At 39.2% G+C, this 72089-nt stretch overlaps 2 protein-coding genes across 3 annotated transcripts; both read left to right on the top strand.

Annotated features, from left to right (window-relative positions):
• Positions 1 to 35822: 35822 nt before the first annotated feature.
• On the top strand, positions 35823 to 53118 carry EEF1E1 (eukaryotic translation elongation factor 1 epsilon 1). Of its 2 annotated transcripts, none has more exons than XM_063402108.1 (4): positions 35823 to 36143; positions 38157 to 38357; positions 45473 to 45568; positions 52475 to 53118. In XM_063402108.1, exons 1-4 carry the CDS (start codon positions 35838 to 35840, stop codon positions 52613 to 52615), a joined length of 744 nt encoding a protein of 247 aa, XP_063258178.1. In that variant the 5' UTR covers positions 35823 to 35837; the 3' UTR covers positions 52616 to 53118. The 2 variants fall into 2 exon arrangements, with proteins under 2 accessions (XP_063258178.1, XP_063258188.1); XM_063402118.1 differs by having other exon boundaries at positions 36012 to 36168.
• Positions 53119 to 61033: 7915 nt separating this feature from the next.
• BLOC1S5 (biogenesis of lysosomal organelles complex 1 subunit 5) lies at positions 61034 to 71019 on the top strand. Its single transcript, XM_063402093.1, has 5 exons — positions 61034 to 61430; positions 62592 to 62674; positions 64814 to 64943; positions 66618 to 66676; positions 68915 to 71019. Exons 1-5 carry the CDS (start codon positions 61034 to 61036, stop codon positions 69092 to 69094), a joined length of 849 nt encoding a protein of 282 aa, XP_063258163.1. The 3' UTR covers positions 69095 to 71019.
• Positions 71020 to 72089: the final 1070 nt, after the last annotated feature.

Below are 72089 nucleotides of genomic sequence, written 5' to 3'. Positions count from 1 at the left end.
ATTACTATAGATTTGTAGAACTGGGGAAAGAGCACCAAATTCATCAAGGCCAAATATTTTCATTCCTCTTTCCCTACGTAAACATGTTTGTTATCTACTTAATAACAAGTAGTGAATGAAACCTATCATGGAACTATTGCCAACAAGTGTCATAGTATTTTATGTTATCAAAGCAGGACAATAACAATCACAAGTATTTCCATAACACTGCCTCTACAGAAATGAGAAATGAGGACAGATAAAACACAGAACTGAATGCAGAAGCTCTGAGTTCTGTTAGCACTTCTGCTGCAGATGTCCTCTGTCACTATATTTGAGTCATGGTTTGAATGATATTTGTCCTTCTGTAAAACAGGAATATTTCCATTTGCAGATGTAAGTATTTGGGGTCACCCATTTTGGAGGAGCTTTCTGACTGGGATGCTGTCAAACTTCATGCACTGAGATATTTTAAGCCTTTTGGTATTTAAAAATGTACGGGTGAAGCTCCTGTGGAAATTTGATTTAAATTTATGTCAAGCAAAGTTTTTTAGATGCAGTGCTGATTTTCTACTCAGAGGCCATGGGTTTGTCTATGCTTCACACTGACCCTTAACAGTGGTTACAGTTTAAGCAGTGACAAAGCATAATAACAGTCTTGGGAACAGTGAAGCTTATTCTGTACTGACAGGTAAAATACTGTCAAATTCAGATAATTAGACTCCATTGCCTTTTTCAGTCACTGAATGAACCATCACACAGACAAGGTTTCCATAATTTAGTTATAAATGATCCATTAATCCATATAAGCATCATTTCAAAAGCAGAAGCCTAATGATGATGGTAAGAATGGTAACAGCAACAAGACAGTTAAAAGAAGGACTTGCTTGCCAGGACAAAATATTGAGTGCATTGCTCATAGTCAACACTATATGCCAAAAAAAAAAGCCAGTATTTTAATTAACTATGCGTTAAGTGGAAATGGAGAATTCTCTTTCCCCAACCATCCAAGCTATCGTGGAGTTAAAGGCAAAAATATTTATAAAGACATTGTACTCTGAAGTGGTTGGCGCTGTTTTTGTCACCTAGGTCCTCACTTCCTTACTGTAAGAACTGCACATACACTAGATCACATCCAAACGTTGGGAAACCAGGGCAAGGAGGAGAGGGCAGACTCTATCAGAATTTGAACACACTTCCTTGCCACAAGCCTTTGTCCTATGTGGATGTAAATAGTCTGTAGATGTGACCTATAAGATCACAGAGTAAGGGAATTCCAACTCTGGTAAAATTATATCAATACTTTCATGAAAAAATTGGTGAGAAGAAATACCAGATACTAAGTACAGCTCTAGGTTAAACATTAGCAAGGAATCTTCTATCACCTCAGGTGCAAAAATAAATATATTACAGAGAACTCTTTTTGTCTGGAAAAATGGCTCTTGCACTTTGCCATGGAACCAACTGTGCTGAGAAAAAGTAAACACCAGCTAAAGTGAAAATTTTAAACCATCATCAAAGATCTGAATCCTCAGTGGTTTTGCATGTCCCTCTTTATTATAGAAGTCTCTGAAATAAAATTCTGAGCAAAATCACTTTATTTTTGTGAACAGCCTCTGGTAGAACAACAAAGAAGATATTTGAAAACCTATTTAACATCGTATAGCAAGTGCCCTTCAGGTCCTGCATAACAAGTCAACAGGTAAATTGTAATGACAGAGTCATTTTTAAGGGGCAGTGTTTTGGTGTATTCACTTTGGTACAATTTTCTTCTTGTCATCTTTTTGAAAAGCCTATTATCCACTATTTTCAGTCTTTATTTATTTTTACCTTTTCAGTTTTTTATTTATACAGTGATACAAGCAAATACTTTCTGCATATATCTTGCTTTTGTATAAGACATAAGTACCTCTTTTTGCTATGCCTTTCTTGAGATAAAAAAGGCAAATTGCAAAGTATTTTTTTAAAAATTGCCCAGTCTCATCCACTGCTGCAGTAACTTTATTGTGTTCATCCAGCTCCATGTTTCTAACAAAAATCTTGTTAAAATGCAAGCTCGAATGATACATTAATTCCACTAACAGGAATCTGTGTCTAACTGAAAAAACAGCCTGACCTAAATTTGCTAAACTGCTCCTGGAGTCACAGATAAGTGAGCCACGGTAGCTGAAAGAGAAGAATGGGGCTCAGAAGACGATTCTACCCCAGTGTTTTTGCACTCTGTCTTGGTGACTTCAGGCAAGCCACATAAGCCTTTTTCCCTCTTTCCTACCATCTTCACACTGTTAATTCAAATTGATGTTTAGCTTCATCACCAAGATGATAATAAATGTATTAGAACCCATGAGCATTGCCTCTTGAGCTAATCTTTCCGTTGTAAAACAAAATTGTGACATGATGGGAAATCTGTCTATCTGCATCTTATGAATTCTAATTTTGCAATGAAATTACTATATCATCAAACATATCAGTGTAAGTGGGATCTGCCATACATTATCTGTGCTGTATCATACATTGATCTGCCTTCAAAAATATGGCATTTTGAGTATCAGTTGTCTCCTATCAAAATGCACACTCGGTGTAACAATAACTGGTTGAAGTGAGGAGCACAATCCATCCAATTTTTCTGTGAGAGGAAGAACTACAGACTACAAAACTTCACCTAGGAAACACCAGTATTGGGTGTGAAACTCATGTAGCAAGACTGGAAGCCCATGCCAAGTGAGAGGATGAGAGGAATATACCCTTGTTACAGGGAAAGACTTTTAAAATCAGGTAGCAGCTACAGCAGAGCAAGTTTACCTAGAACAGAGAGATTCAGACAGAGACATAATAGTCCCAAAAGTGCTGTGTTATAAAAGGGATTCAGGTTTGGCCTGGTTCAAAAAACTTTTTGGAATTAATGAAAAAATTAAGGCATGAAATCTGTATAGAGTTTATTGCTGTAGCCAGATTTGAATTTTTCATTTATATAGGGACAGAATAACTGGGTTTAAGACTTTGCCTAAACTGTCTCTGTGTGTCATGTAATTTCCTATTTCTTGTCTTTGAAGGGTTAAATTATAAATGCAGAGTGCCTACTGTGTACTCACTCCATGGAAGAGTGTAATTAAGCTATTGGGCCAATAACACCTGTCTGAAAGACCTGAAGCACTCAGAGCCAAGGTCTCGATTTTTGTGGTAAGGAATAGCAGAGCTACGTGCCAGAAATACAATGAGAATGAAGAAGGAAATATTTAAAACATAATAGCCCAGACTAAAACATGAAGCCTAAACTAACAATATTCACTTATGTAGCTACAACTATGACAGGTTTTGCATGTGTAAGTGCAAAAATTTAAAGAGAAAAGTTACAACGGAAGTAAATGTGTGCTGCAAAAATCTTGAGTTGCATATTGCAATCCACCTTGATCCAGTTCCTTGCTGCACTTGGTTATAATGTTCTTTTTTTTCCCCTATGCCTTGTTCTATCCAAAGCACCTTAAGTAAAGCAAAGAGGGAAAATCTTTTCTGTCCAACAGAAAAAATTGTTTCAAAAGAAACCAAAATTATTTCTTTGGTATAAATACCAGACCAAAATTTTATCATTCTCCTAGTTTTATTTTAGTCTTCCTACACAGATATTGTGCACTTGATACACGCATGATTTAAAAGCTTAATTTAACAGCAAGGAAAATAACAAGAGCAGACTTCATAGCCTTGGATTTGCTACAGCTAAACTACCACAGGTGAAAATTGGGGAATAAGAACCCAGCAGAGGTAAAGAAACCCACTTCCCATAACAGTGGGAACAGACTATTCGTATGCAATTAATATTATATGTAGCTTAGATCAAGGTGAGAATTCATGAGGCTGGTTTCTGGTCAAAGGGAAACACTTCCTTGCATTCACTTCCCACGCTAAATGTAAGGTTCTGCACTCATCACATCAGACATTCTGCCCTCTGGAGCACAAAGTGCTGTGGGTCCTATCTAGATATGCACACATACATGACTGCTTTTCTGTTGAATTAGCCTGGCTTCATTATACAGTGTTTGTGCAAGCTTTATTTCTTGTGAATGTTGTATTAGGCTGAGGGAGATCAGCTGCTGGTTTAGAGAAAAAGTTTGAATGAAACAGGCAGACAGTATGTAATTTGGCAGAAACCCCAGCAGTACAAAATTAATACATCCAAATACTTCTACCTCATTTAAATTGCTGGAGTGAGATTATCCCAGCTCAGTGCTTTAAATCCTATAGCAAAAAAGTTTTTGATGTGGAATTAGTGCCCTATTGTTCAGGTTACTGTGGCCACAAATTTATTCAGCTAATATCTTTTTTTCTCTGGGCTGCTGGCTCAATTCAGAGCCAGAGGCCGACCACCACCTCAGCACATCTACATACATTGAAGTGTCTACTCTAAGGCAACCAGTGATTCTCATGGGTTTGGTTTTTTGTGGTTTTGTTTGTTTGTTTTTTGGGTTTTTTTTTTTGAAAGGAGCCTTTCATTTGTCTCATCATAGGGTTATGCTGAATCTCTGATGTTGTCAATATTCCTGTTAATGTCTAAAGTAGGGGAGAAGTTGTGTGTGTGATAATAAAACAATGATTTTGTGCTGTTAATTGACTAGAGCATTGCTTTCTGTAAGTGCAACGTATTCCCATAAAAGCTTTTGTCCCCTGCTTCTTAGCAGTGACTAGTTCAGGTGGGGCACCTGATTAGGTTAACAGCTAAATCCTTAGAACATTTGAAACTAATCTCAATAAGCCCATACACTTGTCTCTAGTACTAAATTTCCCTAAGTTGCTCAAAAGCACAGTTAGAATACTAAACTTTCCATAAGACTTGGCAAAAGTTCATCTGGCGGTTACCAGCGATCTGTTTTTAAAAATCTTTCTTCCAGACAGTTAAAGTATAGCCACCCTCCCAAGAGTGATTATGATGTAGATAAAAACTCTCTACTTTTGATCATAAATTCATTGTCAAGGAGAAAATTTTAGTCTTGTACAACACCAGGTGTATTGTCTGTGATTAAAATAGCAGGTGATAACAATAATAGTGATTCGGTGGCATGGACAGAAGTCTGTTCCTACCAGAGAAAAGTCAAGAAAGTAGGGAAAAGAAAGCTGATAATATTTGGATTTGTTAAATCCACTCAGATTTACTGGATGCAAAAAGATGCAGCCCTGTACTGTACTCAGCTAGCAAGTCAGATGGAGACAGACTGCCAGATACAATCAGCTGCAGGGAAATCAGACCCAACAGCCTGACTTTTTATTTGCCTTCTCCTCAGCATTAGCTTAACTTTTCGAAGTCACTGATATCTGCCATCTTCCCCAGCCCAATGTGGGCAAAGTTTAAATTTAAAAAAATAGCTTTATTAACAATTAATTTAAGAGTAGAACTATATCATTAGTTCAGTCAAGTAATAAACATATAACACTAGGCATACTGTTTCATTTAAGAGATATTAACCTTATTTCCTTTTATTTGTAAAAGTCATCTTTTATTGAACTTGATAGCCATCTCACAGCAGGAGAACTGCCAGTGTGAGATGCAAATCATATAGGAGTATAGAATATTTAAGGAAAATATTTGAACACATAAGGGATTACCCTTTAGTTGCTAGTTTATATGGATAAGTGAATCTTGCAGAGTTCACTATTATGAAAAATCTACCAAGCTAACACCATTTAACCCTTTCACAGACTTCACCAGTCCTTACTGTTCCCTTGAGTTTCACAAGTAGTGTTTATACCAGCAAGTCTTTCACCAACAAAAGCATGTCCACCTCTATGTTTTCTAACTCGAGGGTAGTCAAACAGCAAGAAACAGAATTTTCCAGTTCTTCAGCCCCATTAAGGCTCTAGTTCTGCAGTGCATTCACTCACGTGGAGAATGACTGAATCCAGTGTGTTCTCTACAGATATCAGCACATGTTCTGAAACCATTTTTAACCAGAGGAAAAGTTGCAGCAGGACTGGCAATGCTCCTATCGCAACCTTTCAGCTACATAGCAGAGAAAAATATCGTTGATTAAAACCAGTTTTGCAACAATGTAATTAAACTCATTTCTTAGATTGAAGAAAACATATCTTCAAGCCTTTGAAATTTTGAATTACTTGTTTTGCATGCCACACTGAGTTCATGACCATGCATTTCCTAGTAATAAATTTTAAGAATATTTAAGTAAAAGTGTACCAACATTCTCTTTTTCCTTGGCTCAGACTAAAGAAGTGTCAAAAGAGTTGGTGCAAATGGTCAACATGAGACTGAGTCAAGGATAGTGTTTTGGAGTGATTCTGGTTTCACCCAGATTATTCAGTTTTGCCTTCTAAGCGGAGTATGAAAGGGCCCTACATTATTTAACAGTAAATATGGGGATGTCACCAAACCAAACCAATCCAAAACAGGGTTCCATCCTTCATTTGTAATTAGAATGCATAGGTTAGTGTTAAAAGTCTGATTAAATTATTTGCATCTACTGAATTTCTGTAAGATTTATAAAGCTTTGTTATTGTGTCCTACATTGCAATAATAGACAGATTAGAGCTGAAGACAGGAATTTTCCAATAAGATAAGCAATTGGTAACCTTAAAAGAAAGGTAAAACAACTGATCCCCTGCATTACACTCTTACTGGCAATAAAGAAGAGGGAACAGGAAGAGACAATTACTCTTTTCTGAACTACCAAAGAAACAGCTTGTGTGCAGCAGTTGCACTGGATGGCTTTGACAACCCTCTTCACTAGTGAGAAAAAATATATACCTTTCAGATTTTGGCAGGGTACACCAGCCTAAGGGTACATTGTAAAGGCTAATCAGCCAGTCTGACAAGGAGCTGAGATGTTAAATCAGCTAAGAAGGATACTTATTAAGTATAATCTTAGTAATACATTTTCTTACTTCATCTATTTGTAATTTTATTTTATTACTTCTAATGTGCATTATTTCCTAGCTAGCTGTAGGTTTTTATCCTTAAACCTTTTAAAAGGATTTAAGGATCTGACAAACTACAAAGCATGCCAGTTCTTTATCCCTGAGGTCAGACAGCTGAAATACTCTTTGTTGTGTCCCATATCTCAGTACCTTTATCCATGTTTTCCAAAGACTATCAGTGCTGAACTTCTAATTTTGCCAGCTGAGAAAAGAGAGTTTTAAGAGCAAGTGAAAGAAACCTCACCAGTGGCCTGTGTATGGTGAATGTGTCCTCATTCTCACAAAGAATTTTGAAATTGTCTAAACTTATAGTATCATAGAACACAGTATATGTTATAATTTCTGTAGTATGTAGCTACTTCCTGGAAAAACAATTGCAAAGCATTTTGTGTTTAATAATCTATTGTTTACTGATTCCTTTGAACAACAGTTTAAAAAGCAATACTTTTTGAGATCAGAGGGCCCTTTATTACTTCATTATTATCAACAGCTGCAAGTATCAACACATTTTGCTTAGTAACATTAATCACAATGACTTACATATAACATCTTCCCCTTATTGAAATTGGAAGTCTTGTTCACACATACATTCTTGTCCCAAGCTCTTCCTTTCCTCACTAACCACAGTTAGGATTCGTGTAAGAACCTCTGCTGACATGGCCTGCATGAAATGATGTCCTTTAGTCTCCCTCACACACCTGCATGCAGGACGTGTGTATCAGTGGGTTGTGGAACAGCAGTAGGCAGCTCTCCATCCATTCATCTGTCTGAAGCTGCATCAGTGTGACATCTCAGCCTCCTGAAATATATATCTGTATGCCTTTTGCTTCTTTCTTTGATAATGCTGATGAAGTATCTTTCTTGTATGTGCATTGGAATAAAAAATGAAAAAGAGGAGAGAATGTGGCTGTTTGAAGGTGCAGCACAGCTGGATACTTTTGTCCCTGTAGGGAAGGCAGAGAGCAGAGATGTGCTTGTCCTTGCTTTCCTGCAGATCTCAAGCAAAACTTAAGATGAAAAGCAAGAGTGAGAATGAGTAGCAGTATACAGGGGCCAGGACACTTCAGTTGCCAGGTTCAAGTGTTATTTTTCTTCAATATCCTGATTCCAGCCATACAAAAATAAATTACAGAACTTGTTTACATGAATTAGAGCAACACATTTTTTAATCTGTGTTTTTCAATCTTGATAAGCGCTTTACTACAAAATACTCATGCTAGGTTGCACTTGACATAGAAAATGTCGTAAAGGAGATGCACAGAGAACTGAACTTACTAAGAGAGAGTTCTCTCCTTTCTTCTGTTAGCTCACAACTGGCAGCGTTCTCGTGCTGAATGAAAACCAGAGAAGGGGAGACTCTAGAGACTCTCAAGTGGCTTTTGCTACTTAACTTGGCAGAAGGTCACAGTACATATCAACAGGAACACAGGCAGTAAGACAAAAGGCAAGAAATCATGCATCAGATGATTGGAGAGGCCCATCAAGAGGGGAAATGAAAGAGAAATAATTGCTAGGAAGTTTTCTTAGTGCATTTCCAACTTAGACACATGCATGGAGCTACCGAAGACAGAGATGACAACCAACAATAATGCTTTGCTAGAGAGGCAGGTCTAGGTCACGGCTGCATTCATGCTGGTCAGATCTGATTGTCTGTGACAAACAGTGCTGAGTAATTGCTCTAATCACTCCGGTAGGCATTGTACCTTGGCCCAACAAAAAGATGATGCAATAGCAGCTTCAGAAGCCTGCTGGCCCCTCAACCTGACATCTCTGACAGCGGTGCATTTGTTTTAATGGAGGCTTATTTGGAGTTGCTGCTGTTCAACAGGGGAAAGCCCAATGAGTATTCCTAAGTTGGCCAGAGATAAGGGCCTCATTAAAGTGCTCAGGAGTACTTATTTGCAGGTTGACTTACTGTGATGATCAGTTGGTGGAAAGCTGTAACAACAAGAAGCACAAAAACATGTCACAGAGCATTGGCTGCAGGTTTGTGTTTCTCAAGAGCAGCAAACAATTAGGGTGGTGTGTCGTCAAAACTTTCACATCAACAAAGCAACACATTTGCTTTAAATGAGACAAAGTCAAATCTACTTAAAGGAAACAAGAACTGGAACATTCTTCTGTAGTGCAAGCCACTTCAGGATGCCAGACTGTTTGAGAAGAGTATTGGGTGAAACACCACACGAGGAATCTCTAGTTCCTTCCTGTAATTCCTGCTTTTTTCCTTCTTTATGTCAAATAAGTCTCTGTTTACAGCAACAAAGTTTTGTGAAATCTGATCTCCCTTCTAAAGCAGATGAAGCAGCCTAAAATATCTTCATCTTCCTTGTTACAGGATGTCTTAAGAATGACTGCTGTGTAGAAGGAAGCAGTCTCTGACTAGCCTGATTATAAAGGAATGTTACATTTATTAGGCTCTTCAGCCACTCCACTCCACTCTGCTAACTATTTGCTCCCTCTGGAAGCTGAGTGTGCTCACAGCTCGCCTTGCTCAGAGCAAGTCTGATGCACACACTGAGCATTCGAGATGAGCTTGAGTATCTGGTTTGCTGGCTGCCACAAGAACATCTGCCTCACAAACAGCATGCACTACATGATTTTACTGCCCACATTCTCAGTATCAAAAGCAAATACTGCTTGCTAGGATGCACTCCCAAGTATTTCATCTGTAAGTACTAAGTGAATTGTCATTGAAATATACAGCATAGCCTTCTACTACGAGAGCTAAAATGTTTAACACATGGCTGAGTCCCCTCTGGGGGACTAACACTTGGCAGAGCTGGCCTCCCTTAATAACATGTAGTTCATGGAATGACTACTATAGATAATACTAAGTGGATGTAAGTGAAAGGCATGCTGGTAAATATTTTGTTTATTTTTACTTACTTCTGTGTGTGTGTGTGCACACATGCAGCAGGGTGTGTCTGTAGGGAGTTCAGGCTGCTTGACCTTCAGAAAACAGGTGGAGCTGCAAATTCAGCAGCACAGTTGTTTGCACTGTTTTAAGCATTAATTCCCCTACAGGAAGGAATTCTAGAGCTGACCCTTAGGGCAAGTTTATCATCCTACTGCCAGGCAGTGGGAGCTGTGATTCAGCTTTATATTTAAAATACCTTTTTGTCTTAATTATTTGCTGTCAACTTAGGTTGTCAGCATTTTGCAGGAGTGTGTGCATGTGAATGTGCACATGACTGTGTGTGAGAGAGGAGGAACACATGGAGCGTGACTGAGCATCTGCCCATTTAACAAGGGTTGTGGCTTCCTCCTTGGTGACCAGTGCGCAGGAAAACCATGATGTGTTTGGGAAGGTAGCCACATTTGCCTTCTCTTAGAAGTTTTATCCAGGAAAGGTGAATTTGAACAGATTTGCCCACCCTGACTACAGCTATAAATGATGACTGGAATTTTGAAGAATGACCTCTAGGATTGTTTTTGTAATATAACAGCAAAGGCAGCGCTTGAGTGTCACACATATAAAGGGATGTAGTTTTAGCCCATGCTTTCTTCAAGGCTGATGTAAATATTTTCATTAAATTATCTTAAATTAAAGATTGATCATCCAAAATATAGCCTATTGAGGTAGTGAACACTTAACAAGGCTTGTCATTGGAGTTCTTGGGTCCCTGAAGCCTGTCCTGAACCAGCTTTTGAAACATTGCTATCCCTGTATCTAGCTCCTCTTAATTTTATTCAAGGGTTGCATGAGAGGAGGTTTGGAATATTGGAAAATTACAAAAACTATGTCACTTCTGGAATTCATTGATGTAAAAGGTAATTTACTTTGACTTACTGGACCTATTTTTTTCCTTTTTGTCATATTAGTCCTAATAAGTGATTCTGTTTACTTCATTGAAGGTAGTCAGTTATATCCACAGTTGATGCCCACAGATACAGCTCCAGTGACTTTGATTTGCAAAGCTGTGGATTTGGCCCATGTTCTCAGTGGACCAATTCCAGATGCACACGAAGGTTAGAATCTAACCCAACAGGTATCCAGAACAGTTACAATTTTAATTGTGGGAATTACTTGTGTAGAGACATTACACTGAAATTTGATTATAGCTGCTTCGACAAGTGTAACACTCTGTAGGAAAATCAATCCTGTTTCTGTAATGAAGAAAAACAAGTCATTTTCAAAAGGAAATATGATTATACATTCACAGCTTAGGTTGAAGAAACAGAAGGCAGCTTAATACAGTGCAGGCTTGCTCAGAGGGAATATCCACTCGCTGAGGCCAGCATAACAAGATTGGATTCCAGTTTAATGTGGTTGTGACTCAAATCCCTTTGGAGAGTTTGTTTGACAATCTGACAAAGTTATCTCAAGAAAAATAGGTTAAAAAACATAAACTTGACTTCAGTAACTGCATTTCCTCTTCAGCATGTAGAATATTTTGCCTGGAGGCCCCTGCAGCCCGAAGCCCCATAGGTAATACCACTTTGTGCCTTTACATAAACCAAAATGCTTTAGCAGGCATTTTGCTCCCAGAAAACGTTTGCCATGTGATCTTAATACGGGGAAGTAAGGTCTTTCTGATCTCTCTATATGAAAAAGAGAATATGAAGGAGATGAAGTGTAACTGTTGTTACTGGAAGGACATGGGCTCATTTCCAGTAATTTCTAACTACTGTTTTAGTTATATTTGAGTAGATGCCTAGTTCCCTCATGATGCATTTCAGAAATCCCAGTTTAAAGTTGAATCCTCGCACTTAGTGTCAAAGCAGAATGTGCTAAGTGAAAGTGAATGCAAAGCACTGCTCTGCTTCTACAGATGGGAAATGGAGGCCCACAGAAATGTGCCATGTTGCCTTTGGGGCTAATTGCTTAGTCACTGGCAAAGTCGAGTCACTCCCACACTCTGTCTTCAGGCACAGTCACAGAGTAGCAATGGCAGTAATTGGAGCCTTCAAGATATTACAACCTCTAACTATTCATTACTGTCCTCAGTTGTCATTTACCATCTTTCAGCGGGTGGTTACCAACTCACAGTTGAGCCACCAGAACAGATTATGTAAATCCTAAAGATTCAAAGCCTAATCAGACAGGTCTTCTCAAGTCACCTTCATCTCCTATGAGGAAAAGCTGAGGGAGTCGAGTTTGTTCCGCCTGGAGGAAAGAAGGTTCCAGGGAGACCTTATTCTGGACTTTCAGTACATGAAGGGGGCCTATGAGAAACATGGAGACAAATTTTTCAGTAGGGCCTGGTCCAATAGGACAAGGACTAATGGTCATAAATTAAAAGAGGGTCAATTTAGATTAGATGTAAGGAAGAACTCTTTTATTATGTAGTTGGTGAAGCACTGGAATGGTTTGCCCAAAGAGATGGTGGATGCCCCATCTCTGGAAATATTTAAAGCCAAGCTGCACAGGACTCTGAGCAACCTTCAACCTAGTTGAAGATGCTGCTGGTTATTGGAGGGGCACTGGGCTACATCACTTCAAATGGATCCTTCTAACCCAAACTAGTCTATAATTCTACTGTCTTATCTCTGGTTTAGGTTGAGCTAAAGTAAGTGTGGCATGGGATATTTTTGGAAGCACAAAATAACACGACCATGACAATAGACTGTCCTGTCTCCAGGGCATCAGCTGAGGAATACAGAGAATACAAGGTTCATGAGATCTCTGAAACTAGCTGAAGATGACCCCAGCACAATACTGCAGTGACCCAAGATGTTGATAAACAATCAGAATAGGTCACAGGACAGAGAGAGAGGGTACATACTCAGTTGAACAACTTTCACTCTGAATCCCTGCATTGCTCACTCAGATCATGAGCTAGGACCCTTCCAAAGAGCATTCTGAACTTTAGCATTGTCTTGCTGAAGTTGTAATCAATCTTGCCTAAATTGATTCAGATTTAAATGCTAAGAGTCAAGAGCTGCCACCTCTCAGACAGTTTAAGTCCCTTTCTCCTCAGTATTCAGTAAATATCACTGGTTGAGTGGGTACCTTCCTGAGAAACATCTACAAGGTGATGTTTAGGAACGCTTCCCTTCAGAAGCTCTCCTCATATTCTGGATCTCCCCATATTTTAAGTATAACTTTCTGTTGTGGTTATAGATCTTCTCACAGACCCAGATGACTCAGGAAACAGGAACCTGCCATTTCTTGGCCTTACCATGCCCCATTTAACCAGCAATGAGGAAAGGTTTGGCAAAACAATTAGCTCTGTCCTCGATTCTCTGCTCATGCAGCCCAGCGTGAAACACCATACTCTGGGCACCACATCTGCACTCCTCCACCACCAGCTTGTAGCAGGAAATGGGCACTTCCCAGGGCAGAGCCAACAACAGATCCATGTTGTCACCCACTGCATCCTGGAACTGTGATGCCCTGATATGTTGGGACATTAAAACGGTGCCTTGCTTGTGACATGGTTACTTTCTAGGGTTTTTCCTGTGGAAATAACAGCCTCATAAGCAGAAGCTAACTTCCCTACCACAGTGCAATAGGCCATCATCCCACACTACACCTGAGAGATGAGAACGAATGGCACATGGGATATGCTGCACTCTGGGCTATCTCAGGGCACCAGCTGACATAAGCACTATCTGATGTGCTGTGAATAATTCAACAGGAGTGCATGCCTGTCTGCACCAAATTTGTATGGCCAGGTGATCCAGTAATGCATAAATCCAATCTCAGCGATCATCTGACCACAGCCTAAACGTTCAATGCTTGGCTGTATCATTAATCTCACTGTGTGATTTTAGACAAGTCATTTTCCCTTCCCTGAAAATCACTTTCCCACAGCTGGAAAATGGGACATAAGAGGTTCCTGTAAACCCATGTCTCTTGGGGGCTTACTGTCCCACTGCAGGATGTAAGTAAATTCTACTTAGTTAGAATGAGTATTTGCAAAGAAATAGTAATCACAAAATAAAAAAAAAAAATATGAGAGAAGTCAGAATGGAGAACAGTTGTGTTTTAAAGGCTGGCTCAAGGCTGTCTCCAAAAATAATGGACTTTATTTTTATCCAGAAAACTTTTAGAGAAATAAAGTTTTAGCTAAATAAATTGTTTATCTGTCTATCCAGTGAATGCAATTAGCCCAAAGAAGCCCTTTCTAGGGGCTGCACTCTGGAGCACAGAAATCAGCTCCAGCATTGGCAAATTCTAATTCTGAAAGAATCTTTCTGCTTCTGTAATTAATTAGATTAAACTGAAATAATATTTACAGTTTTATCCATCTCTTCCTTTTTCTGTTTTCAAATGGGGTTCTTCTCTTTATTACTGGACCGAAATATTTCTGTGAAGAGTATTAGGTGATTTCACATAATGTTAACCTGTGAACCATTATAAAGTTAAAAAATAGATGTGTGGGAATAGCATGATGAAATTAACCTTTGTTCAGTCAAATTATTTATTTTAAACATTTTAAAAACTGAGAGGAAATGGCATAATATGGACCAGAAGTCATTCTAAACCATTCTTACTAGCTGTTTCAAATTGCATCTTTTAACCTTTCAAAATAAGATATGCTAAAGAAGTGTGCAGTGTTGAAGAAAGTATTGCATTTACTCAGACTATTTTTCTCTCACTACCAATGTCTGCCACATGCTGCCACTGTTACTATTGCCCTTAGTGATTAATGGGTTTGCCCATGTTTTGGAAGAAAAGCAGTTTTAACACAATGGGCTGGATTCAGTCATGTACTGAAACACCTCAAATCTCTTTAAAGCCTGTTTTAAGCTCATACATCGTTTTTAGTTTGTTCCTTTGTTCCCTTTTTAAAAATGTATATCCCTGTTGCACAAAACAGGGACTGACTGTAAGTGAATTAGTCCCCATTTTAACAAAGCTGTTAAAGTTAAGAATGTTTAAGTATGTGAGTAATCAATAAGTATATGAGTAATCAGTAATCAACAATCCCTCAACTCCAGGGACATGAAATAAGAATGTGAATACAAAGCTCCCTGAATACATGCCTTAGCATGGCTGAGGATTGGGATGTCTTCTTCATAAAGCTGATCCCAGAGCTACTGAACAGTGGGGAACTGCAAATTAAAGCAGCCACCAGTGTACTGAACAATCTTCTCTCTAACACAACCTCCTGAGTTTAGTTGTGGTGCTTATGGCTCATCACCATAGTACCTGAGCACATTTGGAAAGTTAAGGCAACCATTTTACACTAGATTCTACGATTAAAAATGTTTACACTCAAGTTTTCAACTGTGGAAATTTACTTACATTACTTTTTGGGCACAGAGGGAGTGCATATTGCCTTACACACCCACCCAAAAGTTGATGATTTCAAAAAACCCCAGGCCTAGAGAATATGAAAGAAATGTATTGTTCAAATCAAGGTTAAATTTATAATGCGCTTTGATCTTCTACTAAAAAGTAACAAATTAAGAACATTATCTTATGCCTACCACAGATTTAAAAAAATTAAAAATGGAGAAACTCCTTTTACTCATAAGGATCTAATGTCTTTTACTATTGTGCAGGATTATTCCTTAATAATATCACATTTAGTAGCACTTTATCCAGCAAAGGTTTAAATGTCTCAAAGAAGATATTTTACAGTTTATATCATTCTGTCAATGCTGAGATAATGATGTTACTGGTGCTGCATAAAAATCAGTGAATAAGTATTAAAAGTAAGTGGAAAGGTTCTTGCCATTCCCAATGAGAAACAGTCTGCCATGTGTTCATCCACGTGTCTGAATTTGAGCTGGTATTTCAGATTGGGCATCTCGTAAGTCCTTCACATAAAATGGAGGGTAAGTCTCTGTCAAAATACTAAGTAAAAACAAAAAAATACCACCACCACACAAAATCCCCTTTTATTTCTGAATTATATTTAGGGCAGATATTTTCAGATAACAGGCCTGACCCAGTGGTCAGTCAAAACCCCTTCTGTGAAAGCCATACGTGCCAAAGATTTTTTTATTATTATTTCTTTATTACAATGAAATAGTTAATCTTTTTTTCTTCTGTTTGTTTTTCTCCCCTATACTTGTTTGCTTTGAAAATAATGGGTAAAATCCTGCACAGCTTAAGCCCCTAGGAGATCTGCCAACATATCAGTCATCTAGTGTAGCTTTCACACCATAATGTAAGTACTGTGGATGTTGAATTTTAAATAAAAACATCCTCTTTCCAAATGCTTTTTAGACACTGAAATTAAACAAATTTTAAAAAATCAAAACAGTCAAGGCTAAAAACCCTTTCTCCCCTAAACACTTGACATTTTTTGCTCCTGACTCTTCCAATATTATAATTTAAACACTTTTTTGGTTCTTACAGAGAGGCAGGCAAGACAGGACCTGAACAGTGAACATAAAATCCCTGCTTTGTTCTTGCCTTCTTTTGAAAAATGCCTGTCAGACAGTCTTTATATATATAAAAATAAATTTTAAAAAGCAAACAAATTTATTATTTTTATGGGTCATGATTAAGACTCCAATTAGTTGGCTTACTCAGTTAATTCAAATTTTAGCTAACGTTTCATTTTTGAGCAAGAGATATTGACTCATTCACTGAAGTTCCTAACAAGTAGTTCCACTCTTTTCTTTGAAATAGAGGCTTTTCATTTTTCCTAAATCATATTTCTTTCTATTTGCAGGAAAAGTAGATGCAAATGCAAATAGATTATAGACCCTGTTGTTGATTTAGATGACACCTATATGCAAGCACCAAAAGATAATCCCTTTTCCATCAGCTGGCAAGGCATTTCAAGAGCATTGAGGCAAGGCAAATTTAAGTTGTGACATTGTAATAGGAATTCTTGTGAAGCACAAAATGCTCAATAAATTACAAAGGTATCTCTTGAGGAACAACTGAAAGCCATCTATACTCAGACATTTCTACAATAAAGAAAAGCAGAATGAGACAAATTTATTGTTGCTATTTTTATTGATTAAACTTCATGTTAAATTTGAAGTAAGTTTATTCAATGGAAGTGTAGTCTCTGTAACCTACTGTCTAATCCAACTAACTTGAGGATAAACTCACAGTTACACAGATAATGTGTGTTCAGCAGCTGTTTGCTGTGACACACAGTGATACAGCATAAGAAAATTTGGGAGGGAGAAGATTCTTTATGTTGGAAAGAGGCTTCCAATGTTGCATGACAGGACATGCAAAGAACTCTTCTATTAAATTAAATTAGTAATATGTGAGAGCTACTGAAGGAATAGCTGACAAATGGGCAAATGGATTATAAATCTTTCTCCATCTGCTACATGCAAGGCTTTAAGAACACAGATTCATGTCAGAACATAGATAGGCATTTTTTATTATGTTTGTGTAGAAAAAGATGAAAGGAAGACTGCAAAACACAGCATTACCTACACAGGTATATAAGACAGATTTCAGAAAAGTTGATCAGCTCTTTATTAAGAGACATACCTAAGTCTGACAACTTCTTTTTTAAAATTATATAAATATGTGGCCCTTTGCCCCTCAGTTAGGCAGTTTTTGCTTCTTTCCATGAGTTAAGCTAGATCAGACCCATGCCACAGCCTCGTGTCCTCTATTAAAACACAGCTATGGACTGCCTAGGCCTGACTGTGTCCCTGCCATTAAAGGCACAAAAGCCTCACTTACAGACAGACAAGTAGAGCTGGGGTAATCTGATTCCACCTGACCTTTTCCTTGGCGCACATGAAGGACATCTCTTAATGTTGCTCCAAAGAGAGAGGCTCCAGCCTTGGAGAGTAATTCTGATTTCTCCCTGTGGGTTCTTGCTCCTTACTTTCACTAGCAGAGCTCAAAAGTGGCTTCTCTGCAAACACAGGGTTTTTTCTACTGTAAAAGGTATGTATCATTCCAATGTTACACCGCTTTACAATGTTCATCACAGACATGTAATGTAGTCTCATTTTTGTTGTCCTCTTGTGAGTGACCCCAGAGGAAAGGCAGGCAACTCTCTAGTTGTAGTTTGGCCCTCAGCTCTTCAGTGATGGCAGCTCTGAGGACTGATTCAAGCTCTGAGGAAGCAGAATATGCTTCCTCTGTCAGAAGTTGAGTGTAACCTTCTTCCAATACATCTGGAAAAGATAATTTATAGTAACTGCTTCTAGAAAGGCTGTGTGATCTGTACAGGGCTCTTCTGAATTTGATTTGTCCCTAGCTTGAGCTGTGAATTATGTTTTTCTGACTCTTCAGTAGTTTAGTCTTCATCTTCTAATATATTACACTTTTCTCTCTGAACTGATGGAAAGGATGGAAAGTTTTTCTTTACAGACCTGTGGGGTTCCCTGTATGGAAGGAAATCTGCAGATCCAGTGATGGGCTTCATGATTCAGTTTAGGTTGCTGGGCTTCAGGCTTGCCAAGTTTGAAATTCAGACTCACAGAGGGCATTTTTTCTGTTTTCTCACATCACCTTCTCTCTTCCCTGCTCCACAGAACATTTTGTTGTTACTCTAGAGCATCAGTCTCTGATATCTATATGCAATGCTTTCTGTACACTGTTTCATTCATCAGACCATAAGTCATTTAAGTTAAGGATGAGTCTTTGCAGACTTAGTCCAATGAGTAAACGAATTGAATTTCATGCAGACCAGCTGTATGACAAAATCAAAAGTTAATATTACCTACTGTTTCAGCTGCTTAGTCCAAATTTATTGTGTTTAACTGAACAGTGATAAATTCAGTTACCTGGTCTAGCAGATCCTCTTTTCTTTCCCAAGCATCCATCAGTTCACCTTTAAACAATTTTCAAAAATATTTATGGGGATTTTAGGTATTCACCTGCAGCCACTATAGAGCAAGATATAAATAGGGACAACTCCAAGAGGACAGACAAACTGATGGATTGTTAGACAGACTGAACTAGTTTGTAGAGTTGACAATTATATTCATTAACTCAATCAGCCGTCTGTTAATAGTGTGGGTTTGATTGCCGTCTTGCCTACAGGTAAATCTCCATCAAAATTACAATCGTCAGTTAGTCCCCATTTTTAGAAACTATATGTGCTGGGAGAAAAAAAAAATAGCGAACTGCCTTGCCGTATCCTTTCTTCCAGCAGCAGAAAGCTGCTCCAAAGGCAACGGGAGGTGCGGAGCCACAGTGACCTCAGCCGGCGCTGCAGGGACCGTGCGGCGCCCGCGCCCCGGCGGGGACCGCATCCACGGCTCCGCCGGGCCGTGCTGCCAGCGGCCCCGGGCCCAGCATTTTCCCGCCCTCTGCTACTGCTCTTGCTCCCTGATAAAGATCCAGGTGCTGCGCCCGAGATCTCAGACTGGGCTGAAATCGTCTCCAACTCACTGTCCTCAGACCCTCTGAGAAGCAGGGCTCGGGATGGCCACACCTCCAATGTCGCTGAGTAAGGATGTAGAGCAGCAATTAGGCAGATATTGGCTCGTACCGGTGAGAACAATTTATTGTGGGTTAAAATTAACATTCTTGGTTTTTGCAGGCACTTTTTTAAACTGTCCCCCAACATATAGTAATAAACAGCTTATGTCTTATGCTAATGTCAGCCTCAAATTAAGAGGCTGTGGTGATATGAAATAAATATTTCTCAGTAAAATTCTCAATGAAGTAAAACTATTTCATAAAAATTTCCATGCTTTACAAAATTATATATCTCTTGTTCTTGTATTGTGAATTCTCAGGTCACTGTCCATAATTATTCAGTACATCTTAATGAAAAAAACAATGCTATTAAGAGCACTAACATACACATTCCAAGGTGAAAAGTGATCGTTTCTGTCTAAGGGCTAATTTTTATATTTCTGAACACATTTTGTGCTAATTTTTTGAACTGACATGATTATGTTTGCAAATAACAGAATCACTGTTTTCAGCTAAAGGCAACTTTAGTTTCCCTCGTGAAGTTCCCATCCTTTAAAAATACATCACATGTGACTGAAGCCGTATAAATATGAGTGAGCCTTAGTTTTGTGGATAATAGAGACCTATTTTTTCTACTGATAAGGAATAAAACCAAGGTATTTTATTTCTCAGCACAGCAAATAAATTGTGTGTAGCCACAGAATCTACAGATTGTACACTCAGCTAAGACAAATGCATCTTGTTCTATTTACATTCGTGAGGTAATGTAGATTTCCACCAACCCAAGAATCAAGCTTCCTGTGTGTTCAGGGGCAACGTCTCTGTAGCCCACAATCCTCATAAAATCTAAGCCATCTTTTCCCGGCCCAGGTTCACATGCTGTGCAACAGAAAGCCTGTTGTTAGGAGCTGGAGTGGGTCAGAGCACCATGCTGTGCTGCAAGAAAAGGTCACTCAGAGGGCTGAAGACTGAGGGCAGTTGAGGTTAAAAAGCGGGAAGAGCAATCTGGGAATGGGGCACAGCCAGTGTTCACAGTGAACTAGTTCACATCAGCTCTGTGACAAAGTTTCAAGGGAGCCACAGTTTCACCCTGAAGCTGCATCTCACTGCAGAAAATGTTGAGAAGTGATGCTGTGTCCCTTATTCAGAAGAAATTCTCTTAGAACTTACTCTCTCTTACTGCTTAGAGAGATATGACTTTTTTTTGTCTGATATGGTGTATCTGGGCCCTACTTACTCTCTCTTACTGCTTAGAGAGATATGACTTTTTTTTGTCTGATATGGTGTATCTGGGCCCTTTAGAGCTGACCAATGGCATCCAGAAACTGTAAACCTGAACTGCATTTATTTTACACAACCACAAGCAAGTAGTACATGTTTCCTTTCCCCCTTTTGAAGTTAGGAATCTAAACATGCCCTTGGCTTGCTGTTTTGGGTTTTTCTACTTGCATCACTGGGAGAACAGGAAATGATCCAGAGGTTGTCCATATATCAGAAAAATGTAATTTTTTAGTCAAATTCCACACTACTATCAGGAGAATAGACATTTCCTTTCTAGCTGCAGCCTGAGTCAGTTTTCTTTTGTATGCTCTTATGTGCTTCTGACCAGCCAAGGGGTTTTTTTGTTGTTTTTTTTTGGCAGGGTGGATGTTGGCTTATTGGTTATGAGAGCCTGTACAATCACTGCAGTGGAAATAAAAAGCCCTGACACTAGAGCAGTAGAAATAACAATGTTGGTTTCTTCTCACTAAGTGGAAATAACATGCTTTGTTCCACTAATTTGAGGTACAGAATACCTGACATGAGATGGTATATAACATTTTGCATTTTTTCTGGGAAAATATCTCACCCAAACTGCATTGTGCCAGAGCAAAACTGCACCAAAAATGGCCAGGTACAAGGTCAGTGATAACAGGACAGACTCTCAGGGCTGAGGTAAATAGCAGCATGAGGCTTATAAAGACTTGTATTAACTGATATTGTGTCCCAAAACATTTATTTCACTGACTAGCTGAAAGTCAGTTCTTGAGTATTGGGCCCTAGTATCCCTATGTGAAAGTCGTTTAAAAGACCGTCTCTAAACTCCAAAAAATAAATATATAATGAGTGATAGACATTTTCAATAACTGATCACATATAACTGACAGGAAGAAATGGTGAGCCTGATTGAATAAATCATGCAGCTTGCTGAACTTGATAGCATCATATATTTTTAAGGTAAGCCCTCATGGATTTTGAATAAAACAAGAATCACTCAGAAAAAGGCATGCTTTTACCTGCTCCTTATCTCACCATTCAAGGCAATTAAAAAGCCAGTAAGTTGCCAGATTCACCTATTTCTTTCACTGTCTCCTTTGCAGTTCTGCAGGGTCGCAACTTAATAAGGAAAAAAATCTTTCTGCTACCCACTTGTAACTTCATTTTTAGTACAAACTCTATTTTAAAGGACTTAAAAATACCTGCAGGTAAAAAATATTCTGAAGTTTTAGAGGGACCCTAGATGTATTGAGATTAATGCAAACATGAGGAAATACAAATATCTACTTCAGTGGACAGTGAATCTCCCACACTGACCTACAGTGGGAGAGGCTGAACAGGAAGAGGGTATTTTTAAAATGCATGAATCAGCAGCACTTCCATGAGGAAATTTTAAAACATAATTCCTAAAAAGGAAAAGAAAGCACAAATGTTCCTTTTTAAGGTTTTTCCATTCTCTTTTCTCCACAATTTTTTTATATATTTTTATAGACTTATTTAGGATAAGTCCTACAAAACGAGGCTGTCCAAGACTTCTTGAGCTTTCCTTCACATTTGCCTTCCTGGCAATTTTAAATGAAAGCGAGTGACACTTGGCTGAACAACTGAATGTCCACTGGGGTCAGCAGTACCTTCCTTGAGACCCTGAGGCTTCATCCCAGCTCTGTGAGCACAGATGGGGCTGTACAATGGAGGGGGAGCAGTCTGGTTACCTGCGTGCCTCTGTCTCACACGACACTGAATACCAGCAGGGCACTGGGCAGTGCTGGTGGAGCCAAGAGGAGGCCCTTTGAACCACCCCAGTCTTTGGGCTGCTCTCCTGTTAATGTCCTGGCAACAGCAAATATAAAATCAATTGCCTTTATATAACGCTCTCCATCTGTCAGCTCACAAGACAGACATTTCCACTTTTCTGTGTTGGTTAAGCTGAAGAATAAATAACTGACTTTCCAAAGATTATCAATAGCCTCTGTATTAATTAAATAACACAGGGAGACCCAGGCAGGCAGAAGTGCTCTGGGGACTGTGGCATTAGCCCAGCACGAAAAAGACTCATGCTCCTTTGATATGTTTGCCTGGGTAGCCTTGAGCAAACCACTTACTTGCCCTCTTCTGTCCTGCTTGGCCAAGCTAGACAGCTAACCCTTCCTTGTTTCTTGAGAGGGTTTGATGTAAGAATAAATATATCAAAGGTAAGAATATAGAGTCTTGTGTGTAATGGGGGTGTTGTACATGTCTTATACTACAATTAAAGTTATGAGATTTTTTTAAACTTTGGTCTGGTCACCTTACATCTTCCCTTGAAATAAACTGGGTTTTTTGCCCCAGTGTAATTCTATGCTGTCTTCATAAAAATCTGATCAGAATATTTGTTTGAAATTTTTCCCAGATTGTCCTGAAGTAAAAGAGAGATGTATGAGAGGAAGACAAAGCTACATACGGATGCTTTTGTATTACAGCTCCTGGATCAGATTCTAAGGTGATAGAGCTACAGGGTAATTGTATTACAATTAAAGTAAATCTAATTGATACCACCTAAGAATCTAGTCCCACCTTCTAAAATCAGACATTTTTTTCAGAGGACTGTGATACCTACAATGTTTTTTTCTGTCTGTTTGTTAAAAGATGTAATGAGAAAATAGAACAAGGTTTAACAGTGAACTTCTGGGCTTTTCTGAATTTCAGTTTACTCTTACTGTAATATCTTTTTTATGTCACTACTAGACTGCAGATAGAAAGGCTGACTGTGTCAAGGGAATTTGGTGTTTTACATTTAGAAGGAACATTTAATGAATTATGCTGCCCCCAGATAACCCCTATTTCATTTGTATATAACGCTCAGGGCTAAGGATTGTCTTCCTGATCCTTCTCAGATATTAGGCAATACAATTCAAGAGTGGTCAAATTACTGCTCACATCCTTACTTCAATTCTGCAAGTGCTGAGTGCTTTAATTCCCACTGAGGACATAAAATGGCTTAAATACAATAATAATCTTAAATTTATCAAAGGCATAAAGTTCAGAGCAAAATCAAATACTTAACTTTTTTCTTTGTGTGGTTAGAGTGCAAAACATATTATAGTAACCTGACCTATTAGTAGTTTACTATTTTGTTGTTTTTATATTAGTACCTAATTGTTAGATTTTTTTCTCTTTATGAAAAGTACTCTAAAACATCAAATTGCTTATAAATATTCTGCCCCCTTAATCTCTGGAGGTATTACTGACTCAGTTCTCACTAACTGGACTTGTCAGTTTGCAATTCCACATCTTCAGTAGGGGTAGTACAAGTATTTAAGTTGATGTCAGAAAAAAACTAAGAGGAATTCATCAAATGGTATATTGGTAAATGAAATTGTATTGGTCCCAGGAAGAAACTATGTTATTACTTAACAGACTTCCAGTAAAAAACTTGAAAAACTAATCAGACATCAGGCTTCAGGGTAGAAGTTTGTTGCCTGTCAGGGTCAGCAAAAAGATTTCTCCCCTTTCTGCTCTGTCAAGACACTGGTATAATTGGCTCCATGCATTATGGAAAGCAGCAGCTCTCCCTATGGCACAAGGCAATTGTCAGCAACCTCTGGAAACTGGGCCTTACATCAAACATGCTTCTTGTTTCACATCCTATGCCTCCATTTCATGTTTGCTTTCATTTTTTTGTTTTTAAAACATGCTGATTATTTGCAGATATAAACACATGGGCATATATGTACCTATGTGAGAGATCAGGCCAGGTGAAAACTTTCTGCCTCTTATCTGTGAGGTTCAGCAAGCAGCTGCACTTGCAAGCCCTCCAAGTGACTGGACCCTCACAACAACCATAAAGTTTAACTACTACAAGCAGTGTCCACATCTCTGTAAAAACTAAGTTGTGAAAAATGAACTAGAGTAAGTCTGAAAATCATTTACTTTTTTTAATATAAAACGTAATGCTTCTGAAGTGTTGCCTGAGGACTGCATTTGCCCTCTGATTTCTACCCTACCCAGATGTACAGAAAGAGCAGCAGCCTACAGAGCAATGACATGTTCAAACACTGTCAGCCTGAGCCTTGGACAGGAAAAATTGGTGTAACTTCAGTGAACACAGTATACACCACTGGCTACAGTGAAACTGGGTTAATTTAGTTACCTGAGGAGCTGCCCTGTGTTTCCCCAGAGCTCTAAGTACTTCTTCCCTTCTGTTTTAGTGTGGTTTGTTATTATATGAATGAAGAAAGGAAGGATCAGTGGCTACAGAAGGCTTACCCCAAGTGCCCTCATTTGAACTGGTGGCAAAACTCCCCTAGTAAAGAGTGGAAGTTCATTTGGGCCTGGAATGATGTGTTTTCATAGGATTTCCCTCTCCTTAGTATTCTGTATGAATGTTAGAACATTTTCATATGGTAGTTTCAAGAACGAAACTCAAGTCCAAGTGAATTCCTGAATTCCTCCAAAAATGCAAAGCAATTAAAGATACTCTGTGAGCTCTCTGATGAGTGTTCAAGGAACTATTACACACTGACAACTGATCTCCAAGTTGCATAGACTGTCTCTAAGGTTGTGTCTCAGCCTCTTTGCTCTCTTTACTTCAACTTTTACTCTCTTTACTCTCTTTACTTGCATCTCTATAGAAAGCTGATACAGCCCTGTCCCAAGGCCTAGGATATGTATTAAGAGTTGTACAACACATCAAAATCTCAAGAAAAATTGATTTGTAGTGCATGCATTAGACATGCAAGGAAATGCTCAGCAGGATCTGAACAGGTTTTGCCATCCCAATTAGGGATAATGATTGCTGCTGCATTGTAGCTGCATTTCCTTACTCAGGCAAAGTTCTGCTCTGTTTAATGTCATCCTGTATACGAGGGCTGCCAAATTCTAGTGAAATAACTAAATAATATTGTGTTGCTCTGCCCCAAAAGAAACAGGTTTACTGTGTCTTTGAATAACTGAAATTTGCAGAGTTGTGTTTTGATGTGCCCAAGAAGTTAGTGCAAGGCCATAATCTGAAAATACACAAGCCACCACCTGTTCTGCCCTGATCCCCTGTGCAGAGGCTTTTAATCATTAAATATACAGTATCTTACTCTACTACATGCACAAAGAGTTGCTCTTAAAACTTTTATGTCATTATGGCACCTGCACCATGCTGCTGATATCAGTTCTCTTCCCTTAGCTGGGGCAGCATACCCAAGCATGGTTCAGTTCTTCAGCCTCCATCAACAGCAGCTCAGCTTATAAACACAAACCGGTCTTCATGGCTAATTTCAATGAACACAGCAGGCTTTGAAAGAGGATGGTGGAAGGGTAGCCATGAGCTCCTTTCCATTTCTGCTGTAATAAGGGCCGTAATCTCCAGCAAAAGGACAAAGCAGACACCCAGGGACAGTGACCCCTTAAACTACCTCAGTGAGCACTGGCTGGGGCCATCTGAGCACACCCTGAGGGCTCACCACTCTCCCTCTGAAGAATGAGTGCAGACAGCTTCTGTACCTCAGTTTTTATCTTACCTTACCCCATGCTGCTTTCAATACACAAACAGGCCTTTGGCTGCCCTTTAGAGTCTGCTTGCTCCATGGATATTTGTTAGTCAACTTTAAAACTGTGAGGAGTAAGACCTGGCATCAAAGATGCCCCTGTTATTTAGAGACTGCTTCTGGACCCTGACCGTATTACAAAGCTAAACAGAAAATCTTGCCGGCATTTGGGAACCAAAATTTTTTGGGTCAAGCTGATTTGTGTTCACTGCAACCTACTTATGATATATTTAATTAGTCCATACTTCAGGGCTGCTGTCAATCAATTTTCTCTGTCAATTGGCCACAGATGGAGCTGCATTGCTGGGGGAGGTAGCAGATACTCCCAACACTATCAAGGAAGATCAGTATATCTTTTTTACACTCTCACAGTTAAACATGTCACCAAATTCAACAGTAACAAACTTATGGTTTGGTAACAACACATTTCAGGACAGAATTTTACTTCAGGAAACTACCTGGTAATATCCTTCCTCTTCCAGAGACTGAGTCATGGCCCACAGTCCTATGTCGTCCTGAGAAGATCTGGAAACACCACCTAAGACATTGCTACTTCACCCAAAATATTAGTAATGCCTTTTATTTCTTCTTTTCCTTACCTGTTTACATTTTTGAGGTTTAGAACCATTACAACAACTGTAAGGTTTCTCACTGAGGTCTTAAAGAGTGTTTCATAAATTTGGGTTAGTCAGTTCTAAAGGACTGCATGCATATCTAAGACACTGATTTCATGATGCCATTGGTCACTTTACATTCCTCCTTTCCTAAATGAACAAGAGCTCAAAGACAAACCTGGGAGGCACTTCATCTTTCCCAAAATAAAAGGAGCTTAATTTCTAGGTTTAGAGTGAATCAGGCAAACAATGCATGTAATTTTATTTCCCATGGCAAAGGAACAGTTGATGTTTTTATTAACCCAGTCTTTTCCACTAAAAGATCTCAAAGAAGCAGAGTGCATTATAAATGGTAGAGAAAAATTATAATCCCAATGCTGTCTCCTGCTTCCAAACAATGACGTGCAAGGCTCATACATAACATCTTGGCAAGGATCCATTTGTCAAAATAAAAGAAGCCAACCGTACAAGGGAAAGAGACAATAGATCTTGACAAACTTGTAGATGCTAGCAAAAATGTAAACAGGAAGTTGCTGTGACTGATGTATTAATGTAACTCTGCCAGAATACTAGCTTCAAAAATTAACAACTGTTGATGCTTTTGTGACTAGTCAAAAGAGAAAGTGTCATGATTTCTGCTATGTTTGACATTTTCTATAGTTTCCACTCAATTTTAATCTCTGTGTAATACTCAATGCTCAGCTTTCTACAAGAAAGACAGAATAAGTAAGATTCCCACAAATGGGATAATACGTTTGAAGACAGCTGACCTTAGAAAAGAGATAGCAGAGATGAAAATTTCTTGACATTTTTATGAACTCATCATTTTTGCCATTTAATATATAAAAAGAAAAACCTATTTCCACTGATTGATTACTTTAATGAATAAATGTACTCAATGATTTGGTGGCTTGAGTAGATTAAATTTCCCTTGCTGGTAGGAACTGGCCTTAAATGAAAGTGTTTTGAGGGTTTATTCCTTTTTCCCACATTAAAAAAAAAGAAGATAGAAAATCAGTCTGAATTTCAAACCACTTGACTCTGTATATATTTTATAAACCACTGTCTGAACCTCTGTGAGCTCCTGAGAAGTAAAACTCAATTACAGTCCCCCAGATTGTAGGCTCAAATTATTCTAAATCAGATATTTCAAAATGTCACTGATGTGTTGAACAACACCCAGCAGCTTATAACCATAACCTGTTTCCTTTGCATTATACTTCCTCGCTGTAATCAGTTCAAATACTCATCATCACATAATCCTTGCTCCTCACCCCCAGAAAATGCTTTCCAAAACAGAGGTAAATAAACACTTGATTAAAAAAAGTCTGTCTCACTATGTATGGTTTTGACAAGTTTTGATGGAGAAGCAAGACTGAAGATCACTGTGGGGAGCAACAGGGAAAAGGAGGAGAGATCAGTACAAAAATCTAAATTTAAAAAGGAAAACCAAGCCAAAACCAAAAACCACCCTAACCACCCTGGGAAAAGGAGGAACTGTAGGATTTTGCAGAGGCACTGGACAACAAGATAAACTTCTATTTGTGACCCTATTTTTTTTTTTTTTCTGGTAGATCCATTATCAAACTCGTGGGTTATGGCCAACAGGACCTGAAGCTTAAACTCATAATGTTTGCATGTAACTCCTTCCTGCAATCCTGGGTAAAGCACCATGAATCTCAGTAGCAGAGCTTCATCTGACATCTCCATACTAACACAGATTTCCCTTTAGGTGAAGTATATGCTAATATAAAACAAACACACTTGCCAAAAGCCAATTTTTTCTCACAAAAATAACCTCCCACAGACAGAGTTGGTGTTGGCCTGGGTCTATAACTTATATTCTAAACTCATTTTGCCTTTCAGAAAGTTGCTTTACTGGAAAAAGATGCATTAAAAAGTTATAAAATGTACTGCTTAATTACAATTTTATATTTTTAATTTGTTTACTTCGTAGATTTCTGTCTCCAGCAATTAAAAGTTGGGAGAAATCGAGTTAAGAGAAGCAAAGAACAAATGAAGGAGACTTCATTTTTTACTTCACATTTATTTTCACGAGCAATACCAGCTTCAGGGGGCTTTGCTGCAAATAAACACTGTGACTGCACATATATGAAAGAGAACTGAAATTTTGGTCAGTCATTAGCTCCATATTTTCGTTTTTCTGGTTGCGACCTGATGTTTTCTCCTGTTGTCTTTATGCAACTTGTCTCAAACCACGTTTGCAGGAGGAAGGGTTTCTTACCTTTCCTTTGGGGCTGCCTGCTGCTCAAGGAAGGAGCCTCTCAGCATTCATGTCTGTATAAATACATCTAACTATTCATTTTGTCAAGTCTCTATTGCTGTTTTCTCATTTTCCTGTTCTGAAATGTTTCCTAGTTTTAGAGAGTGATCCCTCAGCAACTCGAGAAGAAGAAAAGACAAATGTGCTTGTGTGTAGTATTTGCTCATTCCTGTCCTATTAGAGAAAATGTGCAGGTGCTCTACTCTAGGAAGTGTTAGATTAGGAACTATCTTAACCTGGTTCCTTTTTTTTATTATTACTGTTTTAACTACTGCATTCTATAAACACTAAAATATACAGGTTTATTCAAAGTGAGGTTTTCCCACTGCTGCTCTCAGGAGTTCCAACTATTTCACTATTCAGTAAGGCAATTGAAACTGCATGAGCATTTATTTCTCCATAATTCTCAACTGATACAGAGCCACAAGCAGCAGTATTTTAGAAAAGTACAAAAAAAGTGTAGAAAAGTGTAGCAAAAAAAGCATATTTTCCACCATTTCATTTATAATCCAGAGATGTGATGATTATGTCTAGATGAACTGGCAATAAAAACTGTCACGCTTCTATGGAAATACTTGAGCCCTGCAACAGATAAAAGAAACTACCTAAGATCCTCAGAAGAGACTTGTTTTATCTGTACCAATAACTGCATCAGCATGAGTCTCTCAGAAGAGTAGCTGTGTCCTTAAAATCTGAATACTTGATAATTAAAATCAGAAGAGGTGCACCAGTTCAGGAATTCTCACAGCAGAGCAGGAATCCTAAATGCATCTGAATGCAACTCAACACTGAGGAAACTTTTTGTCTGATACAGGAAAAGCAATTGATGGCCACTCGTGGCTTTCCTACAACTACCACTAATGGAAAAACAGAGAACCATAGGAAAGACTATTTTAAAATGTGGTTCATTCTTAGAGCCCTGTGAGACTCACCTATGACATTAGCATAATCTGATAGTGATGTGACATCCCCTTTCAAATCCACCCTTTCCTCAAGGACATCAGGAGAGGTGAAAGCTGACAGCATTTCTGTTACAGTGACAGAGCTGTGGGTCAAGCGAGCACCACAAGTTTACATGAGGGCTGAATTTGACCTTGTGTCATGACAGCTCCCAAAGGATCCTGCAGTAAGCACTAATGTATTCAAGGCTGTACATACTGGCATTGCAATGAGATCACCACTTTAAGGGCAACGTTGAGGGCATCTTTCATCCTGGGGCATCACAGAGCATTGGAAAGATGTTCTGCTACAAAAAATTTGCGACAAGCTGCCATCATCTCCTGCAGGGCAAATACAGGAGTCTGCTGTTGAAGACAAGCCATCAGAGCCTGCCTCAGGTGCTGACAGCACTTCTTTAACACATCCACTTCTCTAACACAAGCCTTATTCTCAACAGCAGCTGCTACTGATCGAGCTGTTACTGATCGGGCATCTTCTCCTTGTCGGCTAAAAGGCAAAAGCAAATCTGTCAGAAGCAACGTGGCCTAGCATCCTGTGGGCAGAGGGCTAGATCAGCTTCTAGTCCGCTGACTGCATGCTCACATCCTGTACAGCGAGCCAAGTGTGCTTTGTAGAGGCCTGGGGAAGACCAATTGATCTTTTGGAGGCGGGAGAGAGGGCTCTGTGGTGAGCGGGCAAGGCTCGCTCCCAGGCCCCTGACCCGCCTGCCATCTAGCGTATATTCAGGACATATTTCCAGCTGAGCACAGCCATAGCTGGAGAACAAAGAACAGAATTAGTCTGGACAAAAGTGGCACGTTACTGATAGAGTACACTGAAATAGCTTAACCTTTTCATCCCAGGACTCTGCTGTACGTAATTAGGGCAAACCCCCTAAAAACTGCTTCTTGACAGCAGCAATTCACTTACAATGATCATGTTCTCAAAACACAACAGACTAAACCCAACACTTGCTTATCTGTAAAAGAAGCAGCAGATTACATTTCAACAATCAAATGTACCATATTTACACAGGACAAACCAGGTGTCTTTTCTAGGTATAGCATTTTTAAAATCTGTCATCTTCTTCACCTCTTTAGCTGTCAGGGACAGAACTGCTTGTGCCAGATACACATGACTGCTGAAAAAAAACAGTGGTTCCCCTGCTGAACCAAACCTTAGCATTCAGGCTGGTATGTCAGGCACCATTTTGTTCTCTTCTGTGCCATTTTTTGTAAGTCTGAATTTCCATACACCCAGCAATATTGGTTGTTTTTCTTTAACGATATCTTCAAATTTGGAAGGCAAGTGAGAAATAAAGGGTAGTAAATTCGACTTAAGAGGATGAAGCTTAGAGCAGAATATGTCTCTATGGAACTCTGTGTAAATTTTCTGTGTAGATCCATATTTTCTTGTCTCAGGGAAGTAAACCTCATAAAATCAGTGCTTACGAGTTGACTCTTTCCTTATTGAAGAATAAAGTTACCTTTCTCTCAAAAAAATACTCCAAAGGAACATCAATGAGACAAGTTTTATAGATGAATATATGTGTTTATGAATACATACACACTCTGTTGATTGGTGTCCAAATCCATGGGACACAGTCAGAGTTATTTTGGAATTATCAAACACAAGCTGTCACCTACATTCAACAATTGTTTAATTTCAAACTTGCGTCACAAGGCTTTTGAGATCCAAATGCAGATATGCCTGTAACACAGTTCAGGGAACTCTGAGCTATGTACAAGTGAGTCAGGTCTGGGAACACTTTAGGCATGGCGGTGTGGAGCTGATTTCCTCTTACCTGGGCTAATTAGCTTTTATGCAGCAGTGCAGTGATGCAGCTATCCTGCCTGTGGATCTGGCCCTGTCTTGTAGCTAACATGATGACCTTAACTCACTGCAGTGCCTGGGCAGCACCATGACTTGCAATTGTCTTCCATGGAACAGAAGTGAAAAAGAAATCTCTAAATTTTATAATGGTCAGTGATGAATCCTGGTGTTGGGTCTGACTGAAATGAATATAAACATACACATCTCTTGCTAAAATAAGGCCTACATGTGCATGAGGTCAGTATTCCAGAAGTATGACAAGGCTCCCTTTCCCTGCTTTTGGTGGTGCACTATCATAGCAGGAATCACACAGTAATGTTCCCTTCTCAGTTTCCTTCAGTATGCACTTAGGCTAAAATCAGCTGCTGGGACAGCAACTATCTGAGTCCCTGCCTGCAGAAGGACTTCTAACTAGCAGCCCTTTTGTCAGTGTAGCCTAGTGGAAATGAGACCAAAAGAAAAAATTGTGCCTCTTAGGTTTAAAATACTGCTTTGGAGTTGTTTTCTGCCTGACACATACAAGAATGGCTAAATTTTAACACAGACCTAGGGCTCCTGTTTCTCTTACAGAGCACAGGGTTAAGTAGAAGAAAAGAGAAGCTGAAGCAGAACAGAGTTCGATTTTACAAGAACCATTCTTTTTGTGTGTTTGATTTTCCAAGAGCACTTGGGGGAAAAAAAGTCAATTTCATCTTTGCTTCATTCAGCCACTGCAGGAACCAGAAACAAGCCTGGATCTCTCAGTTTGTCTGTACAAGTTACCCTCATTTCAATGAGAAGCATGGTCTCAGTCCCTTTTTCTTTTCCTCTTAATTTTGAATGAATATCCTGATGACACAGGTAGCCTAAAGAGTATCACCCACAAATATTTAGCCAGTTTGTTACCTACATTTAAAAATTAATGGTGAAACCTTGCTGCAGCACCCGCTCGGGGAATTCTTAGGAGGTTTGGATTATGAAGGTCTTACCGGTCCTGTTAGTGGGAAATAACGTCATATACTGACATTTTTGTTTCAACATCTGTGTAAAAGTGTCCATTGGGCAAACCTGCCCACTCCACCTCCCTGGAGGTACCTGTGAATAAATAAGCCTTAAGGTGAGCATAGTTCATTGTGCAAAGCAAGGACACAAAAGGTGAATAAGACCTCTTTGCTTCTGGTTTGGGGCAAGGGGAGGAAGCCGTGCAAACAGGATCTCCGTGCCCCAGGGAAGTGGGCTGAGGAAAGAGAGGTACTCAATTATAACCTTGGCCTCCCTGTGGAAGAGGATGGCAGGGCTACAGCCACTGTTGCTGAAGTTAAGGAGATAGAAGGAAAACTGGATTCAATTTGTAACTGCAGTGGGTTCAAGTCACAGGGCAGAAAACATTCTCCATTTGTATAAAATATAGATTTGTATGTAAATATTCAACAATAGCTTCTGTAGTGATGAATAAGAAATAAATTGCTTATCTGATGTATGATAAAACCACTATTCTGCACAGATGATGCAGATGACACTTGATTTATATTGTCTTGCAAAAGCTTCAGACAATTAAGGAGAAAACTGTTCTGAGGCTTATTCCATCGACAAAATTCTGGTACAGCTAACAGCAATATGATTCACACAAGGATCGTCTGGCATGTGAAGCTTGTTTTAACAGATACCAATGTGACATACATAAAGCTGTCAGGCTTTCTCCAAAGGACAGTCATCCGCTTCATGTTTCAAGTGCCAAATTAATTATATTTGACATTTAATTTATAACCTAAGGTATTTTAGATTTGGAACTTGACTATGACAACAGCAGATTAGAGCAGGGCCCTGTTTGACAGAATCGATTTTTCAATTTATTTTCCTTGTATGTGAGGGTCTTGATTCAGATTTTTGTTTCTCAGGCTTGCGTACAGGACAACGATACCTCTAAGCAAAGAAGGCTTCGTTCACCTCCTCCCCCAGCCATTTCGTGGTGAATTATTTTTGCACTCGGAAGCAAGTTTCTTCCACAGCCTCAATCACAAAGCTCCACCTAATGGAATGAAGGGAGAACTGTGCCCGGAAAAAGAAAGGGAGAGAGATTTTGCTAAACGCTGGTATAAGGGAAAACTACTACACAACCGTAAGCAGTTAATCTCCTCCATCTAATTTATAAAGTTGCCTTTTCCAAGGTCTTTAAAACTTTGAGGTTTGAGGGAGGAAAGTCATTAAAAAAAAAAAAAAAAAAAAAAAAAAAAAAAAAAAGCAACCACCCAACAACTCCCAGGTTTCATCTGACTGCTGACTGAAATTGTGACCTTTTTATTTTAACTGATAGATATTTCAACACATCAATACTAATATATTACACTGGTATATTGCATCTTCTAGGTTCCAAAGCATCTAAAAATTATAAATATGTAATATAACCTGTAAGTGTAGGCATATATTTATTGAATAGATGGTTCATTATCAAAAGTAAAATTGCTCAATAATGAAACTACCAACCAGCTTTCAAAAAAGTGGCCAAGCATTTATTTCAATTTTCCCACTGAAAAGGGAGCCTTTCCGTACAATTTTAGATCATTCATTGATATCACAGAGCTGGAATGTTACTGGAACACTGCTGGGACAATATAATTTCAAAATACTGCCTAAAGAAAGGAGCTGATTAATTTTAAAAAGCTCTGCAAAGAACAAGGCCATTTCCAAGGCAATTTTTTAAAATCCAGTATTTTGCAGATGTTAATATAAAAGACCCGATAAAGATTAAAAATCCACTCACAATTTCAGATTTGCTCCCCAGTCAGAGGAAGGCTCAGTGTCCACTTTCAGACTTTGTCTGTAACAGAAGGTACAAATCTAAATGTCACCTTGTATCAAGATAAAGTGTTTCACTGGAAAAACAGGACATTTGTCAGGATCATCTTATCTGAGATGACTAACGCAGTGATAGCCCTGAGTCTGTATTGTGAAAATGTCAGTAGTAGGACAAGACTAGCTCATTCCTTTTAGTAAAAAATGTTAGTTTGGTGTTTAGTAGTCTTCAATCAGAAATTGTGCTTTGATACTCTGCACAAATAAACCTGGAAATCTAAAATTGTTTTAATTCCTAATTTATGGTCAGACAAGTATGATATCTGCAGCAGAGTATCTTCCATTGGAAAGGTGATTAAATCAAGTCTCCATCAAATCTCAAACACACTAAAGTGCAGTTAAGTCAGACTATTTCACAGCCAGTTTAGATTTTGTGGAGTTTATCTTTTAACTCCACTACTACTATTAAAAATGTTGATTAGGATGATTTTCTTAACCCCATTTTTATCCCTCCTCCTTTTGATGCCCTTGGGTAGCAGTTTGGTTCTGGCTGATCTTTCATTTCACAAGATCCCTAGTGATGTAGCTCTCCACAAAACTTCAGCTCCCCTACCAAATTTGGCTGCACTTGGACAAGGAGTTCAAGATTTGCCAGGTGGAGGAAGGCAGGATAGGCAAATGGATGGTTAGAAGCGGTGCAATGGTTCCCGAGAAGCCCAGGAGAAGGGAGGGACGGTCTGTGTGGACAGCCTGAGGGCATTCCCCAGGAACACATCAGGGCAGCTCCTTGTGTGGCACTGAACCCTCCGTGGAACTGAACAGCGAGGGGGCGGCAGGCTGGGACACCAGGAGTGTGGGGACCCGGAGACAGAGCTGGAGCTGTCCAGAGAAGGGCAGCGAAGCTGGAGAAAATCAGGAGCACAAGTCCTATAGGAAGCGGCTGAGGGAGCTGGGGTTGTTGAGCCTGGAAGAGGCTCGCGGGAGGGACCTTATCACTCTCTACAATTCCCTGAAAGGAGGATGCAGCCAGGTGGGAGTCGGCCTCTTCTCCCAGGCAACCAGCAATGCAGGAAGAGGAAATGGCCTAAGCTGTACCAGGGGAAGTTCGGGCTGGACATCAGGAGGAATTTCTCCACAGGAAAGGTGATCGGGCATTAGAACGGGCTGCCCGGGGAGGTGGCGGAGTCACCATCTCTGGAGGTGCTTAAGGACAGACTGGACGTGGCAGTCAGTGCCATGGTCCAACTGACATGGTGGTGTCGGGTCCTAGATCGCCGTCCGTGATCTCTAAGGCCTTTTCCGATCAAACTGACTCTGTGAAAGCCCAGTCCGGACGCCTCCGCGCCGCCCCCTCCCCGCCGGGGCTGGGGAAAGGGGCGGCTCCACCTCCCCGGGCCCTCGCGGCTGCCCCGCCCCCTCCCGCGAGGCCACGCCCTGAAGGCGCGGCTTGGCGCGCGCGTGCTTAGCCCACCATGCGGCCGGCGACGTGCAGGGGTAACTGCGCACGCGCAGTCCCTGACCCGTCATTCTTCCGTCCCCCCGGACGGCTGACAGCGACGCAGCCCTTGGCTGCTGATTGGCTGGCCGGCGCCTTCGAACCAATGGCAGTGGCGCTTCTTTCGGGGCGACCGTTGCGCTGTCCGCCAATGGGGCGAGCGGTTGTTGCCGCCGTCCTTCCCGGTCCCGCGTGTCCCGCCGCGCAAGATGGCGGCAGCGGTGCGGGGCGCGGAGGAGCTGGAGCTGCTGGAGCGGCTGCTGGGGCTGCCGGGCGGGAACAAGTACGGCGTCCAGGGGGAGCGGAAGGTGAAGGGAGCGAGGAGGGGCCTGGGGCGGGTGGCGGTGGCGGCGCGCGAGGGCGGGCGGGCGTGCTTTGGTCTCCTTTCCCCAATGGCTGCTTCCCTCCGAGCTTTCCTTCCCGCCTCCCTGGCAGTTTCCCCCCAGACACCGCTGTGACGGTGGCTGCGGGCCCCCAGATGCCTCCCGACGTCTCCTTGAGCGGGGTCTCACCTGTGCTCCCTCCAGCCTTTCCCTCACCAACCCACATATGTTATGGGTGTTGTAGGGGCCTCGCTGCCTGCGAGCCTGTAGGTTCTGGAAACTCCTTCCCTCTGCTTGTGTCATGAAAGGGATTTCGGCTTGATTTATACTTGTTCTTTAAACACTTTCCTGTCCCTGTGCCAGTTATGTCTGTGCTGTCTTGATTAAATTACATAGGAAGAAAAAGGTGCTGTTTTAATAATAGGAAGATGTTTGTACTGGGGATGTGTTGCTCCTAAATATTTTATTTTGAAGTACTCCTAGCTAACATGAGGCTGTAGTGGGGTGGGATCCGGTCCACCTGCTGTGCCTGCAGTGAGAGGACCAGAGGAAATGGCCTAAGCTGAGACAAGGGAGATTCAGATGTTAGAAAATATTTTTTTTCCTCTTGTGGTACTCAGGCATTGGAATAGGTTGCCCAGGGAGGTGGTGGAGTGTCCATTTCTGGAGATGTTTAAGAGATGTCTGGATGTGGTGCTGGGTGATGATTTAGTGGTTCAGGGCTTGCAGTGGCGGTGCTGGGTGGGTGCTGACCTGGATGATCTTAAAGATCCCTTACAACTTTGATGATTCGATGGTTCTAGGTATCTTAATGCCTCGAAGTGTGTATGGAAACATGAGATTCCATTGTTTAAGAGGCACCTGAGGCATGAAAAAAACTATGTAGAGCTCGGAGTGTCACAAATCTGTGAGCCTTTTGTTTCATCCTCCCTCCTGGAGAAGGTTGGTTGAGAAATGAAGCTCTGCATTTGCCTCATGTTTTGAGGTTTTTTAATTGACTGTTTATGGTTATAGTCCTGAATATCTATATTCTTCAGTTGCAAAAGCTGCCTTAATTATTTTACAGCCCAGCTGGTATTTTAGTGCTATTACCATAAGGCTGAAAAATTCAAGTAACTAGGTCTGTGTGTAGTTTTTCTGGCTTCATGCTCAGTGGGAAAAAACTTCATAGTAGTGAAAGGCTCTTGATGCAACTACAAAAATAATATTATGCTTTCAGCTTGCACTTTAGATTAAATAAATCTCAACATAAACAGGCTGCTCTGTGTGGTCAAATACTTTAAAAGAAAGAGTGTTACATTTTCTTCCGTTTCTTTCATTTTATGGCATAAATACCTGAATGGGCTTCAGCCTGTTGCAGTGAGTTTCAATTCACTCACTTCATTTCTTGAGGTGGTGGTTCAGTTTCCTTTCCCACAGCTGAACACACGCTGTTGTCACTCACAAAGACATCGTGGCTAAAGCTGGAGGTGTGTTGTGTTGCTTTGCTGGTACCAGTGAGCTCCTGCCTGCTGTTCAGGGCCTTTTGGAGTGGTGCAGTACGTAGGACTAAGCTGCTCAGGAGATGTGGTTCCTGCAGCCTGCTTGCGCAGAGAGAAGCTGGATGCTGCTGACTTCACAGTCTCAAGTCAGAGTCCTGAATTTGGAAATGAGTTAGAAGTCAGTTAATAAGATTTCTGCCGGTGTTAGAACAAGCAATTCTATTTCTGCCTAATATTGGCAGAATTTGCTTAATTTGAGCTAAGGTTGTCTTGGTTTGTTCATGTTCTTCTGTAAAAATTGAAAATTAAGTACCCCAAAGAGCAAAAAGTGAACTTGGTTTTGATGACACCACCTTTACCCTGAATGCTTCCAAGTTCCAATCTATTGCTTCAAAGGTCCTTTTGAGGGACCATAAAAAACAGCAACCATTCATACAGAGACTGCTTTCTTCAGTTCTTTGTTTGGTCTTACGCTTTTGTTTGCCCTTCCAGGTTCCTGTGCTCCAGACCAACAACGGCCCCGGGCTGACGGGGCTGATGACCATCGCTGCCCACCTGGTGAGGCAGGCCAGGAAGGAGCAGCTCCTGGGCAGCAGCGCCGAGGAGAAGGCTGTGGTGCAGCAGTGGCTGGAGTACAGAGTGACACGAGTGAATGGAGGCTCCAGTAAGGAAGACGCTAGAACAATTCTGAGGGTAAGGAGGACTTAGTTACCTTGCCACTGAATTTTGGAGTGACTAGACCTTGAAGATTACAGTGCTAATGTGTGTATCACCATCCAATTAATAAAATTTAACAAATGCTAAGGGCCTCACAGGATCACTAAATACTGGGTTTTATTCCTCTTGCTGCTTTTCACTGTTATTAACAAAAACACCCCAACAACCTGAAACAGGAAAACAGCTAAAACTGTAAAATATATGAAGCAGAGCTCAATGTCTGTAAATTATGAAGGGCGTTCCACACAGTTTAGAGATTGTTCAGCTGCCTGTGTGAGGTGCCAGTTTCTTACTATCTTCACAAACCCTTGGTTATAAGCAAGTTGGTGTTGTATTCCAGGACAACACATCTCTGGTTGTTTTAAGAGCTATTCTTAATGATGTGGCAGTTATGGGATACAAGCCATACTTGATGATGTGGTAATTTTTATTGATACTGAAAAGAGGTACTGGACAGAATTGTGTGAAAAGTGAAGTCGTGAGGGAACCTCTACAGAACTGTCCTTCACGTTGAGCTACTTTGTGTGGAGTCCTTGGTCTGCTGTCATTAAACTTTTCTTGTAGGCTGAAGCTTGCTTACTTCTTTGTAAACAGAAGCAGAAAAGAGAATCTCAAGGGTTCCCCTTGTTGTTTGACCAGCCAGAGACAAGGTGCAGATAGCAAAACTTACTCCATTTTCCTTACTCCCTGCAACTGGTAATAACTATTTTTGCAGTCTTGTGGGAGCAACTTGAAGAGGAAATTTGGTTTATACTGTTAAGCACTGTTTACAAAGTGTGTATAAAAGAGCAGTGAAATTTGATCAATTTTAGAAGTGTTTATTTCTTCTAGTTTTAAAAGTATGTTTTAAGTGGAGAGTTACATTGCTCAGCACTGCCAGTGAGTCTGAGTTTAGAAATCTGAGAGCTGCAGGGCTGGCTACTTGAAGCTGGTAGAGTCCTAATACTGGTAAGGTGTGCAGAAATCAAAGATAAACTGAAGCAGTATTGTGTTAGTTGAAGTCAAGGAAAATGCATCTTAAAATGATACAAAACAAAACTTTGTTGCTCTTGGAGCTGACAGTCCTCTTGATCTTGAGGCCTATCATGGCTGCATTACCTACCAACTTGGTGAAAATCCCGACAAACCATTTCTCTTGCTTGAACCCCAGATAATCTGAGTTAACTTGGTTTCATTGTATCTGAGGAATATCTTCCATTTGTTAATCATGACTTTGTTTGCATTGCTTCTCTTTTTGTAACATATCTGCTCTTACTTTCTATGTGCCGATGCTATCCAAACTTCCAGTCGTGGTTACTCTACAGATACAGCATGAAAAGTGTCTACCCTTTAGGATTTTTAGAATTTGATTGGAGGAAGCATTGACTAACCAGGCTTTGACTTCAGGTTTAGCTGTGGTGGGACCTTGGAGTCCCCGTTGTCTAAACTTTTATGACAAGTGTCACAGAGTTTCAATTGTTTTTTGAACAAATTCGAAACTTGTGATGCTTGTTGTTCTCCCAAACTGTGAGAAGACTGTATGAGAACAAATATTTAACTTCCATTTACCTTTCTTGGCTTTCTATCATATAAAAACCAAAACCAAGTTTTCTGTCTTGTTATAAAGTTCATCTTCTCAGGTTGGTTTTAGTGAGGATCCCTGCAGTGTCAGCACATACGTGTGGGTATTTGCAGAGCTGCATTGGAGCATTAAAACCAGATGCAGAGATATGGCAGTTTCCTGCTGAAGCTGGATCTCTTTTCAGTTTTGGCCTTAGTGACACTGGTTATATAGAAAAGACAATATGCTGAAATACAAATGTGTAGATAAATCAAGTGTTTCCAAGCAAAGCAGAATTTCCTTACTGAGGAACAATCGGTGTTACTTGAGAGAGAATCTCTGCCTGTAAGTTAATGTAAAAGTTTTTCGGTGGATTTTTTTAGCAAATGTAGAATAACCAGGATTTATTTTAGCACAAGGCTGCTGTGGAATTGTTTCAGCACTAATAATTTCATAGTATAGCAATTAAGGACTTTTTTTTGTAATGTGTTCTCTTGCCACCATGATTAATCAGAAAAGGGGCAGCCTACCATTAAAGTCTACTGTGCCAAAAGGGAGTACAGGTGAAAAAAAAAAGAAAAACTAAAATAGGGAGGGAAGTCTGAGGCTGTAGTTTAACAACGTGTCTGGAATACACAATGGCAGTCTTGGGACGGTTGCAGCCTAGAGCCACAATTTATAATAAGCTGTGCCAAAAACAGTTCAGTCACTTCTGATACAAACTTTAGGCTGCCTCTATTTAACCCTTACCTGCTGTGGTTCTACAAAATGTCAGTAAATAACTGCTTTCATGTTTGTTAATTTGAACGGGAAGGATTTTCTGTTTGCTTTATGAAAATAGGTTGTTAAATTGCTCTTACTAACGTGTTGCCTAAAGCTGTTACTTGGCAGGAAAATAATAGTGAAACAGACCATCTCAGCCAGGGTTTATGTATTCATCCAGAGCCACAGTGTTCAGAACGGGCCAATAAAGGGCTTGTTGAGTTTTGTCTAATTTTGATTTGTGCTTCTGCACTTGGCAAAATAAATGGGAGCAGTACTCCAAATCTGTTCCTCAGGAGATCTGTAGGAGTGGTCAATGTCAATAGCAGTGATAGCATAATATCCAATGCATTATATTAACTTTCTTTTCTACAGGATAAAAGAGTATAATCTTCTGGTTCTTTGATGTTTAGTTAGTGGTAAATTAAGCTGCATAGGAAAAAAATCTGAAAATTTCTGAGTTGTCATGCAGGATAACTAATTTTCTAGATTCTGCTCTTCAAGGAGGGAACTCTGTGCCATCAAATGTCTACTTAGGTGTTAGTGAATTGTTCAGGAGACTTTAATATCTCTGCTTTGTCAATTTTAGGTATTTTGAACATGATGATTCTTCTCCCTTCACACCCCATCTTCAGAAGCCTCTGACAAATAACCGGTAGCTTTTGAAATTCACATAAAGGCATCCACATGAATGTAGAAACCTCTGGTCTCTGAAGGATAATGATAACTAAGAATCTTTGTGTAGTACTTTCAGTGTCTCATGCAGAGCAGTGTTCCATGATTTCAATTAGCTTTATCCCTGTACTGCCTGACTGTAATAATGAAATCCAAATAAGAGAGCTGTAATTTCTATTTATTGTACTTGATTAAAAAATTACTGTTTCCACGGGTACAAAAGCAGGTTATCCATGCTCTGTTCATGCCGTTAATCCACAGCTCTGTACACTTTTTTTAAGAGTTCCGAATGGGGTGCTTTCCTGCTTTGGGAAGCCTATCCAGCAAATGCTTTTCAAACTTCAATTTTGTGTCCACTTCTTTATCTCTTCTGTTAGCACCAGGATATTTTTGCACACTTAAAAGTTTAAAGATTGAATTTTTATTATTGCAGCAACATTTGTTGATTATTTTTCTTTTTTTTTTTCCTGTCTTTTAGAGAAAACTCCGTAATATTATGTTCTTCCAGACCAGGTTTAGCTCTTAGTTAGAGAGAAGAGTCTTGCATGAGAATTAAAAATTTGTCTGTGTACCAGAAGTGTAGTTCTGCTTTTCTTGGATGTGGCTGCAGAAACCCTTTGTTGGGTTCTGCATTGTCAGGGGCTTTTCTGAAGCATTTAGGAATGCTCAGCTTTTTGTCTTTGCATGGTGTGAGAGATATAAAAGCATTTAGGGCACAAATGACCTCGGGAATCTTGCTGACTGAAAGGACAGGACAGGCTTCTGTGTGTAAGGGAAGCACATACCCCAGCAGGGTGTTGTGGGTGAAATATCCAGAACAAAATCTGAGTGTGATCGGGTCCATTGGAAGCTCCTGCGCTGTCGCAAGAAGTGACTGTTCCTTATGCGAGCCACTGTCACAGCTGGCAGTGACTGGCAGGGATTCAGCAGCCTGAGCAGATTAAATGGATTTGGGGCCATTGGATTGCGTATTTAACAGGCAGTAAGCAATGCTGGGGGTGCTCAGAAGTGTGCTCTGAATGGGATGTGTTGAGCTGGTGCTAGATAGAGGCTGTAAATTGGATTTTTTTTCTCCCATAGAACAAGCAAATGGAAATCCATCGCTTAGTCCATAAGCAATGCAACAATTCTTCTTTCTGTTGCTGTTCTCCTCCTCATACCCAAAAATGGTGTTTGAATTGCTGCAGTTGTTCAGTGTATGTTAATGTGCTACAGCACATTAATGCAGCTATGTAATGCAGCTATGCCTTAAGTACCTTTCTGAAATTTGAGAAAGAGTTTTCCAAGGGAATGCAACTGTAAGTTTATATAGTTACAAGCAACTTCCAGGACTATCTTAGTCTTTTAATCCTAGGTTTGTATATTTGGAATTCATTTAAGCAGTGGCGTTCAGTACATGAAAGACAAATGATTCAAATTTCAGCCAGCAGAGCTGAATTTCCTGGATGTGATAGAAATTCTATACAATTTTGTGTTCATATTTTCATTAATCTCTCCAGGACAGCAACACTGTTTCACTTTATTACTGTTGTCACTTAAGCAAACTTGACATTCAGGAATTTTAGCACATTTGGCTATTAGCCAGTAATATAATGGTACCTGGGAAGAATGACCCATGAGGCAAGATTAACCAAGTGTACCTAATGCACATGAAAAAAATACAGTGTTCCTGAATTAGCGTGACTCACAGAATGAAATCAGAATATCAGTCTGTATTTGAGGGGATGAAAGTACATATTCAAAACCAGAATTGTAAACTAATGCTAATTTATACAAGACTAAACCATTTTTTGTCAAATTCAATTTGCTCAGTTAACTGACTTCATAAAATTTGATGAATCCGAATAAATAATTGTTCACGCAGTAACAGCTTACCTTGCCTTTAAAATTTTAGGATTTTTTTATTCAGGAGTATTTTGAGTGTACATGTGCAATATAAAACTCGGAATTATCATGCTGTAATTTCTTTGATGCAGAAATTCAAAATTTTCAGCAGGGAAATAACTGTGGTGATAGTACCTTCAGAGATAATGAGCTTTTTACTTCACAAAATCCTGATTCCATAGCCTAAGCTAAGAAGAACGGAGGAGGAGGGGGAGAAGATATAATTTCTGTGGTGTTAGTTTTCATTATTATTCATGTGGAATTTCTGGTTAATTGAAATGAAAAATGCTGATCAGAGAATTAGTTTCAAAACAGACAAGTTTGTGGGTTTTTTTTTTTTTCTAGTAAGCAGATTTTTAGGTTTGGGCTTTTTCTTCCCGCAAGTTTTTTCTTCTTAACATTGGATTTGCCTTTGTGTTGCATGTAGGAAATTCCACAGAACTGTAGATGCATGTTTGAGGTAATTTGAGCACTAACTAACATGAACAAAGCAGTAAACTAGTCTAAAGAAAAGCTACATAGCTAGGGGCAGTTGACCTTACAGAATTTTAACTATGTAGGGATTAATATGTTTCCCTGATTTGCTCTAATAAAAGAAATCAAAGCAGACATGGGGATGTTCAAATACTCAGAAGCACGGGAGTCCTGTCATGAAGAGGTCATCAAAGAATAGTGAGGTGGCTTAACAGTCAAACTTGTCAAAAGCATATGCAAGGTTAAGTGTCTTAAAGTCTCAACATTATAGGTTTGTGTTTTGGTCTTAGTTTATTTTCAATATATGCAATATATGTATCAGTAAAATTATGTAACCACAAAAAGTGCAACATGGTTAAGGCCAAATATAATTTTTTAATTGTTCACTAAGTATTAATCCCCCCATCCTCACCTAAGACTTGTTTTTTCAATAAAATGTTGTCTGAAAAAGGAATGTGCTGTAATTGAGACTGAAAAATTAAATTTTTTGGAAATGTTAGTTACGTTTAAGCTGCTTACCTCTGTTTCTAGGGCAGGGGGAGGGAGTGGCTTAAGCAGATGTGTGCTTTTTTTTTCCTTCAGATAAGGGGAGCTTCCAAATCTGAGGAAAAGCAAGGGAACTGTTTTTGTAGATGTCTGAAAATTATATTGTATAACTAAAGCTGGCTTATGCTGGGGTCCAGGTTAAAGTAGGTAATTTTATTGTTACATTTCTTTAGAGAAAAGGAGGGGGCAGAAAGGTGCATAAATTGGATGACAAGTAGGTAAGATTTGGAGAAAAGGAAGGTCAGGTAGAGTTGATTTGTGATGCCTTTGTCCTCAGAACTGATAAACTTGAGCAACACTGAGCCTGTCAGCCTCTTGTTTTCTGGCAGAAAATGGTTGCATAGAAAAAAGCCATGAAAAAGAGTCTTTCTGTTAAAACACATTTGAAATAATTATTTACTGAACCTGATTGGAAGCCTTCTACTACCCATCCTCCTAGCCTCTGATCTGGAAGAGCTGAGAGATGATTTTAAAATGCTGAAATTCGCTCTGCTTAGAGACTTGGACAGCAACTGAATTGACAGTCACAAAGAATTGCTAGCATTAATTTCAACATTAATAAAAGCAGGTGTCAAGTGATAGCAGCTGATGAGTATGAAGTTAGCATCATCAAGCTTGCAACACCCTGTCTCCCACCCCGCTATCTGTGTGTGCTTCCCTGGTTCTGAGGCACTTGGAGTAGCAGAACCTTGCTGACCAGCTGCACAGAGTCCTGAGGACAGGCATAGCTGCTGCTGGCAGAACAGTATGCTGTCCTTTTACTGTAGGACTGCATTTTCTATTAATCAAATGTTAAGCATTGGAATTTGCACTCATAATAAGTACACAACTCTCTGAATTTCAGTAAATTGAAACCAAGAAAAGACAGACTTCAAAGTATTTCTGTGGATTCAGCTGAAAATAAATTGTATTTGCATTTACAAAAATTTCACTACATATCAAGCACTTTGTTTAGAGACCAGCATTTAAAGTTTACCTAATTCTCAGTGTCAGAGAATGGTATTTTATTTTTATTATCTTGTCACTTACTTTCTGGAATTTTTTCTTCTTTTATTGTTTGTTTTGTTTACTGAGTTGGGATAATTTAAAACTGGTGTTTATTTTATATGCATGGTCTCCAGAGGAAATTTCTATTATTTTTAACAACTGCCTTAATATATTGTTTCACAAAGTCAATGCTACAGCAGTATAATGACTTTTTCCTTTTTAGGATCTTAACATGCACCTTGAAGATAAAGTCTACCTTGCAGGAAACATTTTTACCTTAGCAGACATTTTGATGTACTATGGATTGCATCATATCATGGTAAGCATTACTTGCATCATTTTTATACGTACAACTCTCATAATTGTTATTTATCTCAAGGGCATCCTATTGTTGTAGAAGTTGATTACTGAGTGGAACAGAACAGAGGAAAATAAAACTCGTTTTTAGTTTTTCACTTTATTCTTTATAATTTAGCTATGGATCTGTCAAAAGACCTATAGTGTCAGAATGATTTCATTTCCTCTGCAAAATGTAGCGAGGATGGTACCTATCCCCCTGTTTCTAGGGCTGAGGACTCCTGCCTGTTAGAGTCTGAAACCTGACTGATCTACAGAACTACTGTCACAGAAGTACATGGGGAAATAGATAAATGAAGCTGAAAGGATGTGTCAGAATTGAAAGGACTAACTTGTATTAGAGAAATACAAATGCATGTAAATTAAGCTCCGTAGTGCATATAAAAAAGTTTGAGCCATAACAAATTGTCATTTGTGTTTCCAGATTTAAGTGATAAGACTTGGTAAGGTACATAATATAAAAATAACATGGGGAGCTGGTGCTTAGGAGGAAAAGGAAAAAAAAAATCCCCAAAATAAATTTGTTCTGAGTGGGGAGGATGCTGAGATTATTTGTAGTCTGCTCAGGTTACTAGGAAGTGTTTAAAAATTGGTGCATCTTCCGTTCTGAACCACAAGTGTTAAAGCAGAAGAAGGTATTTGCATTTTGGTGGTTGGAATGTGTTTGTAAATGAGCCATTGTCATTCTCTGGAGTGGGAAGAAACCAAAGGACTTGCATAAAAAGATCTACTAAATTCTTGGGAAAAGATGAAATCAGTCAGTTTTGCATTAGAAAATTGAAGGGGGGAGTGAGGATAATTAGAAGAAGATGCCTCTGACAAATGCAAGTGTGTCTGAGAATTGAATTCAATCAACTGGGTGAATGGTTACTTTTATACAATTAAAAGGAGAGCTCTGGGAGAAGTGTAGAAGAATACTGGATTTCAAAATGGAATCAGAGGGGAGGGGCAATCAAGTAGTGAAATTCTACCAGAAATGAAAGTCCAGGAGTAAAAGTTCAAATTAGTGTCAAGCATAGGAGAGAGCTTCATTTCAGACGGTTTTTGAAAACATGCTAAAGTCACACAGAATTAATTCTGTGAAATCATATTTACCTTGTAAAATATCTTAAGCAGTAGGATAGATGTGTTGATTACAGTGGATAACTTTTCACATACGATACGCAGACATAAAAAAGACTTTAAGTATTTTTTTAAAATACAATTATATATTCTGTAAGAGAGTACCAGTTCAAATGAGACTTGTTAAAAAATAACTTGGCTGGGGAAAATCCAAGCATATTTTAAATTTAGAGTTTGCTCTAGAGTAGACCACCTAATCAAGATGAAAAGATACAAGTTATTGCTTTGGGAAATAGAACAGATGGTAAAAACAAATGACTTGGTGCTCCTGGGTGCCTGCAAACATCCAGACACTACTTGGGACAAGTTTATAGTACAGCATCTGTTTGTGAAATGTTTGATTTCATTGAAGGTAATTTTGTGAATCAGAAGGGTATAAAGGGCAAGCAACGGGGTGACTATTCTAAATAAATATGAAAATCTAGGAACTACATGTATTTTGAAGATTTCAGAATTGATAAATATATAGAGGCCAGATCCTGAAATGTATAATCTTGTGATTTTTTTTTTAATGTCTTTTAATTATTTTTATTTTTTTTGTAATCGGAAGAGAGTCTGTCCAGAGCTGCTGCTCTGCCCCGAGGTTTATGGGGGAGGCAAGGAAAGCTGCTGTATCTCCTCATGTGGTGTGGTTCAGACAAGCAGTTTGTCATATCCACCACTGCTTCAGCTAAGCCTTGTGCAAAATATCAATACATGTTTCCTATGGTGCTTTAAGAAAGGAGGTAGAAAAGGGAGACATAGGGCAAACACACAGATTTTCTGTCCATCAGGTTGTCTAGAAAATTTGTCTGAAAACATTACTGGTAGTACCCTAAAGGTTAATCTCTGCTTTTGATAGAATGAAAACTACGTGCTAACACAGACATTAGTGATGGGATACTGTAAATGTTACTGACGTACCATGATCATCCTGAATAAGCCAAGTAGTAAAACTTGAAAACCCTTCTGATGCACGTTTCGTTGGGAAAGTTTTTAAGACCAACCGCTCCTCTAGCTCAGTTCTTCACCTGTGGTAGCTTGGTTTCTCTGAGTACAGATGATGTATTTTTGTATTCATCCCCTCCCATCTTCATTTTGCCCTTCCCATTATCCACGAGGGGTTCTGGAGTCTGATTCTTCATTGTCTAGCCTCATTCATTTGAACTGAGAGTTTGTTTACTGAACAGCAGCAATTCTTCAGTTGTATGCCCACCTTTCATTTTCCCTGTCCTTTCTAGTTTTCTTAATAAACGCAATAGTGTGATGTGTTTTAAAATCCATATTGGGGGGAAGCGTTATTGTTTCAGTCCGTGAGAGTCAGATTCACAGGTAGTGTTTCAGGGTTTTTGCAGCCAGAATCTGTGCTAGGTCTATTAATTAGAAATATGCACTCACAGTAATAAGGCAGGAACTAAATAGTACATGCTGTTCTGCATCATAATGTAGGTCACAAACACCTAAAAAGTGTAATCCTTGATGCTGCCTTTTCAATGTGATCTACACTGTCATATATAATTGATGTCTCTGTGTATGTAACATTAATATTGTTGTCTTATGGATGCTTCAGTTCCAGAAATGCATATGTGGATAAATATGAACAATAAAGTTTGGCTAGGTTAAAGCATAGATTGCAGACAAAAACATAAATTTAGAAGCGTTGCTTGAAGTTAGCTTAGGCAATCAGAAAGCATTAAATTCCCCCTGTGGTAATGAACTTTTTTCTAATCTGGGGGATTTTTAAAATTATATATATTTTTAAAGTTTCCAGATGTCTTCATTTTTAAATATTTTTGACCAGCACAAGTCCAACTTTATTTGAAGAGACATAATCAATATGATGATTGATCTGCTTTTATGCTTCCAAAATGTTGTCAGAACCAAGGAAGTAGTCTCAAATCTATATCTCTGACTTGAAAATTTCTTTAATAAGGTCTGGAAAATTACTTGTGGGTAAAGTTTGTATCTGCAAATGGAAGATGCCTCAGTCAAAATGTTTGTGTCAAACCAAATATGATTAAGTACAAAACAAACTGAGCATTGTCCTGGAGTCAGAACCACTAATATTGGACCATAATGAGACTACAATAGTAGTTTATTTTTAAGTTATTTTTTCCATAAGGAACATTTCCTATAATAAACAGATTGCTAAGGCTTTTTGTTAATATTCACTGATATGTTGCTTATTTTAGTACTGAGGTAACAGGCTTTTTCTTCTAAGCAATGATGCTAAAAATGGCTTTTAAATTGCAAAAGAAGCAGCTTTAACTTTAAAAAATATGTAATTTTAAGCTTATTTCTTTAACAGCAGAAAATGAGACAAAAGTATGTGAAAGTACATGTATGTCATGAAATACACCACCCAACGGTTGGGTTTTTTCTCTTTCTCCCAATAGCTAAAGAAAAAGTTTAAAAAGTCAGATAGTATCTATCTATCCTGTTCTTGATGCTGAAGAGGTTCATATGTTGGCAGGTATTTTTAGATTTTCTGTGACCTGCAGGGTGTGGGAATGGGACTTGATCCCTGCATCCCCAATGCTACAGAAAGCAAATATAATTAATGCTTGTGTATTTTTAGCCCTTTCAGAAACTCTTCGAGTTGCATTGTATGGTAACCACCTTGGTTCCCCTCGGTGAGCTTTGTGGTGGAAGAAAAAGACTTTTTTTTCATGACATGAAAAAAAAAGTCTCTCAAATTAAGTGTCTGCTTCTTTGCTATTAAAATAATTGCTTTAATAGCAAATAATTATTTTAACAGCAGAACAGCAGTCTCTCTTAACTTGGGGGAATTATCTAATTTAATGAGGAAGAACAGAAAATACCCATCTAACAAAATGTTGTAAAAAATGCCATGGAAGTGATCTCTAAACAATTAACCTAAGAGTTATGTTCCAAGTAAAAAGTAGAGCATGCCACAAAGTGCTTTTTAATATATTTCACTGATAGAGTACATTATGTAAATAAGTAAAAAATATCTTGCTTGTTGTGCCTAGAGTACAAAAAGGAGTCTTATTATTAGCATAGCTGTCTGTTTTGCCCTTCAGATGTTTTTTCAGTACACTAAAAGAATGAAGGAGGGCTAGTTTTCCAGACTTATTTTTGATTTAAATTGGAGAAATGTGAAGATGTAGAATTATCAGGAAAAGGCTGTGGGAAGGAAATACTGTATCTGCTGCAAAATCTAAAATTTAGCTCAGCTTTTCCATGACCTGCTTTTCCATTAAAGACTCTGAAAAAGGTTATTGTAAACTCAAGGAACTTGAGGTTTCAGTATTTTAGCATTTGCTCATACTTAAATACCTTTCTTCACTTCCAATAGTTTTAGATTGCCTTAGAGCACACGCATTGTTATTTTCACGCACTGTGTTATTTTGTAAATGGTCCTCCAGCTTCGTATCAAGCATCAGCATCCAGCTACCATTAATTATAGCACACTGCAGGTGATTAAAAACATCTTTCCCTAAATGGTACTGCTTTTTTTTGGTCCTGAATATACTGCACTTGCAGAAACTCCGACAGTTTGTGAAACAGTGTTACATTACCATAGCTTCCACTTTTCATTTGTAATGTCTTTAAAAATTCTAGATTTTTTTCCCTGCTCTGTTAGTGCTGTTCCAGTTAGTGCTATTCACTTGGTTAATTGTCAATAACTCTCTTATATTTCTAGATCAGTGAAAATATGTAGCTGGTTTTTATGGTTTTTTCTGTGCATTTCTATCAGATTATACAACTATAGGAACAATGTTTACATTTCCATGCCAGCAGCAAGAACAGCAGATTTTCTCATACTGCCTGAACTGGGGTTCATAACAGTACGAAATTGCAGAAGGAAATAATCTCTAGTGCTGTGCTTGTATTCAGGCAGGAACGCTCCCTAGGAGGAGCAGCAACTTGGGTTCAGGAGCAGGTGCAAGATCCCTGCGTTTTGGTTGCTGCCGGTTACTGTGCTCTTAACTTCCCATTAACTGAGCTCTAATGCTTTGTTCCATTGGTTTAGAATTCCCTTCTGCAACTCCTTGAAATTCTTCTCCCTCAGTATTTTTCCACTGGTTCGTCTTCTAGCATATATCCTTACAGTCTTTTTGCTGCTACATGTTTAAGTCTTCCCAGTTCAAAGCCAAGTTCTGGGCTGTGTGAGAGAACAAGGAGAGCAAGGAGAAGCAGCAAATCTGATAGGCAACTCCTGAAATCAAAAGGGTGGTGTATCACAAGATGAAATATAAGACAAGACATGGATTTTAAAAGCAGCTTTTTACTCATACACCTGAATATCTGTAAATGAGTATGTTTAGCTCTTTCTGTGATTGTTTCAATCTTTCAGTTTGTTGAAACAGATTTGTTTCCAGCTGTCTTGTGCCCAAGACCAAATTTTCAGTTAACCTGCAGCATCCATAAAATCTTGTGTTTGTAGAACAAAGCATAAGGAATATGCCATCTGTTTAGCTTTTGAGGAGATTAACCTTGATTAGCTTTAGAAATCTAAGCATGAAAAATGCTAGCCATGTCTGTGTCATTATTTATAGGTTAAAACTGTCCTCTCCAGATGTGTCCTTTTTCATTGACTGCGGTATTGTCAAGATTTAAGTTAAGCCTAAAGGTTAATTGGCTAACTGAAAATGAAGTGAGGTGAACCCTGCACTGACTGGTTTCAGCATTGGTGAGATAGGATAGGGTAGTTGATGTGAGGATCACATTTTGTTCCTGATGCAGGTTTTATAGTCTGACTTGTGGCCTAACCCATTTGTAACTCAGTTGTAGTATGGGAATGTGAGAAAAGAGATTATGGTCCAAAATGATAAGCCAATTTGATTGCAGAGAAGTAAGAAGACAAAAAATTGCTAATCAAGAATGGTAATACAGGTGATAAAAGATGGGAATAGTTCTACAACTGGCTTGAAAGACTCCAAAGTAATAACAGACTTTGTAGTAAAGCTTTGAGGATGCTGCTGACCTAAATTCAAAAAACTTTTAAAGGTAGAATTTGGATCTGTAACTGTAGATAATTTTACCAAAGCCAGTCTTCTGATTAAAGATAGACTTGAAGCTCTGCATTAATCTTAGCTACATAGCCTGTGACAAGGAGCTGTTGCAATAGTGTGATAGAGACTTCTTCCTGATTGATCTTGAAGCTGTTCTGTGTGATAGTACTTTAAATATTTTTATGAAGTATGGGCAGGTTTCCAGTTTGTTTTACTGTTGTAATTTGAACCATGCCATTGCTATCTCAATAACGTAAGCTAGCAGATCTGAACGTCTGAGTTATGCTGATTCTTAGTAACTATTCCATTTTGAGCAATAGTCCTACAAAACAACTTTGAATTATCCAGTCTGAAAGTGCCTGGAAAAAGCTTGCTCCTGTACTTACAATACACCTCTAAACATGAAGTAGTTGCTTTGCCTGTGAGACAAGACTGTCTGCTAAATAAGCATGAAAGGGTTGTGGAACTCTTCCCTGCACTGCCCAGTGCTCTATGCTGACCCCATTAATAGAGAGATGCATTAAATTTGTGCAAGCTTTTCCCCCCTCTCTATCATGCAACTGTATATTCCACCTCCAGGTCTGTTCTTGTGAGTAGATTAAATTTTCATACATATTATGGGTTTGAGTTTTACTATGTGAAATTTGGATAGAATACTGCTGGACTGTAACAAGTTACTTGAGTTTAAGTAATTAGTCGATCCACTTTTATTTTGCCTTGCCACATGTTATGACTCTGATGATGCAGTGCCTGGTGTTATTGGTGCCCTGTATTTGTTCCCCATGCAGGTGGACCTCACAGTGCAAGAAAAGGAGAAATATCTGAATGTGTCTCGTTGGTTCAACCACATTCAGCATTACCCAGGTGTCCGACAGCATCTGTCCGACGTCGTCTTTATCAAGAACAGATTATACACTAATGCTCATTAAGGCAGATCTTAATGTCATGTTGGAATGAGGTGTGGGAGTCTAGAAGTTGTACTGTCCAAAGCCACTAACCTGCAAATACTGTTTTGTAACCTTCTGTATGTGAACCAAAACTGTCAATGCCTCAAATGATACAACTGCATTGAATTGCTGTTCTTCATTCAAGACTTTGAACTAAAGAATTGTTATTGTGTATCTGATTAAATGCAAAAATGGTAGAAAGATGGAAATGGAGTTTTAATTCACTATTTTTAAAAAATTTGAAGTTCTTTTAATTAAACATTCAAGTGAAATTACATGATCTTTACCATCAATTATTCACTCCTTTTGCTATTTATTGAATTTTTATGTATGTCAACCAGCTTTCCTTTCATTTTCTTTTCCATGGATGTTTACACTAGTTTTGTACAAGTTAAGAGCTATATTGTGTGCCAAGGATGTGAAAAAGGGAACATGCAAATGTTACAAAGTATTTATGTGACCGAATAAATTATTTTAAAACTGTAGTCTTAATTTGGCTCTGAAACTTTCTAGTTTTTCTTCAGTAAAAAAGATTGTTAAAGGTTAGTTCACTTCCTGCTTCATTTTGTGGTGTACTGTTTTGAAACTAGAAGCGTTTTCTTTCAAACTAGGTAGCAAAGTTAGTGTTTTTAAAGATTTTGTGTGTGCCTTGATTCATTGTTTTACTAGAGTGCAAATGTACTTTTCCCACCCCCAAACAAAACCAACCAAAACCCTTAAGATAATTTCCTGCTCTGTCAAGTTCCTTAGCAATGTTTAAAGTGGGCTTTGAGACCACCTACACTGTTGCTGAGTCACACATTTGGATGGGTTACTTTATTGTAGAATGTGGTCCTCTGATTTTTATTTGTAACAAGTATAAAAGTGCTAACTTGAATTGGTTATTTACCTTCTGCACAATTCAGATAACGTTTCTTTTAAGACAGGAAAGAAATACAAAAATGCTTCAATAGATAAATGAAGTTCTATGTTGGTTTTTTCAGCAGTGCTCAGTGGACAACTTCACTTGTACATTCTTGTATTTTATGTGCTATTTAGAAGCCTCTCACCCAGTAAATATTAAAAAAGCTATCGTGGATCGATGTTTGAGCATTTGCAATGTTAAAAGTCCTTAAAAAAAAGTAGATAATGCAATGAGGTAATGAAAATATATCCTGACACATAGATGGACAGAAGAAACTTGCAAGGATAAGCATAACCTAGACATTTCCAGGCTCTGTAGTAGGTGCTTTCTGTAGACACGCATAATTTTATTTTTAATTCTTTTACTGAAGGCACACTAAGTGATGTTTAAGGTAAAATTTTCAGAAATTTCTCACAGTTTCCTGAGGCCCTAATTCTCCACTTCTAGCTACCCCTGTTCCTTGCTACTTACAAACTCACCTTATATACTTACGAAGATCTCTCTGAAATCTTGAGATCTGTTCAAGAGTTGTGAAGTGGGCTTTAGAGTACAAATGTACATTAGAAACTTCATTCTCAAAGCTTTTCATACTCAGCTGGCTGAGGTGTTTACTGTCAGTACTTGTACTCCTAATATCCAATTTATTCAAACATTTGTTACCTAATAGTATGTATTTAAGTGAGTTTGCTTTGTCCCTCACGTATGGGAACAAGTGATGGCAAGACTTAGAAAAATACCTGCACTTCTACTAAATTCTGCTTCAGAAGGGGTGTGAATAATCAGTACATTTGGTCAGGGTTTAGGCAAGTGTGATGTTCATCTAACACATTTATTGTTTTTATCTGTGCTTTTGTAAGTGAGAATGATTTAAGTTATTTGAACGTGCAAGCCTTCATCCTTGAAAAGAGCTTACATTACAGCTGAGAACGCTGAAATTGAACTAGAGCTAAATGTTGCTGGGAACAGTACTGTCATCTTATCAGACAGGTTGTTGTGGAGATGATGCTACAAAGTGGCATATTTTTTTTTAATCCCAAACAGCTGCTGTTTGCAAGTATTGGGATTTCTCAAGTTGGTTACATGCTACTGCTGCAGTATCCCCTAGCCTCTTGTGCCAGTTTTATTTTCTCTGGTGTAGAACAAAAGTGTTACTTGCTGCTGAAATGTAAAAAAAAAAAAAAAAAAAAGTTCACCTAGTAGAAAGATGAAATGTTTAGAAGTGGATTAGTAATATTTAACTCTCTACTATCTAAAAGACATTTGGTCATTATTGCATAGTAACTTGAGCATAATTCAATTTTCTTTCCCCTGCTTGGAGAAACTTTAGGAGATAGAGGGTTAAAAGCAAAGAAGGATGAATTGAGGCTTTGCCTTTAGAGAGATGACTGGGAAAACCAGATGGTATTGATTTTTCTCGCCTCTCCCTCTTTCTGTCTAATGCCTTTTGATCAAGGACAAATAAATCTGTAAGAAAACTTCTGAAAAATCACACTATTCTATCTGAGTTGGTCTGAGACTGTATGAGGTACATTTTTTTACCACTGTGCTTCATAATTTTAAAACATGAGGTGTGTAGTGCAAGCTGTCAAATTAACATTGATGATCTGTGTAAAGGGTTTGCATGGCTGAATGTTCAGCTGCTTTTAAAGCTACTTCCTCTTTTTGTAATATTTTATTATACTTTCACTGAACATTAGTAGAAGAGACTTTGCTCCCTTGCAACCCCTTTCTCCATTCTTAAAACTCCAGTTGCTGAAGAGCACTGTGATGTGTTACTTTCGTTGCTTTGCATTTTGATGATGATGATGACCACAGTGATGTGTGGAATTTATTTTCACAGCATTTCATGAACAGCAACACTTTCATTTATTAATGTATCTCATCATTGCAGTATTATTATTTTGCATAATCGTTCTAATTTATTCAAGGGGCCTGACATGTTATGGTCTTATAAGTATGTGCCCCTGGGACTTGAGTGTGTTGCCATATGGTGAGATAGTGCTGCATGACAACATTTCAGCAACAGAAGAATTCAACAGTGAAAAAAATCTGATAATTGTAAGTGTTCACTGAAATCCTACGCTTAGCACTTTGTCTTTTTCCCCATGATGCCAAGATAACTGCTTGTAGACCAACGAGATTGAAACAGGTGTTCAAGAATTGTATGAGATATGTTAGAAATGTGCTAATGATTTTTAGTTGTCTTTGTGTAACTTCACATTTAAGTGAGAGTTCAGTTTGACTTCTGAAGTCTCTAGGGATGTTTCCTGCTCTGAGACATGTAACTGTGCAACAGTGATTTATAGACAAATCCAGGTTTAATGTGGGATTAGGAAAGAGTGAGCAGGAATGAGACATATAGAAAGGTTACAAAAAAACAAACAAACAAACAAAAAAAATAGTTCCAGTTTAGACCTGGGGACTAAGAAAATGTGACCATTCACATGGAACCAAGTGAAGCCTTTTCAGCAGCAAAGCTAAAGAAATTATTTATGATACCCTAAATGTGTAACATGCTTTCTGTCGTGTTCCTGGTCATCAGTGATTTACCTTCCAGGCTGGCATCCCACTGTTTCACACAGAAAATGAGTTGGAAGGTGTCACTTCTGGTTCACACTTGAAACAGTTTTGAAACAGTTCCATCAAGTTTTGTTACCCTTCTTCACCCCACCCACGGTAAGTACTTGCTGTCAATAGGTTTGCAGCTATTGAATTTTCCGAGATTCTTTGTGTGTAGAAAGTGTAGCACTTGCCAGTGAAGCCTCCTAGCAAACACCTTGGCTATTTGCCTGTAAGAGGTGATATTTTCACGTTTTTAATCTTTTTCATCTTCTATTCCTTCTCTATAGCCTACCCAACCCTCTTTAAAACATTCGTAAACTGAAGTAGACCTTTCCTCAGGAATTTCACACTGAATCTTTGGAAGTACATAGGCCTAGAAATGGGGAGCTTATTTTTTGTGAGGTGCACTTTAGACTTTCCAATAGGTATTACAGCTTTGGAGTATCTTGATAAAATAATTTTACAATAAAATAATTTTACAAATTCCCTTTGTTTCTCTCTCACACACACATATACACACATTAACTTCAGTTATAGCTGATGGGAGCTTATTGTGGACTGTTCAGTGTGGGTGTGGATCCTGGGCTACTCACAGGGTGCTGAGACTCTAAGTGGTTTAATATAGATGTACTTTGCAATTCAAATAAGACACTCATTTATATTAACTATTTTATATGAAAAAGTGACTTAGAAGCGGTTTAGTCTGTGAAATAAGGAACCAAGGAACATTACAGATAGAAGAGCAGTAGAACTTGGGTATCTTTATTTTTTGCTTGGTTGAAAAAAATAGATGATCAAAATTTGGCTGTTGATTTGGAAGAGGACTTAAAAAGCAATTAGCTGGGAGAGATGAAAATAAAGGAGTAGATAGAACTGTAAAATCATCATTAAGAAATCCAGTGTAAGGTTTAATATTTAGAAGTCTGCTTCATATTCTTTCTGACCTGCTAGCATCTTCTGTTTGCATCTCTGCAGAGATTTATGGTTTGTCTGCTACGTTGAATGCAGAAGCTGGGAGTAGATTTTTCAAGTAGATTTGCTTGGTATGGCCATAAATTGATTTTACAATTGTATGTATATACAGAACCTTGTATGTAATTTTTTTCTACTTTTTTTTTCTAGAAAGAGGGATCTGTAGGCCCCTTTTGGTTTTTAATCTTATCACCTCTTTTAATCTTTGGTGTGTTTCACAGTCTTTAACTTCAAAGTGTAATTGCAATGATGCAGCTGCTTAATGGATTGCTCCATTTAATATTTTCCCCCTAAGAGCAGTATTTCTTCTTTGCATCTATAATTGGATCATGTTGCTGCTGTCCCTGATGGAGATGCCAGGTTTCAAATTCACCATACACCTGAGCACATGCTAACTCACTTGGTAATCTTAGTATTTTTTTTCTGTTTATTTATCAAAATTGACTTGGATGACACACATTTTCTTTGTGCTGGAATCTTTTTGCAGAAGAAATTAAAGGGGAAATGCCATCATGCACCTCTTGTTTTGCCAAGTTTTCAGATGCAGACTGGGCCTTTGTATCCCACCGCTGCATGTCTTGACTGTGAGATGTATGGTACCCCAGAGGCCAGCTCCAGGGCGATATAAAGATATCACAGATTTGGAAAGGGGGATCGATTTTGTAGCAAGCATTACTTGTTGCTGCTCTGTGCACGTTCCTGCAGGCACGGCCTTTATTTTCCATGCTGGCAGTGACTGCAGCCAGTGCGGCTGCCACAGAACACGGCGCATCCCATCTCTCACTCTGCAGGCAGGCAGGAGGTGACTAATTTTTCATTGTTGCTGCATCTGAAGGATTCCCCTTCCCCTCCCACACTACCTTGGCCCCTTTAGGAAGATTTTCATCCATTAAACTTTTTCTTCTCTGTTGGAAGAACTAAATCTCTTTCAGCATTTTCAGGCTGGTGATCTAATTTGACAGCTCGTAGGTGATGTCTGTTCCTCTTCAAAGAGGCAGGTAGCCCCGGGCTAGCCAGCTGCATTGTGGATTCTGCAGATTTGGCTTGCTGTTCCTGCTGGGTGTCATCTGTCTTCTCAGTCTTGCGGTGGATAATTTTTGTCCTCCCCAGCATCATCTGCCTGAGCAGTTTCTGCCTGGCAGGCCTGTCTGTCCAGGTTGAGCATCAAGCAGAGTGGCCGCCCGGCTAATGTGACAAGGCACCCCTCCAAAGAGCGCAGCCCCGGGCCTTCTTTGGCCAGCATCGGCATCGCAGCCCGCAAACTTCCAGCCATCACGATCGTGGTCTTGCTCTCCCATCACGGGTGCAGCCCATGGACTTATTCTGCTGGCACAAAGTCTGTCCCCCGCCTCGCCCTCTTAAGGGCCGTCGCTCCGATTGCTCCCGTCTGGGCAGATGTCTGCCTCAACAGGTTTGGGTTTCCCTGCCTGTTGCCGGCATTTGACTCGGACACCGCCACTTGGATGAAATAATCCTTTAGTGGATTATCATCGCCAGACAGCCTGTGGGGGAAATGACAGGACTCGGCACGTTCATCCGAAGATTCTGCAATTCAGAGTGCTGCTAATGCTAATGGGAAGTGGCAGGGTGATCCCTAAAAGAGAAAGCGGGTTCCATTGCACGGCAAAAATGACAGAGGTTGTTTAGCCTATCTTCCAAAAAAATACATGATGACTACATATGTTGATTTTCATGCTCCAAGCCATAGCTATTTCCATATTTTTATGACTTGATGACTACTTTCTGCAAGCTGACAGGTTAGGGGCTCCACAAGTATTGTCTTTTTTATAGCCATCACCTCTTTAAGTCCTCCCTAATTTCTTTAAAATATGTTTTGGAAATAAGCTTGACTGGGCAATGAGAGTAAGCAGCAGAACAAAAAACAAAACCAGGCATAAATACAACAAATAGCATATTCTTAAAAAAAAAAAAAAGGCAAAACCCAACATTATTCAAACAAAGGAGGAATGGTTTCAGAACAGAAGTCAGAGAAACCAATGCAGCTGTCACAGGATTTGCCCTTATTGCAGTCCCATAATTCTGAACCTGACATTAGTCATGATGTAAAAACTCTTTCCTAGAAACACAGTAGTTACAAAGCCCCTTAACTACAGGATTTCCTTTTTAACAAATAAAAAGCCAGAGCATAGGGCTTAGAGGGGAAAATACTTGTCTGAGAGGCTATGAAAGGATGGCAACTAAGAGGGAAAGGATAAAATTACCATTTGAACAATCTAGCCCAAATTAGTAGTGATGATTGAACCAGCTAGAATATTCTGCAGATATTATTAATATATGAGCATGACTGTAATTTACTGGTGATTGTCAAACACATGTTTTGGATTCAAGTGGAAAAATATAAATACTAATTTACAGGTTGCAATAGGTGGTCACTTCCAGGAAAAAAGACAATGTAGAAGGGTACTATTTTTGAAATAATTCTTATATCTACTAATTGCCTATTTAATGTAATACTTACAGACTATGTAACAGTGAAGGGGTGAAAAACTATGTTACATTATATATTTCGGCTAAATTTAATAATAATGTTAGTTGAAATATTGAACGCTTCCCAATGTAAGATTCATTTTATTTTTTAGACCGGTTCCAGCTATATTTTTGCCTGACTGGGGGGGAAATTGTATCAGCAAAACCAATTAACTAATTTTTAAGCCTGAGTTTAGAATATTAGAATTAGAATATTGTCAGAAAAAAAAAACCCATATAGTAATTTCCATGAGCAGTTTTCAAGCTTTTATGATGTAGCATAGGGTTTAATAACAGTATCATTTTTTGTGTCAGTTCTAATAGCTTTAAAATGTCCCTTTTTTTTCCTAAGCCACACAATTGCTCTTACTTATAAAAGCTATGCAGAGTAGAACAGGGGAAGAACTAATTTCTAACAAAGAATACATACTACTTCTGTTTTCTACTAATAAACTAGTAATTGTTCCAGCTAAACTGGCACCTTTCTGGTATTCCAGGTAGGAAGGAAGCCTTCAGGACACTGAAGGCTGCAGCAGCTGCAGCAGAATTTGTGGTCCGGTTTATTCTTCATTGCCCATACGATGACACTGAAAAGTGTGGTATGTATTGCAGATTTTAAAAAAAATGTGTAAAAGAAGAAACAAACTTAGATGCAACGGCCTAAATAGAATCAACTTGTTCTGGAAATTACTGAGTTTATTGAGTAGCAGAAGAAAAAATCACAAACAGAAGTTAATATACTGTAATTTGTAAGTCGCTGGGAGGGAAGTATATTGAAAATATCCTAATGCTCTCACAGAGTCACAAGATAGGTCAGGTTGGAAGAGACCAGAGCGGCTCATCTGGTCCAGCCAGGGTCCTCCCAGAGAACCTGGCACAGGACTGCATCACGAACCTTCAGGGAGGGAGACTCCACAACCTCTCTGGACAATCTGTTCCAGTGCACTGTCACTTGCACAGTAAACAACTTCTTCCTCATATTCAGGTGGAATTTCCTGTGCATCAGTTTCTGCCCATTGCCGCTTTTTGCTGCTCTTTTGTTTGTTTAGTTGGGGTTTTTTTTTGTAAACTCTGTGTCCAGCAGTTGCTATTCATGTTTGCTGCACCTAGAAGCAAACTGGGTTGCTTAGTATATGTCTCTTACTATAATTTCTGAATCAGAGAATCAGTTAGATGGAAAAAAAGCTCTGAGATTATCAAATCCTACCTATGACTAAACACTACCATGTCAACGAGACCAAGTGCCACGTCCAATCTTTCCTCAAACACTTCCAGGAACGGTGACTCCACCACGTCCCTGGGCAGCCCATCGCAGTGTCTGATCACCCTTTCTGCGGAGAAATTCCTCCTGATGTCCAGCCTGAACATCCCTGACACACCGTGAGGCCGCGTCCTCCTGTCCTCTCGCTGGTTGCCTGGGAGAAGAGACCGACCCCAGCTGGCTCCAGCCTCCTTCCAGGCCTTTGTGGAGAGCGATGAGGCCTCTCCTGAGCCTCCTCTGCCTAAACACCCGCGGTTCCCTCACACCGCTGCTCGCAGGACGTGTCCCCAGCCCCTTTCCCGGCCCCGTGCGCGCCTCTGCCCCACACGAGCGGCCCCACAGCCGCGCCCGCGGAGGGTTCGCGGCTCTCGGGGGCGGCTCCCGCGGCCGGCGCGGCGCGATGACCTCACGGCGGGGCCCGGCGGAAGCTGTGCCGGGAGGGAGCCGGGCAGGACCGGGGCAGAGCCGGGGCGGCCCGGGCTGTGCTGCCCGGGCTATGAGCGGGGCCGGGCCCGCGTCCCCCGGCCGCAGCGCCGCGCCGGCCCCGCCGCCCGCCGACAGGAGACGGGACTCTCCGGCCGCCGGGTCCCCGATCCAGCCCATCATAAAGGGTAAGGAGGGAGCGGTGCGGCCCCCGCGGGGGCCGAGCCCGCTGTGTAACCCCGCGGCAGCGGCGGAGAGACGGCCCAGGGGCCCCCCAGGCCCGGCCCTGCTCTCCGGGATCCCAGCGCCTTCCAGCCCTCCGAGGTTCGAGCCCGTGTGCTAGATTTAAAGCTGGACACCTGGGAGGCTTAGCTGGCGTTCGTCTCTCTGAATTAGAAACCAGGGTGTCTCTGTGGATTTATTTTAAGGGACGAGTCGGCCACCGAGGCCCTTGCACGGGCATGGAGTTTCCTGGGAAGCTCTTACTTCTGGTCTTGATCGCCCAGGTTTTGTCCTGGTTAATCCGTACACAAAAGCGTTTGGACTAGGAAGAGATTTAGCCCATGCTTTATTTACTCCGATCGTGACTTTCCCAAATTTCTAAATAATCGTTCTGCACCGTTTTGAGCGGGGTGGGATTCCGAGTGTAGAACCAACACCGGTGGGTACCGTAGAGCCACAGGGCAGGTCCATCAGCTAGGGCAGGAGAACGCGTCCTTTAGATGGCAGTGCCACCTCAGTCTTTTTTTGGGACTACGATGTGTTTTTCTTGAAACAATATTTGCTATACTCTCACAGTACTTTTAGGCTTTTTCTTTGTGACAGACAAGCTTGTTTCTCCACGCATCCTTAAGTAGTAAGTACTCTTTTCCAAGATGAAATTTCAAGTCTGGCCCTAGAATACAAGAAAATGCTGACAGTTTTCCTTTGTAGTGAGGATTCCTCCTGTCTCTTGCTGCAGAAGACTCCCACACTTACTCTGTAGGTCTCTGTCAAGCTGCAGTGTTTAGTTCTGTTCTTTTACCAGCATTAACAATGAGATACAGAAGCTGTATGGAGCAGAAAGGGGATTGAGACAAAGGGTGCTGGGCCACAGAGGAGAACATTCACCTTCACAGAAAGGTGTCTTTTGCATCTGGAATGCTGGTTCGTTGTGTTTTGTCTAAGCTGGTGGTGTGCTGGCTAGATAGGTTACCCTACAAATTCTCTTCTGGTGCTCCTTTGGTTTTGTATGTACTTGGGGAGCAACAGTCCTTCCTCACACTGAGGTCTGGTGTGCTGCCTCTGCTGTGTAGCCTGGTGTGAGAGTGAGAGAAAAACTAAAATTCTGGCTTTCATTAATCTTCTAGATGTTGGGGAAGTCTATTCAAGACTGCTGGATCACCGACCAGTCATTCAGGGAGAAATACGTTACTTTGTTAAAGAATTTGAAGTAAGTATTTGTATCTTATTGGATGCTGGCACACTCTGAAACCTTGAACAGCTCTAGCATCTTTTTAGATATCATAGTAGGTACATAACTTTCTTCAAAAGGGCTTAACATGGGTGTTTTTTTCCCAAAATAACACATCTGTAGTATACGTCTGCATCTTTAGCAAACAGGGCAATAATTTAGGTCTTTTTCTTTTAAAACTTTTGAAAAGAACATGTGCATTTTTGTGTTGTTTTGTTTTGGTTTTTTTCCTGCGGAAGACTGGCAAGGATATTGATGTAGGAGAATAATGTAGTCCAAACATCTTAGAGAAGTCCAGATGGTTCAAGGGAAGTATTGTTGGCCAGTGTAGGTTTACATCTCCTTGATAAACTACTTTATGCCTCAGCTGGATTCAGATACCACAGTTATATTTTTATTTTCTTTGATTTTTGTTGCACAAGAGAAAGCGATACTACTTGAAGAGGAACACTTCATGCAAAGTAATAAAATCATTAAAAATTGAATAACTGTTATTTGATTGGCTGCAGATAAGGCTAAAGTACTGAATGTGTAGAAGTATTTATATACAGCTTTGCCTGGAAAGTATAATTTGGTTTCCACAAGATGGCAGCAAAAGTTCAGAAAATTTGAGTTCTATGCCAGGAGAAGTTTGTTTCTGTATAGGTTTTCTTTCTTACAGAATGTGGAATTTAAAAAAGTAACTGAAAATGCAGTTACACCTAAAAATTCCAGTATGGAGACCTGCTTTGAATGACATTAAAATATCTTTCCCCATCACCCCCCCAACCTAGATTGTAGCTTATATTTCAAGCAGGTCTATTTTGTTTCTGCTGGATTAGCAAAATCCAGATATGAAATAAACTCTCATGAGATCCATATCATCCGGGCTTGAGAGTCATTAGAAATAATTTCTTTTCTCTGCTTTCCCTAACTAAGCTATAGGATACAGTAAGTAATTTTAAATGTTATTCCACAGGAAGGAAAATACTAAACTCATGGACAAAATTAGAACATATCTTTAGGTTGATAATTCATATATTTGTCTCATTTCCCTTGAAGTCTTGTTCTTTTCTTAAACAAATTTAATATATTCTTAGATCTTTTATGGAAATTTAGTTACTGGTTTATACTTTTATGGGGGGGAAATAGCAAAGTAGAGGATTGTTTAAATTTTTGCAATTTAGAATTTCTTTTAAGTGGGCTTAAGACCACTGGCACCAGAAATTCCACTTGTTCAACTTTGTCCACAAATTCAACTTTGAGATATGAGATACTTTTTGATTGTGGTAGGACATGTGCTTATTCTTTCAATGATTAGCATCTAGTGTGCAAGGAATGGAGTTGTGCACTCAGGGAATCTGGAGCCTGTTTAATTAAGGAGCTTTCCTTGTCTGTGCCTCTGTTTCTGAAGTTTTAAAATGGGTATGATGATCCCTGTCCCATTTCATCCGATAAAGTATTTTTGTTTATGTAGAATTTTTATCTAAAGTAAAGTGCAGGTGAAATTCAAAGTGCTGTGGCTTCAGAAAAATAAATCTTTTTTTTTTTAAATTTAGACAAAACAAGATCTTGCTGTACTTGTAATTAATCATGATCAGTAGTGATCTAGAAGAGCTGCCTCTAGTCAGCTGTATTATATTACTTTTTAGTCAACTTCTTTGCTTTATTTCAGTTAAAACAATTTTACTTGCATTTTCACCTCCTGCTATACTAAGTGTGGGAGGGTCAGACATCAAGCAACCAGAATCATTGCTATGTTATTTCTCAGTAACCAGCTGAGTTGTAAAAATGAAATGCTTTCAAGCTCTGTTGCTCTCTGGTTTTTTAGAGATGCTGTAAATTATCTATAGAAAACAGAACATTTTTTCCCACAGTGTGTAAGTAGTTAATACTGTCTTTTCTCACAAGGGCCAGAGGAGTCATTCACAGGATTTTTGTATTTTAATGTGAAGAATGGAACATTGCTCTCTTTTTTTGATAATTTTATCTATCTTGTTAAATAAGTAGAGAAACACTTTAGTAGACAATGGTCTAGTCTTTGAGATGAAGCTGTTAGTTTATCAACTGGGAAACCATCTTTAATTTGTGAAGTGGAATTCCTTGCTAGCCACTCACTTTCTTTCACTTTTGTGGCAGGAAAAGCGTGGCCTCCGAGAACTGCGAGTACTTGAAAATCTAAAAAATACGATCTTTGAAACAAATGAACGTGTTCTTCCGAAGTGTGAGCAGGCCATGCAAGACAATTTGAATGAAACCTTCAAGAGATGTAAGCAGGCTGCTTCATATTGCTCTTGATGCATCATTTTGAGGCTAATTTAAATTGTTTGGATTCAAAATATGACTTGTTAAAAAATTACCACACTTGGGTAGTTTTCTGTTCTTTATGTGCTTTGTTCTCACTTCTGTGTGACTTGAAAAGAGAAATAACAGGAATGGTTTTTGATATATAGTAGTTCAGCCAATCAGCTCTTGCTAAGGTTACATTAAAGTTTTTTGTTGATTTAAGTAGAAGCTGTTTCAGCTCATTCTTTTCCTATTCACTTGGAAGTAGTGCTCCACGTTGACTAAAGCCATGGACAAAATTTCAGTCTCCTGGTTTGTTGCAAGCATGCTGTGGTGTGACTTTCAAGTTTCTTAATTTTCCCACAGGAGTGCGTAATACTGTCTCCCATCACTTAAAACTCCCTGCTGTATGGCTATGAAAATTATTATTATTATTATTATTATTATTATTATTATTATTATTATTATTATTATTATTATTATTCAGTCACAAATTGGGAAATAGTAGTAATTGCATACTAATCTTAGTTTCATCCTTATTAATATATTTCTTTACTGCTCAGGTTTTAATGTTTGAAATTTGTACTAATTTTTAAGTGTTCTTTATTTTCTTATTCATTTAGCAGGATGGCTTCTTCAAAAGATATTCTAAGAGAGTGTGGGTACACAGCTTTAGCTGCCAAATTTAATGCAGTTGAAACATGCCACTGTGGGTTTTGTGACAATTTATGTGTGGCATATTGTATAAGCATTTAATTTCCTATAACTTATTTATATGGCATCTGGCATATGCAGAATAGCAAATGGTAGATGGCGCTTTACACACCAAAAGGATTGCAGGAAAACATTGAACCTTAAAATTTAGTCCTGCGAATAAGGCATCCTGATACCGTCTGACTGGGGTGAACCTTCAGTGCTGCTCCCTGACTTTCTAATGGCCTTTCAGCTGTGTAGTACTCCAGAGTGGCTGAGGGGTGAAGGGACCTCTGGAAGTCATGTTGAACTTCCCTGCTCGAGCAGCAGCAGCTTGAGACAGTTGTCCAGGACTGCATCCAGTTGCTGCTTGGGAAATTAGTGTATTTAATTCTGTGTTAAAATTAAGTGTTAAATAAGTTAGAGGGGAAAAGGTGCGTAGGAAGGAACTTGTTAATATTTCCATTAACAAGTTTTCCTGGGCTTAGTCTGGGAGAGAAGAGATGGACTTCAGCATAAAGATATACATGTGGAGTCTATACACAGCTGATGGGGAAAAAATAAGGAAAAGAAACTTCAACTAAGTAAAACGTAGAGTTTGGTCACCTGTTTCTACTTACTGACTTGAGAGTGGGTTTTGATGTCTTCCGAGGTGCTGAGTGGTGCACTCCAGCTCATCAGCAGCACTGAGAGTGTGGGCACAAGAGGACCTCACTGCCTTCCTGCTTTTGGCTTCTAGAACATGCAAATGTTGAACTCTGCAATAAGCCTACTTACTTTTATAAGTGTAAAAGTTATGAGTGTAAAGCGTTTTCTTCAAGTACAGATGACTTTTGGGCAGAGCTAGGTGACATGGTGGAATATAATCACCTTGCAACAGCCTCGCATCTTCTAAATCCCTTTCGGGCAGGTTTCTTTGATTTACAACAGCAGCAGACTGATCTACTGCAATTTGTTTTTTCAGTGCAAGCTGCCAACGCTATGATCCATAGACTCCAAGAGAGGGAGTATGAAGCAAGAAAGGTAAAGGATGGATGGACAGATTTTTGTGATCTAAGAGTCTTGTGCTTCACAACAAGTTTGTCTGCCTTCAGTACAGCAAAACTAAAAAACATACTTTTCTGTACCTTATATACTTGCGGTAAAACTTCTTTTGGGGTGATTTCTGCACTTATAAAATGTACACTGCAAAGTTAATGGATCTAGCTAACTCTACAATCTCCTGATATATGGAAACTATTTTGTTAATTTGCTTTATTTTCCCTTCTAGCTCAAACTATAACATTTGTCACATACAGGGAAAGCTTAAATATAAAAAACGCTTATTTTCTGTGGAACAAAAAACATCTACTAACCTACCAGAATGGAAATGTAAATCTTTCCTAGTTAGCTGAGAACATTGACCATATTATATATATTGCTTGTTGAAAAGGAAGTGGTTTTTTTCACTTGTGGATGGGTTATTTAATGAAGGGCTATATTATAGGAACATGCGAATCACTGGAACCTTTTCAGTTGGCTACTCTTTGCATATTTGAAATACATGTGCTCTGAATCTAAAACCTGGAAAATTAAACAAGAAATTACAAAATAAACAAGAAATTAGTTTCATGTATTCCCATTACTACTTCTTTATTGTGTTCCTGCGTTATCTCTTTACTTGCAAAATGCTGTTGATGATAATTTAGTTCAGGAAAAACCAAAGATGTTTCCATGGCCGTCAAGCAAAACAGGCTGTGCATCGATGGGTGTAAGCTGATAGTCATGTTTTTCTTTCCTTTTTTTGCCACTGATGAAGATGGGCAGTCCAGTTGCAATTGAATCGTGGTGCTGGGCAAACAGCACACGTCTGAGCCCTGACAGAGTTTGCTTGTGTCTGACACCAGAGTAGATACTCAGAGAGAGGCAGGAAATTCTTACCGTTTTGCCACTGTTTGTTTGAAGCAAAACTTCAGTAAGAAATTTGTAACTTAGAAAATGAACAGTCACTTAGTAAGAATGATGACTGTTCTTTTTTAAAAATATTAGCTGTATGCTTGCACTATTTTTTAAAAATATGTAGTGGAAGAGTAGTCACAGGTATCCAGGATTTGTAGAATTTCTTAAAGCTTGTATAGTAAGACTTTTTGGCTTGAAACCTTCCAAATGGGAATTGTAACATGTAGGTAACATTTAAAAAAATATAGATAAAAGTTATCTTTGTAGTGCAGCCACTTGAGGAGAAATACCTTTCCCTTACTTTTCTGGAATGGTGTGTTCTGAAAAAATAATGAGATTTTGGCAGAATGTAGTGTCAGGTTTGGGAAGGTGATGTGTAATTGTGTCCAAAAGTGTTTGAAACGCCAGTTTCAGGACCTGTTGAGCACAAAGTAGTGTACCAGTCAAACTGTTAGTGTGCACTGGTGTATTTTGTCAGCAGATGTTACTGTATCTGTTGCCAACAAAATGGATCTTGGCATAATGTTGCTAAAGTGTATCAAAGGCTGCACTGAAAAACGTTGTGTGTTTAGCCAGTGCTGTGTGATCTTGAAGAGGAGCGGAGAAGAGTGTTTAAGAATACATAAATGGGTTCCCAATGCCTTTAGTTGACCAAAATGCCTCACATAAGAAACAATCATTGCTGATAGATTGAAAAGGAGAGGAGCTAAAAAAAAGAAGTATTAATCTTCTCTTGCTGGGAGATGGAGCAAATGGAAGAACAACTTCCTAGATTTATTTTGGGTTCTGCACCTGTAATGTAAGGGGGCCAGGCTGTCAATACAGCTCACAAGCAATCCACAGCATTACATTGCATTTTGTCATGTGCACTGGATGTGTGTATGATCTCTTTTTCTAGGTATCTTGACATTTTTAATTTTTTTTTCAAGATAAGATAGTGAACAGAATTAGACTTTGCAGAAGCCAAGCAGTAGGAAAGTATGAGGGGAAAAATAACTTACTTTTAAAGAAAGACATTAATCACAGTGAGAGCTAGCTGGCTAAAGCAGAAACACAAGCTGCCAGTTTCAAAACATTTAATCTCTCTGTTGTTGTATTTTATAGAAATAGCATCATTGCTAATGCAATCACATTAATAGTATTGCAGACATTTTACCACTTGTATTGGATTTGCTATACAAAAATAAATGTTTTCTTTTTAGTTTCCCCTTTCCATATGTTTTCTTGCTAGTTTCCAGATATTTCAACATCATGTCGCTCTCATTAACCCCCTGTTTTAGTATGGAAACGATTGTTAAAAACTTCATATTTTCCTCCTGTCAGCTGCAGGCAGACAAGGTGATGGCTCGTGAAGAGAAGTGCATTGCCCACTGGGAGGAGTTCATGAAAGAGCAGCAGCACAAGCGTGCAGAGGTGGACGAAGAGCACAGAAAAGCCATGGAGCGCCTCAAAGAGCAGTATTCTGAGATGGAGAAGGAACTGGCCAAATACGTTTCTTTTTAAGACACTTTTTTTATAATGCTGGATTTGTGCCATGCTCAGTTGCTTCTGACTTAAATTGAGGTTCTTTTGGAAAGCTGAAGCTGATAGAAAGAAGGAGAATTTCCTCTGCAGGCTTGGTACAGGAAGAAAAGGTTTGCATACTTTCAACTTAAGTGCCTATCTATGCTTTTTTGGTTCACGGCAGGTGGAAAGCCAGTATTCCTTTGTTTGTTGGAAGATGGAACTGAAAATTGTGTGACTACATCAGCTCAGGGAGTTGCAAACTGGAGTTCTCTCCCATCAGCAGAGTATCATATCATTTGGGAAAACAGAGACTAATGTAATATCAACTATCCTGGTGTGCAGCCACAGCCCTTTCCCAAAAAGTAGGTTAATAGATTCCAGCCGTAGTTAACTGAGAATTCACTGGGAAAACTCTATATTCTGCTTGTAGATTTCAAGAAAATAAACTTGTCTTACGGAATATTTTACTTTGAGGATTACCCAGTGAAGGATCTCAATACAGTTTTAAATCCAATTGTAATTCAGACTTTTGGGTTGTACGTTCAGAGTTATGAAGTAGAGTTGCAATTTGAATGGTTTTTGTTAACACAAAAATTGTACAGTAAGTTTGGCCAACAAATCCTTCTTTTTTTCCTCTCTGTAAATGTTTCAGGCTTCTCTTTTTAAGCTTTACTGTTCTAAGCAAAGCCAAAACAAGCTAAGAAAGTGATCATGAGAAGCATATCAGTCTTTGTATTAGTTTTGTAGCTAGTACAGTTTTACCTTAAATATTTGGCATGCTGTTGGTTTACTTAGGATAAGTTTGTCGGGACTTTATGAGCAACTGAGGTAAGATTTTTGTTTCTTTATCAGCATAACAAATGAGCAGATTAGTGGTTAAATGCCTGTAGTACTGATCTGCTTTCTTACCAACTTGTACAGCGTATGTGGAATACGCTCCTGCACTGCTTTCCTGTATCCCAAACTTGCAGTTACCAGCCCTGTGACTGAAGAACTTCACTTAATCAGTTCATTAACCAAGGAAAATGAGACATAGTACCTTAATGAAATTTGCTGCAAGCTAACCGTTAGTGCAGGAAATATCTTTCCATAATTTAGCTGGTGTCCAATGTAGAATGGAAACAGGTAAAAATAAACAGAATTTATGCTTTACCTGTATTGCAGCAGTAATACACCAACAAGGGTTGCTTGTGTAGGTTTATGGCTTGGTTTCAAGGCTCCATTCCTGGCAGCATGTTGATAGTGTGATTAAAGTCAGTAGAGGAGATGGAATAAGTATTTGAGATTTCTTTCAATAACACTGAATTCCTGCCAAGCTGCTCTGCCTGCTACCGTAGGCCCAACGGCTTCATCAATCATCATCATGTATCTGGACTGAAAAGAGGATTTGCCAACACGGGGCACGCTGGAATGTTGTTAATTCTCTGTTCTGAATGGAAAAAAACATGGATGTCTCAGAAGGATCCCACACGCAAAAAATAGGAAAGCCTCTTTGAGCAAATCCTATCTGAATAGAGGGGGACTTCTGTAATACTTTTCAGCTTGTGTACCCGTGATGAGTGTTGTAACTAAGCTCAGACTTCTTATTTAAAAAGAAAAAATCAGTTCTTGACTGTCTTTGGAATTGGATGTTGAATAGTTTTGTTTGGAGCACAGACTGGAAGTGGCTTCTCTTACCAGATTATTTGATGTATATGTGCTCAAAGCCCAAATATCTCTGTAACAAAATGCATTTAACTGCCTACTGAATTAATTTTTTATTTTTGCACTGATAATTTTTATTAAGATTGAGATACCTAATTAATTAATGCACTGGAGCTGTAGGTTTTAGTATGTCATCGATTTGGAGGCTCATAAGCAATGAAGCAAGTGTTATAAGTTGGATATTCACTGGAAAATAAAGTGGTATTTCCAAAACCTGGGATGTGTGCTCCTGATTTTTTGGAAAGCTTCTTAAGTACTAACACTGAAAATGTGTTCCTCTTTCAGAATGTTTTATGCTGGAGATCATTTGAAAGCAGAAGATCTATCTGCCTCTTGCTCAATGTTATTCATTGTGGGGACTAAATGAAAAATACCTGGTGCTGAAATAATTTCATTTAGTAACTTTTACCTTTTTTTTTTTGCATGATATGCTGTAGGTACTTGGAAATGCTTAATCATCTTTGAAGCAACTTGCCAACATTTGCAGGAAAACCTATTTTTCTGTCCAAATGCTTAAAAAAATCTCAACCAATACCTGGTGTGTCCAGTACCTTCTCAGTATGGCTGTCTGACAAAGAAAGATTCCTGTCTTCAGCATTTTTTTTATCAAAGTGGGACTATGGTCTGTCTGGACACAATAGTTCTCCACAGTGCTACTTCCTTTGCAAAATTCAAGTTTTTGTTACTCATGGTCTCGGCTGTTTGGGAGAAATACAAAAATCAGTAGTTTAATAGTTGGTTTTATGCCATTGGTGCATGAAGGAAGTGTTTCACCTTCTACTTGAAATTTTACAGGACTGATTTCCGTAGCTTTAAAAGTCCTGAGGATTTATTTAATCCCTGTTAAATATGATAGAAGTTTGCGTTGAATTCCAATAGGAGTTGAAAAAGGTCCTCAATATTAAGTGAACTTCTAGTATGGAAGGTGAGTTTTGCAATCCATCTTCGTACCAGACTGTGTATAACTTTTTGTTTAACTGTTAGTGCTGCTTACTTAGCTGAACTGTTCTTTGGAACTGAAAGTGGGGTTGGGTGTCACGTGAACACTGGAATGTTTTCTTAGTCTTTCTGTTCTGATGAGCAGATAGTAAGAAGCTGGTGTCTTCCTTGGAACTGCTGTATGAAACCTGCCCCAGCTGTATTTAGGAGAAATAATAAATTGTGGAGCTGGAAAGGTATTTAAGGGTTTGGGTTTTTTAATTCCTTACACTAAAAATGAACCTGTGTGCTGTTCTTCTTGGAATGGCCCTACCACATTGATTTAACCTTAGGAATGAGAGGGAATGCT

This window comes from Prinia subflava, chromosome 1 (assembly GCF_021018805.1).
Source record: "Prinia subflava isolate CZ2003 ecotype Zambia chromosome 1, Cam_Psub_1.2, whole genome shotgun sequence".
Taxonomy (NCBI): Eukaryota; Metazoa; Chordata; class Aves; order Passeriformes; family Cisticolidae; genus Prinia; species Prinia subflava.
Note: the sequence above shows the minus strand (reverse complement) of the source record. Positions and strands in the feature narration are given on the sequence as shown.

Bases quoted from the DNA above. Each gene is read 5' to 3' on its own strand.
- EEF1E1 (XM_063402108.1), top strand. From the start codon at position 35,838: ATGCGGCCGGCGACGTGCAGGGGTAACTGCGCACGCGCAGTCCCTGAC. The intron at 36,144-38,156 runs GTACGGCGTCCA...TTGCCCTTCCAG, and splicing joins GGGCTGCCGGGCGGGAACAA to GTTCCTGTGCTCCAGACCAA. The intron at 45,569-52,474 runs GTAAGCATTACT...TTCCCCATGCAG, and splicing joins ATGGATTGCATCATATCATG to GTGGACCTCACAGTGCAAGA.
- BLOC1S5 (XM_063402093.1), top strand. From the start codon at position 61,034: ATGAGGCCTCTCCTGAGCCTCCTCTGCCTAAACACCCGCGGTTCCCTC. The intron at 62,675-64,813 runs GTAAGTATTTGT...CTTTTGTGGCAG, and splicing joins ACTTTGTTAAAGAATTTGAA to GAAAAGCGTGGCCTCCGAGA. The intron at 66,677-68,914 runs GTAAAGGATGGA...TCCTCCTGTCAG, and splicing joins GGGAGTATGAAGCAAGAAAG to CTGCAGGCAGACAAGGTGAT.